The sequence below is a fragment of the Alligator sinensis genome, unplaced genomic scaffold (assembly GCF_000455745.1).
Source record: "Alligator sinensis unplaced genomic scaffold, ASM45574v1 scaffold282_2, whole genome shotgun sequence".
NCBI lineage: Eukaryota > Metazoa > Chordata > Crocodylia > Alligatoridae > Alligator > Alligator sinensis.
In genome coordinates this window covers 3,741,544-3,813,632 of record NW_005841879.1, presented here as the reverse complement: position 1 = coordinate 3,813,632, position 72,089 = coordinate 3,741,544, and positions in this window count along the sequence as shown.

Sequence of the window (72,089 nt, the reverse complement as noted above, 5' to 3'; positions counted from 1 at the left end):
TCCTTGATGAAATATCTAGTCTATCTAAGTCTATTCACCTGAAAGATTCGCTGTATGTTTTGAGCATAAACTTACCCAAGAGTAAAATTTCTTATTTGCCCCCTAAATAGAAGCAGGGAGGGTCACGCTTTCTCTGAAGGGTTTCTTTATGAATTACTTACAAGAGGTTAATGCATGTGTAACAGGGGTTATAATCATATTACCGGCATGAGTAGTTTGTGTTATAAATGGTTATAGACTCCTCAAGAAGAGGTGCTACAAAGGGTTATAGGCAACCTATTGATTTGTAGAGCTTTTGAGCCATCTGTAACAATTAATTAATCGCTAATTAAAACATTTATAAATCATGTATCTGGCTCTATAAACTATTTATGAATCTCCCTATTGAAGGAGTAGTAACTTGAAGGAATAGGGATGATGTTCAACAGTGTGCGGGACTGAAGAGGGGAAGGAAATGTGTATGGTGCGTGGGGCTCCACCCTATGCGTTCAGAGATGATTTTCATCTTGCGCAGGGTGCAGTGTGAGGCAGAGCGGGTGCTGATGTACGTGTCAGCACTCACTTCTCTACAGCCTCCTTGAGCGATAGAAGAGACACGCTCTTGGTGTTGATAGACACACAGCACGAGAAAGCAAACCTCTTCTTACAGAGAGGATGCTAGGGCTCCCGGCTTTGCATTTCTTCCATAAAGCATAGGCAAATGAGCATGGATTGAATGAGAACCTAGCGCGGGTCAGCAAAGCATGGGTGTATCTCAGTCCATCCCTATTCAGCAAAGCAAATGAGCACCTGCTTAACTTCAGCGTGAGTTCCCAAGGGGGAAGGAAGGGGGAAAAAGACCCTGTTCCCCTCCCCATCATGTCCTGAGGAAGATATCAGACACATCAGAGGATAAACTCATTTCCCTACCGGTGCCTTTTCTGTGTACAGATCCAGGAAGCCTAATCAGAGAACAACCAGCTGGTGTAGCCAAACTAGCATGGCTAGAAGAGCCAGCAGGAGATTATTCAGGCTGCATTCCCAAGATCGTCTAGCATGAAAGTGAGCCTGGTTCTCCTATGGAGGGTCACAAGGGTGAGAATTGAACCTGTTGTTTCTCTGGTCGGCAACTCACCCCCACACCATCACTACCGGTTCTGGCGCTGACATTTGTAAGTGAAAGTGTTGGTTCTAACTCAGAGACACACACAACCACCCCCCAACCAGACTAAATTTCTTAGCAAACTCTCTCATTCACACAGACTGTGCGTCTCTGCCATGAATGAAAGGCAGGAATCAGCAGAGGAATCTCAGCAGCAAAAGATCATTAAATATCACTCAAGTGAGTGCAACCATCTCCAACATCATAAAGGTGCTGCAAGGATTTGTAAGCCCTGAGATTTCTGGGATCTCTAATGTAACCGCCCACTGGCACCTTTGAGTCCAAAGAAATCAAAAGGCTTTATACAAATTTAAACTGAAACACATGCTATATTTCACCCACCAGTGACCGCAGTCTCTTCTGAGCTGAAGCAGGACGACAGCTGAGGACTAACAGCAACATCACATAAGAGTTCAGGACAGAAAGTGAGGAATGGGGAGCTACCAGAGAAAATATGGATAGCTAAGCTAGACTCTAGGCAAATCTCCATGGTAACACCCATACTCGCTCCAAAAAATGCCAGGTGGTCTTAGGAAGAAAGAATAGGCAAGGATTCAAGACACTTGCAAGACATTTAAGAGATCTGAGTTGAGTTCTTGACTTCACCACAGACTTCCTTGCCTGACTTCGGACAACTCAAAAAAGCCCTCTGCGTCTCAGTTTCCCACCTGTGAAATGCGGGTAACCATTCTGTGTCTACTTTATCTATTTAGACTGAAAATTAAGATCAGCAACTGTCTCTTAGTATTGCATGGACAGCACCTAAGTACTGCAGTGATATAAGTAATAAATAAAATGAATAATCTTTAGTGGCCGCAAATGGTTGCAATTCAAGTTTTATGTTTCCTCTGAGTACATAAATAAGTCAAATAGTGTAAAAAGTGAGGCTTCCCTACTAATTGCAATATATGTGAACTACTCTGCAAGGTTTTCACCATGCCCAGTTTCTGTCCAATATATTCCCCATTAAAAATCAAATCCTTGTATTTCTAGCCCTTGAAGCTGCAACAAGCTATTTGCTAGAGTTATGGATTCTGGCAAGGGAGCCGTACAGTGATGGAGAACTCATCACCTTCCCCCAGCAAGCTCACACTTAGCAGCCAGCCAAGAAAAGCCCCCCCCCAAAAAAAACCCCTCACTGAGCGAGTGGGAAATTCAGCATCAGTTCCAAGGTTCAGAGAAGCCAACAAAGTAACATTTTCTTCCCAATATCAGGAGCTTTAAAATAAAAGCTGCAAGCCCAAGGCATGGCTGGCAACTTTGAGAGTACCTCCCAAGGAAGAGCCAAGAAAGGAGGGAAGGAGCGGTGGAGAGGATGGGAAAGGATGGCAGAAGGAAAGGAAGAAGCAGGGAAGAAGGGAGCCAGGAAAAAGGGTGGGAGACTGAGTACAGAGCCAGGCATTAAACCCAAAACAGCATCATGAAACTGCCTTTCATTTCTGAAAAGCAACAACAAAAGGAAACAGTAAGGGATGGGGAGGAGCAGGAAATGAGCAGTAAAATGGTCACAGCCCAGGCAAACCTGGAGTCTGCAGGAAACTTCCTTGCCAAATATGCTTCCCCAGGATTGTCCGCTGAACGTTATGCCTCCAACCTCCTCTGCTATAAACTCCATCAGAGCATTACCGGGGAAGCCCCGGTCTACCTGAAGTATATTCACCAAGGGGCCAAGTTCCATCAGTATTAACTTTGCCAATGATCAAACAGTTCTGGGGCAAAAGAGGTGTTCAAAGGGCATGGGGTTGGACTTCACCTAATGTGCTGAGTTTTCTTGAAAATGTCTCTCTGACTCTGGGCACTAAGTTCCTTTGCAAACCCAGCCCATAGGGCCTGATCCCAGTGCTACTGAAGTCAGTGAAAAAGGTTACCATTAACTTAAGTGAACTCTGGCTTAGGTCCACTGAAAAGCAGTTCTTGCACTTGTAACAGCGATTTCAGCTGCTTCTTGTATGTCCATCGTGTTACATTTCATATCTCAGGGCAAGATCATAATGCTGTGGAAGCCAGTGGGAGATTTGCTACTGACTGCTATCCAAGCAAAACCAGAATGTCCTTTTCAGATCTGCAGAGATGCCATACGGGGGGCAGGAGGCATTCAATGCAAATCAAGGATTTGTTTAGAAGAACTCATCCCTGCTTTACGTCAAGTGCCTCCGATAACAAGAAGCAATCTTCCTGCAAAAGTATTGATCTGCAATGCTTGTTCAGTCCTGTAACATGAAGACCGTTTTCATCCTGAAGCCAGCATTACTAAAGAAACGTGTTTGTTTGCATTTAAGAAAGACCTTACGGGGTGTTAAGATGTGTATAATTACACTGAATCAATGTGCTTGGGGCTGTCAACTTAAAAGCTTAATATCTCAAAATTGCTGCCCAGGTTACTTTGAAATACTTATTTAATGCACCTTTCTTTTCTGCCAAATTACCATTAATGGGAGAAAAGGTTAGAATTACCTAATAGAAGTAGCGTAGTCCCTTTAATGGAAACAATTATTCGCACTCAGCTATTTTTTTCTATTTTTCCTGCAGTACCTGAAAAATACATAAACTCCAGGAATGTGTTTTATGTTACTGTAATCTCTGATTCCATCTCACTTGCTTTTATCACTCCTGCTGCCTTTTAAAAACTAGGTATATTTGGGAGCTAAAGAAAAGAGCTGATTATATGTTTTGACTATAACTTCAGATACGAAAAACCCTTTCTCTTAGCTTATGCAATCTTAGAAAGAGCTGGGACCATTCCAGTTAGAGATGATCCAAAGTCTCTTTAAGTCCCTGTTGCCCTTTATTTTAATGGGACATACAAAAATAATGTATACATTACTAGTAGCTTCTTTACTATATGGTTACTAAATTCTGATAGATGATTAGAGAATGTAAGGTGCCAATAAGCTTTTTCTTAACTACCTATAACATACAACACTGTTGTTAAAATTCAACCAATGTGAATTTCCATTTGGAAAACAATGGCGGGTTGCCAGTGAAATATCAAAAATCAAAATTTTTCAATTCTGAAATGGTGCTGTGGTGCCTCCAGGCAGTTGCATTTTGGGCGTCCAATGCTTCTACTCTCCTACATTGACTGCATGGCTTGGTCAGCTTGTTTCTTATGGCCTTGCATCTTCCTGAGGGGATGCAGTGCATCATGGCTGTCATGCATCATGGGAAATAAAATCTGACTAGGGAGCCCATCCCCATTTTTCAGCAACAACAAAATGAATGCTCCCATGGGAAATAGATATTCTTCACAAAAAAATCATTCATTGAAAGCCCCAATTTCCATCCAAAAAAATGGCTTCAACAGAAGAGTGTCGGTCATCCCTAAATAAATAGTGGTTGTTATAAGTATTAGCCTTTTATAAGCTTGTATAAATTAAGCATTAAAATAAAGCGTTAACATATGCCTACGGAATTCAGTAGGTCTTGGATCAGCACCTGGATCATTAGGCCCAGTCCCAATCAGAGAGAGCGAGCACTGAACCCTAATCTGTAATTACTGAGCATCTTGAGCAAACTGATGCACTTATATTGTGAACAGAGATTGCTGAGATACTAATATGCAACTGCCAGAAATCAAAGCACAAAAAGATGTAAGCTTGTACCATCATCATCATCATCATCACTTCCATCACATTTTTACTTGCATGTTTCAAAGAACGGAGACAGATGACACAGCTAGCAAAAGAGTCTGAATCCTGGCCACATTGTGGCCCTCCACATTACCATCACTATTTAACCAGAGGTGTAAAAGGGGTAAAAGGAATAACAAGAAGTTTTGGTACAGAGAAACAAAGTGCCAGGGGCACTGGTGGACAGCACAGGGTGGACTCTTGAAGGGAAACAAGTGTAGCACCGGTGCGAGCAACCATCACAAAAGCACCCTGTGAGATGAAGTACATAAGTCAGACAACATGGACTGACTCCATCACGCCCTGGAAAGGTCAGTAGCCTGGTGGAAAGGGCACTCATCCACCTACAGAAGACCCAGGGTCACATCCATCATCTGAGTCCAGCAAAGCAAAGGCCTGAACCTGCTCTCCCACATCCCGAGTGAGTAATCGCATTATTGTGGTGGACGGCTCTGTATTGTTACGACCAGAAATTCCCTCCTGGACATCTGATCCTTGATGAACATTTCATCAAAATGACATTCCAGCAAATAATTCCAGTTCCAGCATTTCGATGCAGTCCAACGAAAACCTGTTTCATCAAAAGAAGCCCATTTGGGTGGATTTTCAAAGTTGCTCAGAAAATAGTTCCAAAGGAGCTCAGAATGCTGGGCATTTAGCACTTCTGAAAGCTGCCCCTTATTTTGGTGGGATCTCTTGGGAAAATCTGGACCTTCAAGCCCCTGGGAAAGATCACTGAAAAGAGTTTGCAGAGGTTTTGCAAGAAGCTGGGAATCTGCACTCTGATAGAAAGGAAAAGTGATTCAGGACAGGGGCTGAGGAGATCTGGGCTCATTTCCCGATACTGCCACAGATTTCCTGTGTGATTTCAGGTAAGCCATTTCATCTCTTTGGGCTTGAATTTCAATCCACCCAAATCTGCTGTGTTTGAAATGTGGATCTGTGGGCCTCCTCATCTGCCACATCATAAATCAGGGCCGGGCAATTATTTTGGGCAGAGGGCCGCTTACTGAGTTTTGGCAAGCCATCAAGGGCCGCATGACAGGCAGCCCAAGCCAGATAAGTATTAATTTTCTAATTTTTTTCGGGGCCCCATGGGCGAGATAGAAAGGTCTGGTGGGCCACATTTTGCCCACCCCTGTCATAAATTAATCCAGGCTGTGTGAAGCTGCTGATCATCCCACATCCCAATTTCTTGACAGATCGAGCACGTGGCAAGGAATCAAGAAATCAGCTTTCCTTCTGCAGCATTGCTTTGCTGCATTACTGCTTCCCTACCCATCCATCCACACATCCGGTTTGTACCCGTATTGCATGGAAGCAAGAGGAAAAGGTTGCTTGGAAATGTCTTACCCTTACTGAACTGGTGAAGATTTTGGAGCCCAAAGGATAAACTGTTGCTGCTAAAGGATTTCATGAGACAGACAGGAAATTCAACTGCAAATTAACGAGTTCCAGGGACACAGCAGGCTCCTGCACGCATGGATCTGAAAGCTAATATTACTCCTCTGCAGGACAGCAGAAGAAACATAAAGATAGAAGAAAGCAGAATGAAGTTGTTGTGAAAGAAGCTAAACATCATAGATCAACTGTAAATGATCTGGCAATCAGCCAGTTCAATACAGGCTGCTTTCTACCTCAAGCTGTTTGCAAGAATAGAAGGCAGATAAAGGGGATGGCTGCAAATGAGACAAAAATATAAATGCATCAAATCCCCACAACTGCTGCCTGTATAGATAATGAACCAACAGCAATTGCTACAGAAATGAGTCAATCAATAGTGGAGAGGTGAGTATTAGGAACGTCTAAAGATGAACCGAACTCGCAGCAGAGCTGCTGTTTTGATGACTTGAATGCAGTACTTCTCTTTGCAGTCACTGGTTTCAAATCAACCTCGCATGCCCTCCACTTACCCATCTGCACTTACGCCCTGCCGTCTCAGAGATGTGCCACTCCAGCTGCAGTATAAAGGCATCTCTTTCTTTTTTTAAAAACTGGATGTCTAGACAGTTGTCTCCACATCAGACAATGTGATCACATGGGAAATTCAAGGGGAAATTGCTGGGAACAGCTACAGAACAGGGACATCCAGAACAGGGTTTTTTTTCAATTTTGTCCACTGACAATATAACCATCGCAGGGCAAATAAACTACCGACTTCTTGCAACTGATTTCCCACCATTCCCTGGTCTCTCAGCAGACCACCAAGACAAAGTAAAGCTAAGAAAGGTAAAGGAAGGGCAGACATCAAAATCACCCAGAAGTTCAGTTCTGCTCAGTTATACAGATGCATTCCTACTGACATCAATGGAAGATGCCCTACATATGTTACAGGTTACCTATAATAGATATAATAACCAAGGGTCAGAATTATCCACTCAGATCCATTACGGCTATAAAAAGAAAGTTGTCTGAAAATGAACGTACTTCCCATGAATAGATAGTTACTGAGTGGAGAATAGAGGTCGAGCTAGGTTTACAATCCTCTCCTCTTTAAGCATGATAAGGATTGAAAGAAACAGAACTTTAATCATCTCATGATTCACCCCTACATAACAAAGTGTTAGGGTTATCTGTCCGCTTCCACGAGCATGTGATGCGCCATAGGAATGGCGTGCGAGCCAAGACCTCAGAAAAAAACTATCCTCTTATATAAAACACACATGAATTTGACTCTGAAATATCTATCTTCATAGTAATGACAGCCCTGCATGAGCTTCTTTTTAAAGACAGTTTCTTCCAAAAAAAATCTTGATTTTCTAGTGCAGTTCATGTTTCAGGTGTCTCTTTATTCCACATCTCAGCCCCAACAGGTACAAAAGAAACCAGTCAGGCTCCAAAAGCAAAAACAGTCTTTCATAAAACTTTCCAAAACTCCAAAGTTATGCCACTTTTGCAGGATATGGAACAAAAAAAAATATCACGTTCTGTACACCCACACATTTTAAAGGGACAAGAAAACAACTTTTGTGACATTTTCTTACATTTTGTGTAAACACTAAAAGTTGTCAATAACAATTTCAGTAATAGTTTTATATTAATTTCCATTAACAAATTACATGAAACATGGTGCAACCCTGCCCCCCTACACACACACAGATTAAAAGAAAAGTTAATAATAAAATATTTTGATTTTGGAAAAAGGCTGTTTCTCAAACAAAAGACTTTTCATTTAGAAACTTTCTACCTGCTCTTGTGTGATATGACTTTCCAAACTTTGAAAACAGCTTGGATTTTGAGGAATGGTAACTCACTCTCCAAGTCCCAAAATCCCATTTTTCAAAGGGCCTCAAATTTTTCCCCAGCTTCAGCCTCAGCTTTCAGCTACCATGTTCCAAGCCAATTTTATTATGCAGATAGCATTAAAGAGGATGCCATATCTATCTATATTCATCTGTGTCCTTAACTACAGAGTAACTAGCAACCACTCCTTAATGTTCAGGTGCTTAAGACCCTACAGCAGGGGTGGGCAAAATGCGGCCCGGGGGCCAGATGCGGCCCACCAGGCCATTCTATCTGGCCCACGAGGCCCCTAAAAAATTTACAAAATTAACATTAATCTGCCCTGGGCTGCCTGTCATGCAGCCCTCGATGGCTTGCTAAAACTCAGTAAGTGGCCCTCTGCCCAAAATAATTGCCCGCCCCTGCCCTACAGGCAAGCCTTGCCTTCGTTTTCATGGGAGCAGTGCCAGGTACCAAATTGATCTAACCATTTTAAACCAAAACGATAGTTGAATCTGCTGTCACCCAAACTGCAACACTTTCAGAGATGCTAGAAATACCTCTTTTTCAGAAGCATTAACCTTATCTTCTATGAACTGTAGTTTCTGGAATTTTTTGTGCAGTCCTTCAAGTGACAGTCAGACAAAAATCATATCAGACTGGTAGAAACTCCCAAAGCAAACACAAGACGAGGACTCCACGTGAGGCCCCTAAAAGGTGCTTCCGGTTTTCCTTTTTGTTTTTAGGGTTGTGAATAATGAACATACATTTTCAGTGCCAGTAACCCCCACTGGTATTTTTGTGGCTAACAGGGCCACTCATAGTGGAAATCCAAGCCAGGGATTAAAGGAGATACTATTTTTTGTTTCTGCTGGCAGAATTAGCCTGTTTTCCATCACTGAAAGTGAGCTCTAGAAGAACCTGAAAAACAATCCAGCAACTTGTATGCCTTTGGCATTTTCTTGGCTCTGTCCAGGCCCAAACCTGGAAGTTCTTCACCGTTGGGTCGCTCCCAAGGTGACATGCATCCCCGTGGAGAGGGGCCAGCACACAGTGGATGCATCATTTACACTCTGGGTCTAGGCTTAAGTGGTGGATGGGCTTTGCGCTGGTTCTTTGTTCAGAGGCAAATTCCACTCACTGAGCAAAATTCAGCTAATTAATGAATGTGCAAAATGAAACTAGAGAGAAATTAGGGCAGGAATAGCATGCCATTCATTGAATTACCTTAGAACGGGCAGGTATCACAGCCAACTGTAAGGAGACAGTCTACCTCTACTGGTTGACTGTCTGTTACTGGAAAATACAGAAATAAAACAACTTGACAGCATCAGGAAAGAGTTTGGCAAAATCAGTGGTTGCAGCCATGTTACCAGCATATCCTTTTACCTTGCTTTGCTTTGACCTGACCACTTTCTGCATCTTGTCTCAGTGCAGACTGCAAGCTCGTTGAGGCCAGGGCTGTGTTTCTCTACGCGTACTGGGACCAGACTGGGGCTTCGAAGCATTGCTGTGACAACAACGGGGACTGGGCAAGTAGGAAAGTCAACATTACAGAGGCTGTGTTAAATGACCATGGTTTGGTAGCTGCTTCTATTGCAATATGAAGCGTACTCAAATGTAACTCAACAAAGCACGAGCTGATGGTTAGACCAAGACACTGCAATCCTATTTCAGCTTCTGCTGCCGGCTCTGTCACCGAGTTACCACCTATCGTCTTTAGATCATAAAGGCTCTTTTTGGACCTTCTGAAAAATCATTGACCTCTCTGTGCCTCTGGTTGCCTGTCTGTAAAGTGGAGATAAAAATGCTCATCACCCATTCAGATGTGCTGGGAGTTTTAGTGATATAGGAAAAGCCTCGAATGAAAGGCAGTGGAGTAGGAAATAGATAGGATTCCCAAGCATTTCTAAAAGATTAGCTCCAGGAATCTCAGAGAAGAGAGGACCAGCCGTATCGCTTTGCTTTTTAAAAAGCCTCTGACAGCTCAGAGACCTGCGTTGTCTTGGCCTAATCTAGTCTCCCCTCACCACCTTCCAGTGAGTTGGCTGCTAACTTCCTGGCCAGAGCAAGGGTCAGGCGCTCCAAGAGGAGCAAACACCATGGCCGATCAGTGATTTATCCATCAGGGAGCCGTGAGGTCAGAAAAGCCTGAAACCTAACTCTCCATCAGTCTGACATCAAGTTTAAGATGCAGTCGAGGTCTGCAGACTTGGAGCTTACCATGCTAAAGTCTGTTCCAAAATTCAGGTCATGCTCCCGCTATCTACACCAGTCACTCAGCATGCCGCCGTATAAAGACCAGAGTGGCCAGAGTGGAAAACTGCCTCCAGTTTTCCGTCTGCAGCTGCAATAAGCTGTACGGAGCTTAAAGTTTGTCCAGGTTTTAAACTAGGAGGCTTTCATTTAAATAGGCTTCTGTACAAAATAAATTACAAGGTTGAACAAAGAAAAATCCTCTAATGCGATGAGGGTTCCAGTGCTAGCTTGGGTTTCTCCCACATGAACATTTTACCAGCATCGCTAACCCCAAGCGTTCAGAAATCATGAGTCAGGCTCCTCCAAATCATGAGACTGGCTTGAACATCATAAATCGGGGGCTCTTTTTATTTGCCTTCTGGTTTCTGAGACTTGAGGGTCACACTCCGGTCATGTTTTTAAGCTTTTCTCTAAAACCACAAGGACTAGATTTTTTTCTCTTTTAACGAAACCTAAGATTCTCAAGCAGCCGGGACTTCAGGAAAACTACCAAATATCACAAGACTTGCAACAAAACCATGAGAGCTGGAACTCTTGATCATACAAATAACTCTTTATTCCTATTAAGAGTTATTCATATAAATAACTCTTTATTCTTATTCCTACTACTACAACTGTCTGCGTGGCATTGGGGAAGTCACATACTCCACATACTCCACCTGTCCCATCCGCTGTCCTGTCCCATATTATTCTAAATTGCTTTTAGATTTCTAATATTATTCTAAATTGCTTTCTAAATTGTCTCTGCCACCTTTCATCTGCTTTTTTTTAGACTGTAAAATCTTTGGGGCACAAACCATCTTTTATTAGAGTTTGTGTACAGCACCAAGCACCGTGAGCCCTGAAGCTGACTGGAGCTTTTAGGTACAAATAATAATCGTGTCTCAGCCTCTTGAAGACTCAGATCATGTGCTCGGGCAGTTTCTTTTGGATCTTGACACCAAGGACCAAGTGCACTTATTAACACTTACTTCTTGGCTTGTTTGAGAATTTGCTCTTATTCTTAACAAATATTTTTGGAGGTCTGGGAGTAATCAGGCTCTCCTGTTACACTTACATTTTATGGTTTGATTTTTAAAGAACCAGGGGGAAAGTTTGGGGCAAAATACATTTCTTGGAACGTGCATAATCCTGCCAACAGGTGGCGCTTCCATCTCAGGTGAGAACAAAATAAACTGGAGCCTCAACTTGGGAGAGCAGCTGGTTAGGAACTATCATCAATGGTAATTAATAATGGCAGTAATTAATTAGCTGGGCTAGGCTGATGTGATTGGCCAGCTAACTGTGGAGAATGACAGGGGGGAAAAAAGGGGATCTTGCTAGCATGAAGGGGAACGGAGAGCAGAAATCCAGACCTGCTCGGATCCCCCCCCGCCGCACCGAGCAGACAAAGCTCTCTCCTCCTCCACTTGGCCCAGATAAAATATTTATCACCCTGTCGTCATTCCTAAGCGGCATCCAAACTTTATTAGGGAACATTAGTTAAAACAGAAAAGAATCCTAAACATTTGTCTGTGCATGGTGCTTTTAAGTGAATAATTGAGACACACAGATTTGTTAATTAAGTCATTCCTTACTCAACATATTTGAGATCTAGTGTCATTTTTGTAATGCTGCTGTCTAATGAAGTCGCTTGTAATTAGCAACACATTTGTCACTTAGCAAATCATTATTTCATTAACAGCAAGTTTAAAAGTGGCTTGATTTATGGGAAGCACGAATGCCCAATGGATATTGCAGAAGCTTGAAAGCCAATAACTGGTCATTAGTAACTAGTGTGTGCCCTCAATAGCTTTGCTGATCAGCACATGTACCCAGAAGTCAGGGATAGTCATTCTCCAAAGCATCAGGCCTAGTAGCTAACTGCTAGACAGCCACTAAAAGTGAGGTGGGAATTAGGTATGGAGCTCACTGCCGGGCTTTTGAAGAGTCTCATCCGAGGCAGGATAGCTCAAAATCAATGATTTTTAAAAAAGGAGTTTTAAAATTTTTAATTCGTTTTTATATTTTTAATTTTAAATTATAATTACATTTTCCTTAATAAACTAACTTAAATGAAATTTGAACTGAATACAGCACAGGCCACGCATCTGTGAAGAAGCTTGTGACAAAATTGATGGAAGTAGCACAAGCTAAAGTAGTCAACATTGAACTAAAAAGAAATGTAGATATGGTGAATATGCGAAAACCTATTTCTATATCCTTGGACTAACTACAAAAGATTGCTGCTGTATTGTGGATGCTGCTGGAATTTAGAAAGAACTTCATGAAAGATTAAAGCAAGAAATACCCAATAACGGAGTTAAACTGCAGGCAGTAAAGAAGCAGATGGGTCAAGACGCATTTACTCCACTTCATTTTTTTTGCCCATATTCTTAACACAAAATACCAGGGTAGATGCCTAACTGCCAAAGAGGAAAATGCTGCAATGACATGAACATCTACTGGTCACCCATGTGTCACACCAACCTTAATAAACTTCAGGGCTAGAGGTGAACCACTGAAGCAGTGCGTGTTTGCTGAGGATGTTTTAAAGAAAGTCACACCACTGAACTAGTAGAAGTCACTAACTAGCAAAGCCCCTGGAACCAGAGGTTGTTGAAGTGCTAAACCAGCTTTTACCAGCAGTAGCAGAAAGAACATTTTCTTCATTTGGACTGGTTTATTCGAAGCTGAGAAATCGATTGGGAGTTGTAAAAGCATGAAAGACTGTTTTTCTCTTCCAGCCTAAGAATAAAAAGCAGAAGAGGATGAGACTTTTGAGTTCTAAAAACTTAAAAGGGACGACATTTTTGTCAAAAAAGCCTAGGTAGAAAAATGACTGTCATATTTTAGAGACAATTAGGCAAGTAGGAACTTCAGCTCACATGACTTTCATCTAGGTGTTTTGGACAATTTTCCCCAGGGTGACCTGAAATTACTGTGGTTTAATTCACTAACTGCAGTTCATACTTCTAATACTATAACAGTTAATGCTAGTGCTTAATAACTTGGTTAGTTGTACATGTGCACCATATTTTAAATTAAAAAAAAAAAAGTTTTGTATCCAAAATGTGACGGTTGGGTTTAATAAATCTGACGGGCTGGTTTTGTGGGTTTAATTACATTCAAGTGGCCAGCTGAATGCAGCTTGATACAAATGTGAGCAAAAAGTTAATCATCTAGTGAATAAGAAATACATATTTCACTATTTTATCGCATACTAAAATGTAGGATTCCTAATTATCCAACTTAAGCTATGCATTGTGTGTGTGTGTGTGTGTGTGTGTGTGTGTGTGTGTGTGTTTATCCAAGTTTGTTAAGCTATGTATTTTGTGTGTGTGTGAGAGTTTGTGTACCTAGGAAACGTGTCAAATCTACCATAAAAACTGTACTTAGTTGTAAAACAACATTTTTAATTGATAATATCAACCGATGAAAATACACCTTTCTTTAAAAAAAAAACATATAATGGGAAAGCTGATATAAATTTATTATTTAAATTGGGGTTTTGGCTTGCCCCTCCCATGAGCACATCAATGGCCTGCCACACTTTAACCGTGATGGAGCACAGAGAAAGGAAGGAAAAAGCAAGGTTTTAGGGGAGCTAAAGCTGTAAGCAAGGGAGAATTAAAACCTCTAGCATTTGGGGGTGGGGGAGGCATGCGGGGACCCTCATGGGCACGGGACCTGCACCCGCATGGGACCCCGAAAGGGGCATGCGGGGACCCTGCACACTTTCCAGCACCTCCAGTCAGAGCTGTTTAGTCCTCCCGGGTCCGAACCAGCGAGAGCTCTTTCCAAGCGAGGATCCCAGCCAGATCGCCCAGCTCTGCAAGGAGAGTCCATCCTCTTTCCCGTCTCAAGTGCCTGGGCTTCAAATGGGAGAACTCCAAACATTTTCATCCTTCTCAAATGTACATCTGTGTTTATTATTTTTTGCCCTGTGAGGCTGACAATGTGCAACTCTGTTCGCATATTTTCTAGAAGAGAGCAAGCACAGTTTGTTTATCTGTCAGCTATAGGTGCCAGTGCTGCATGTCTACAGGGTGACAGGAAAATAAATGGAGCTATTATGCCACGTTTAGACTCCTTTCCTCTCCCCCCACTATATTTGTCTTCCCTTCTGTTCTAAAAGCAGAGCCACCGAACACACACTGCACTGTGCTCCCGCCTGCTTTTGCTTTGATCCTTAGAGAGCATGTCTTAAATGCACAGGAGTTAGCTCCGAGGTCCTGATCCTGTATTACCCCAGTGGCAAAAACTTCTGCAGACGTCAGTCCTTTAAGAAGGATGGTTACTGTTGAAATGGGCTGAACTGGGTCTAAAGCTCCCAATGCTTCCCTATGTGGATGGGGTTCAGACTAACTCATGGAGAAATGTCATCGTATTTAAGGTTACGGTGATACTTCTTGAAAGGGAGCTTAGGAGGCTCTCTGCCGTGTATTTACAATAGCTAAAAAATCATTCCGCCTTTTTTTTGTGTGCGCAGTGGGTTGTTGAATCGAAAGATTAAACCAGGTCAAAAGATGAGATCCTTGCCCATGGAAACTGTCTACCTTTTGTCAAAAAAATGAAAACTTGAAAAACTGCAAAAGTGAAAATTCTAAGCTAGAAACGGATGAAAACTTTCAGCTGAAAACTCAAGACGTTTTAGTCTCCAGCCAAAACAAGTTAATTTTGCATTTTGGTCTTCTAATACAAAATAAAGAGTTTTCACAGTTCTTTGGGTAGATGTGATATCTTTTATCAGACCAACTGAAATAGTTGGGGAAACTGCTCTTTGCAAGCTTTTGGGTACAAACGCTCTTCTTCAGGCAGAGGGAAGCAGGCACTTCTGACAAAAATGCTTGTTGCCTCAAAAATCCAGCTTTTTGTCTTTTTGGCAAGGGGAAGCTCGCCAAGCCCTAGTAACGATTTGGCTTACTACAGCATAGACAGCCTTCAGCTCCGCACACCCTGTTACAGAAAGTTACGCACAACATGATCATATGTCCTGATAACTCTTTTTTTTTTTTACTTGCTCATACTTTTGAATAATTTCCATGTTTCAATTGACTAAAAGTTTATGTTTGCTGCTGAGGATGGAAAAATATCATAACAATCCTAAAAGTGAAATGGGTTTCTGAAACAAAGGGTTCAGGGAAGGTAAAGCGGCAGTGATGAAGAAGACCTCTGCTTTCTTTCAAGCAGTAACTACACCGTAGTTTCTGACTGGTGACTTTCAAGGAGTGCCTATGGCTGTTTCAGCTTAGCTGTGTCAAGTCAGAGTATAAAACCGGCTTCGCTAGAACTGGATATGGATGTAGCATCCCGCCCTTCCTAGCATGCATCTGTCTCTGAGCGTGAGAAAAGCAACTTTTCATTTGTAGAAACAAAGACAGACCCAGATACTAGATGGCGAACAGTGACAAATTAGATGCCCTTTACTCTGATCTTCTCACAATTTGTTATAACTGGTAAGATGATTTCTGGTTCATGAGGACCCTTCCACTCTGATATCAGCCACCTTTGTATGCAGTTTCCCTTGGATGCCTTTAAATAACTGGTAAATTTAGCTGAGAGTGGATAGACTCAGAGAAGTGGACAGACTAGTTAATTATGGCTCTGAAGCAGGCCTCTGAGCAGTACTGTGGACTCTGACCTTGGTTGGCTTTCTTGGCCGTGCATGAAGTTCAGTGCTCCATGCCTGTATAAATAGCAACATAAGCAGCCAACAGCAGCGCGCTGTCTAGCAAACTCTTCCGTGCTGATCTGTAGCCACACAAATGAAATCTAAAGTCAGTGGGCAGAAGGAAACCTAAAGCATCAGGATTAGGATTTGGGAACATCAGCTGCAAAGAAAAACAACCCAACCAGACAAACACCGCTCGACTCTACCTGGAGAGCCGAGGACGGACGTCGCTCCCAGAAACCAACGCGTAAGAGCAGAAACAGGACTTCCAGGGTGGTCTGCAACTGCCAAGCCAAAAACTCAGACCTCACTTCAGCCTGTGCACACCCCTTCCCTGACTGCCTCCCGTGACAAACAGCAATTTGCCTGAAGATGTGGACCGGTTCTGAGCTTCCCCAGACACGCACGTTTCGGTTGGGCCCGTTATAGACACCAGCCTAATTTGAGACTGGAAACATTCGACATGCTTGGTAGGTAACCAGTGGAGGGGTCTTGTCACATGTACTGACTGACGCCACAAACTACTCTTATGTGGGTCCGACTCAACAGACCAATTCAAAGCCATCTCTAGGACTAAAGCATTGAACAGGTCAGAGACCAAATTTGCCAGCCCTTAAGGAGACATGGGAAAGCCATTTCAATTGCATTCTTCCCGAGGTTGGAGGGCTAGTTCAAGATATTCACTTGAGATGGATCAATGTTGTCGAGTGGAGTTTTGTTTTATAACTACAAGTTCTCATTAGGTCAGGTATAGACACATGTAGTCCAGAAAATAATGCATTAAAATGGAAGCGTTAATACATGTACAGGCTAAGCAGCTTGATTTGCAGTATGTGAAGCTTTTGGTAGAAGTATCTCCTATCACACAACAGTTAGCAGAAGTTTGGCCAACTTGATGAATAATTGTGTAAAGTAGGTTAAACATTTGGACAGCCACTCCTTCACAACAATATAGGCAGTAACCCTAATGTTACATCAAAAGACTGATGTTAAGGCAAAGGTGAGAAAGCAACAGAGGGAAGTCCTTGCTACAAAATTAAAGCAGCTCTGAGTCAGGCTGGGATTGGGACTAGAAGAGCCAGAGTCCAGGGGAAAAGAAATTCAGATGCAAGTGAAGTGAATGAACACTTTCCATATTGTGAGGTTAATTGACTTCTGTCCAGCAGTTGAACATGATGGGACGGTTTGGGAACCTAAATAACATCTGCAGCAGACATTACATTTTTTTTTTTTTTTGTTGAACAGCAAATTTGCCAAACAATGCTTGTCCTAAAAATACTTGTGAATGCAAGCTGCATTCAACAAGCTTCTTTGGCAGGGGAACATGACCATGAGGGAGGTGACTCCTACTTTGATCAATAGCCGAGGGAGTAGGGCACTCACCCCCAGGAAGCTGGAAGGAGTCTCTCCCATTAACACAGCATCTTTCACTCTTACAAGATTTGATAAGCTTGAAGCAAGCATGAATCACGTCTCCGATCGCTGACATTCAGGTGCCTCAGCACAGGGTGAAGGGAGAGAAGCAGTAACTGTTTATCAAGCCCAGCAGTATTGTGCCCAAGGTAAAGCAGGATGTCAACAATGCTGCAAGCATCTGAAACTCCACCGGGGATTTTCAGCAGGCAAAATCCAGAGTCTAATTACAGAGGCTGGACACTGGCATGAACGCCTGCAGCCTGGCCAAAAGTGCCAGGGGATCTCCAACCATCAGTCCCAAGGGCCCTGGTCCTGTGGGATAGAGCGCACCCCATTCAGGGCAGAGGTTGTTACACCTGGTGCCTTGGGCCCTCATCCCTGCACCTCTGCCAATTTGCAAAAAAGCTGACGGGGGTCTGCCCAGAGACCAGGGTCTCCATGTGGTAAACAGGTCCCTTCTGACATCCATCCCTTCTACTACTAGCTTTGCATCAATGCACACAACAATTTGTAGTCGATCCCATGCACATGTGTCTACACGTGTCTATGGGTGCATGGCAGAGGTCTACATAAGGCTGAGAGGTGGTATTTTCCTTCCTTAGTCAAATAAGTCTCCTGAAATGTATGGGAGCTCCTGAGTTTGTCACTTTTCAAATCTGGGGAAAAGAATATTGCCCCAACTGTGCTAATATGTATGTAAAAAACATCCATCATCTTGTAACCTGGGGGGCGGGGAAAGCAGCCACTCTCCTGCTGGAATAAATCAGCATAGCACTGCTAAAGCCAATGTAGCTATGCTGATTTGCACCACCTGAGGACTGGGCCCAAGCTTTATGTCAGCAAAGGCAAAAGCTGAGTTTGAGAGGCCATGTGCCGGCATCCAAATGAGAATGCCTCATGCCACATTCCCAAAAACTGCTTTTAAACCTTACAAGTCGTTACAGCAGCTTGTAAAGGAAGAATACAGATTAGACACAACTCTTCTTCCTGGAGACCATCTCTGAGCCCTGCTTTACAATTTACATTTATTGTGAAAGACCCTGAAATGCCTCAAGTCACTGAAAAGCATCTGTCAGTTAAAGAGGGTTGGCTCAAGAGGGTTTTGCACCAAGAATTGCACAAGCTGCCCCCAGCACGCTGGGTTTTCTCAGACAGAATTCGGCAAAGTTACTGAATCTCCATCGGTCACACCGTTGAACACAGCTGTGCCAAAGTCGGAGGGGGGGCACTGTTTCTTGCACACCACAGTCCAGCCATTGGAGGACTGTTCTCTTATGCACCTGGAATTAGGAAAGCATGCCTGGAACGAAAGTGCCAGCAGCTTTGGAAAAATCAGCTTCCTTGGCTGTGACATATTCTGTGTACCCTGGGTGCAGGTCAGCTGGGAGCATGTGTGTGTGTGCATGCACAGGAGTGAAGGGCAAGCAGTGAATGTGTCACTATTCAGCTTTAATGTTACAAAGAAATAGAAGATTATTCTGGCTTGAAGCAAAAGGCCTCCTTAAGACCCGTGATCCAGCCTTGCTCCTCTGAGTTGCTGCCTCCCGCCTGCACGTTCCTGAATCCTTCAACCCCAAGCCTGGATCCTCTGGGAGCTGAGAATACTTACAGCTAAGCAAGAACTGGGAAAGTGATGCAAAAGACTGAAGTCCCATGAACATTCATGTGTTTAATTTACTTGAATTCAAGTGAAAATTGCTCTGGTCACATAAGTACCTCTCTCACGCTCACTTTCCATTCATATTCAGACATCACATTTTAGCAGCACAAACGTCCTTGGAAATCTCAAGCTGCTCAAATTCCTGTAGTTTGATAAATGTGCAGCAGGTGACATTATGCTCCCCCCTGCAACATGCCAGCAGGAGTTGTGTGTGACATCGAGTATGCTGGCCCTCTACACAGGCATGACTTGCACCTTCTGTGAATAGTCACACCCAGAAGCAGATAACCGGAGCAAAGCTCATCAAGCCAGGGAAACAAGCAACATCACGCAACTTCCATGTGATCCATCACGGCTAAGCAGACTATCGAGTAGAGCAAGCAAAACCTGCAGCAAACAGCTGAGCTCTTTGGAATAGCAGGTAAATCTGCAAAACAAATGGCAGGCATTCAGCAGATGGAAATAACTAGAGAAAGAAATGATGCGTTGCTGATAACGGCAGGAGCTCCTCTCCGTCCCTGCTGCATACCACCGTGCTACCCACCATGTCCCCTCTTGGTCCCAAGAGGAGATGCTTTCTGGCAGCAGTGCTTCCCTCCTCCCCAATCACCTAGTTATCTTGCCCATAGGAATGTAACAGGACACATGGTTCCCCTTGTGCAATCATACCCAATTCATAATCATGGTAAAAAGCTCCAGGTATTTAATACACTGTAATTATGACACAGGTTTAAAGCTGATAAACACTGAAAGGCAAACTCCATGTGTTGGAATAATTCAGGTTATAAAGTGCCTTGCTATGTTATCATCTTACCTTTACAGTATATATTGGCCCTTTGGTCCCTTTTCCATCCTGGAGATGTTTTACCACTAGTCCAAACCATGTTGAAAAAAAAATGCATCAAATAAGATGTTTTAAAAAGCATTATCTAATGGCTCTGCACACATCAGGATTTCACAACTTTTATTTCACTGTTAAATTAAGAGCCAGCAGAAAATTTTCAACCAAAACTTTTTTCACAAAAGAAGCCAGCATCAGGCTGGCTAAAACAGATGTGTGTGTGTTATTTCAGGGCACGGTTTCAACCAGAACAAAAAGAAATGGAAAAAAACCCATCAAAACCCCCTCAAACCGTCAAAAGTAGTTCCATGATTTGATATCAGCTGGTAATAAAATTAATTTCACTTGCATTAAAAATGTTTTAAAATGTTGAAAAAAAGATTGAACACCAAACACTACGTCCAATCTGAAACAATTTTTTTTTTCAGTTTGCCAAAAACTAAAATGTTTTATCTGACTAAAATTATTTGCTTTTCTGTTTTCTCATCTAGCCAGAAAACCAAATAATCAGGGATTTTTACAGTTCTGATTAAAATACACTCATCAGTTGGCCCATCTTTACTGAACATAGTTCATATCACTTGGACTAGGGTTTTCTAAACCTTGTCTTAAAGCACGACTCTTGTATCTTTGAAATCACAATTCTCTGCATTAGCTGAGATCTGCCTAGCCTATGGTCCGGTCCATCTCCCATCTAGCAGGGGAGGAGGGAATGATTCTGCTCTTATCCTGTTGGAAAGACTGAAACAACGAACATTTTCCCTTTTTCTCTTCTGTGATGGCCTGGACTATGCTGGCACAGAGATGGATGAGAGGAAATGAGACCACAAAGATGCGAGGACTATAAAGACAAGCCTATATCTGAGTCTGCGACTGAATGCGATTGCTGCCGGTTTCACTGCAAATCCTTTCCAGTAAAATACTACACATATCCTGTTTCTTTAGTACTCCAGTAAGGGTGGAGAATGACCTTAAATCCCAGCTAAGCAGGGCATAAAAGAGAGAATTTATATTTTGATACATGTGACATGGGAGTGGGGGAGTATTTCTTCCTATTAATGTGCTCTAAGAAAAGAAAGATCCAAGCTAAGCATCAGAGGAAATCTGGGGTCAGCTAGGGAAATACTCTCCGGGGACAGAGTAGAAGGTCCATCAACTGAGATTTAAAATTAGATTTGATGAAGCACTAAAGAGTGCACTGTACAAAATAATCCTGCATCAGCAAAAGGACTGACCATAGGCATCAAATGTGTCTTTTCATTACTAATTACTAGGATATTATTACATCTCTTTCAGGCCAATGAGGCTTGGAAGATGGCTCCATCCACAGCCCAGGAAATAGAGTAGATATAAGCAATTTGAGTTGGTGTATCCTCACATTAATGGTTTACCTTGAATTTAAAATCCCATACACAGGCATAAAGGGGCAGATCTGGATACGCTTCCTTGTGCTGAACAACTTGCTCTGTGCTAGCTTGAATTCAGAGACTGCATACTGGATCGGGGACAGAACAGACTCATTTCCACTGGAGCAGACCAAAGAAGGAATAGGGAATTTCCTCTTGCTCGGGTCAGATGCAAGTCACTCCACAGGCTGGCCAGGAAATACTCTCTCTGGAGATGCTGATCACCTCCCAGAGGCAGCACTGGCTAGATTTGCATTGCAAAAGGTCACGTGAGCCCCTGCACTGGGGTGTTTTCAGTCACTGCTGTTCCAGCACAAAGAACAACCACCTTACCACCCGCTGCCTGTGATGAGACCCTTCTGCACAGCACGCATATCTATTTGTTCAGTGCATAGCAGGGTGCACAAACTGGGAGAAAACAGTATGGCCAGAGTAGTGGATTTTGCTCCCATGTTGCTCAAATGATCCTGATCTTTACTTACTCCATGGATCTATTTATACTGTGAGCAGGACTACACTGCTCTTCACGTCTTCTCCATCCACTGCCTTCCAGTTCTGTGGCAGGTTGCCAGTGACATTAGCAATTTGTATAATATAGGGCCATATATGGCCCACTGGTCCCAGCAAAGACCTGACTGCATGAGAAACTTCCTGGTCACCTATAGCTCCTAGGCAACTGGAAATCTGTGCTTGTACTTTTTATTTCCCATTTCTACCTTTGTTCGGCAGAAGACAGTTACTTTGGGCAACAACTGACTTTTCTGGCATGCTGGAGCCCTGATTGGTGCCTCTAGGAGCTATTGTGATATCAGTGCCCTTAGCACGGGGGTCTCCAGCCTTTTTAAGTAGGGGATCACCTTTGGCATTTAAAAGCAACCCAAGATCTACCATGCACTGCCACCTCCCCACCATACCCACCCAGCAGGTAAGTCTGTGGGGAAGGGGCAGATCGAGGCAAAGGGAGAAAAAATTATTTGGGGGCACACTGCCCCAGCAGGTAAGTCCCACCTGCCCAGGGCCCCACTCAACTTACCTCTGCTCCTGCCTCTGCGGCGCTGTCCCTCACTGTGGGGGCCTGGATCTAGCCCCCACGGACTGACCTGCTGGACTGGGGCACATGCGTGCATGCACGCGGGCACTCAGCCCCGCCACCCCAGCCGCGGATTGACTCCAGGAGGCTCCGAGATCTGCCGGTGGATCGAGATCCACTAGTTGGTGACCACTGCCTTAGCACCGACTTTCTAGGAAGCCTGTTATCAGATAAACTAGCAGTCCCCCCAGCGTCTCAGCCCGCCTATGCTATTCCTGTGACCTACTCACTGACAAATCAAAACAACTTGAAACCGGGGTGATTTGGGCTTTTGAACATTTGGACCCCATTTTCAAACCTGCTTGCACTGACGTCATTTGGGACTGTGGGAGTTCGGCACGTTCTGAAAATCAGGCCGGGCTCTCTCAAACTAGCCCCTGAAGAGCTTCTGCCCATCACAGCAACAGCCACTCTGTCATTTCATTTACCCAAATATTAGGTCCTGAGACAATTGGCTGGTTTGGTTGAAAGACTTTATTTCTTGCTTGAGCAAAATGATTAATCCTTGCCTTGACTTTTCTGATGATTTTTGGCCCAGTGAAGTGAAAGGGGATCACTGTGCTTTTGTTGGCCTGCTGCACTGCACTGTTTTAGAGTATAAATCTGTTGGGATTTTCAATCATCTCTACAATCAGAAAGAATGCTGTGTGTGTGTGTAGCTATACATGCTCCATTTCCAGACTGTACATTGATGAGTAATAAGTTGGCTCCTGACTGAGGGTATTTTTTTTTCTTTTTAAATCAGATACAAAGTTAAGGACCAATCAGATTAATTAACCAGTCTCCTGTGTCATGACGCTATTGCAAGGGAAAAGGAAAGAGAGATCGCCTTGCATGGGTGATGAGATGGATTAAGGCAGGAACTTTGAGATCCAAGCCACGTGGGCAGAGGAACCCAGGCAAGAAAGTGCTTCTGTGCGACAGGCAGCCAGCTGCAGGGATGGGCTGAGCTGTTGCACTCCAAACATCAGGGACGCGGGAGTGGGAGCGAGAACAGTCTGTATCTGGAAAAGAAAGGGGTGGGTGGAATTACCATCTCTGCTGGGTCTGTGGTGGGGAGCAGGGAAACTGGCTAACAGTCATCTTTCAGCATGCATATTTTTTGATGAAACTGGACACCCCTTGGAATAATAACCTTGGGTGGATTCCAGCCTCGTGCAAAATGCTGGGGGCAGGGGGGTGCTTGCACACTGCACTAGCTAAGGGACAAAACCGCCCCAGCATTGTGACAAATGACAGGACAGGTTAAAGGGCCCGAGAGACATTACCACGCCTGCAATGAATGGCTGGACCCCAAGCAACAAGAAACACTAAAGGTAAAATTCTGGCTGCACTGAAGTTGACAGGGCTTTAACGCAGACTTTATCCCTGTGAAAGACAGTGCAACAGAGAGTGGAAGTTTTGCATGAGAGCTTATGTTTCTTGTCAGAGGCTACCATGTGGAACGGGCTCCCAAGGGAGGTGGTGCTCTCCCCTACCTTGGGGGTCTTCAAGAGAAGGCTGGATAGGCATCTGGCTGGGGTCATCTGACCCCAGCACTGTTTCTTGCCTAGGCAGGGGGTCGGACTCGATGATCTGTTGAGGTCCTTTCCAACCCTGGCATCTATGAATCTATGTGGATAAAAAAGCCTGGAAAACAAGGACAACTCTGCCTGAAGCCTTGTTCATTCCAGGCAAACCAATGAGAGTGCCTGATTTTCTTCTCCTTTCCACCAACTCCATGGACTGGAAGGTAACTGTGATAGCATCTCTCCCAATTTTCATGGGGCAGGGCCCATGGATCAAGCAGATCCCATGGATCCAACAGAATCAAAGCTGTGTTATCCCAAGCTCAGGAAAACCCACTGCTGATGCTAAATACTGTTGACAGTAGAAAAGAGAGGAATCACATGTCAAAGCTGGAGATGTGGAGGATTTGATTAAAGATAGCCCCATTCAGCAGCAGTCAGAGCAGTTCTTCAAGGGGGGCAGCATGTTCCTGCCCACACGGGGACTGAAGGAGGGATTCTCCCTTTTCTCCCATCTGTATCACGCTGGTAGGACTCTGTTGACTCCTGCCAAGCAACGTCTGCCTTGCACCATCATCCAGCTCCCGGACTCCAGCGCTCTGCACCGCCGGTGGCCGTTGTACAGGATCGGAGAAGGCACCCCAGGAATGCAGCACTGAGTGAAGCGCTTTAGTAGCACTTTAATTTCTCCTCCTGACTTAGTGCTAAGGTTCATTAAAACACTAAACACGGGGGGCGGCGGGGTGCAAGGAGTTTTTACACTGAATTAATTTCAAGGGCAGGAATCGCATTCACATTTAAATGGTTTGGGAATTAACCCCCCCTGGCTCAGGGCAAGGTATGCTGGAGGAACTCTCGATTTTTCTTTTGTAACAACCGTGTTTGCTTTCCTTACAGGCCTTCTCCCAAGTTACCTTCCTGGGACATCCTAGACACTTGTCCAGAAGAGCATGTGGAAATGACCCTTCCCCTTATTACTGGTATTATTCGTACTAGAGGCCTCACCTGAATCAGGGCCCCACTGTGTTAGGCGCTGTACAGATGTGCAATGCGAATGTGAGCCTGCCTGAAGGAGCTGACAATCTAAACAGACAGGACAGGCAGAGGAAGGTGGTGCCAGTGTGTAGGAACAGGGTCAGATCATTTTGAATGGGAAGGAAAAAACACCAAAGCAATGTGATTTGTTCAGGCTTCCAGTGCCATGCATTGGCCAAGCTGGGAACAGACAAGACAGACGCGTACTCATCCTGTCCTCACGCAGCGTCCTGTCCCCTCAGCCTGACTGCTTCCCCAGCTGATCCCAGTAAGACTCAGGGGAATGCGATTCATATGCTTAAATGTTTTGTAGGATAGGGGCCTAAAACAATAAAGACAGTGCCAGAATCGCAGGGTCTCACATGCATTCCTGTGCTAGTCGGTCCTAATCCAATACCTGCACTGAAGTCAATGGGAGTCCCTCTTGACCACAGGGACTCTGGATCACATCCAGTCCATAGTGGGCTTGGGCAGACTATAAGCACTGTAGGGCAGATGCACTCAAACAGCTTACATGTGTATGACAATGAATTACCACCTTTCTACTGTGCAGGTATGGGAGAAGCAGACCTACTTTTATGCCTTTTAAAAGAAAAAGTTGAAAGGCTGATCACTGCCAATAAAACTCGGATAGATTCTAGAGAAATAACCACCTGTGGACTTCTTCTGATAATGTTGATTTGAACCAGACAGATGTTACACTATATTCTTTTACATTTAACGTACTTGGACATGAAGTGGGTTCTTATGTAAAGAAAAGAGAACATGGTTTTTTTGCATTATTGAAGGTATTATATTACCAGATCTTACCCCAGCTACGTATTGATTGATTCATCAAAGTATTAATAGCACAGCTTTTTAAACAAAGTTTATTTAGGTATATCAGGTTTTAATGAATTGGCATCAATAAGCTGTCTTACACTTACATACTTACATTGCACTGTGTGTTAACAGAAAACTTCCCTTCCCTGCTTCGCAAATGCACATATGCAGTATTTGAAGCCTAAAGTGCCCTCCCCTGCCTCCCCCTTGGCCCTTTCTGGGGTTCGGCTCCGGTAGCAAATAAAGCAATAATAAAAACCAAGGATCAGTTCAAACCTTCTAGCCACACCTGGAAGCTCCTATGGTTTTTTCTACAAGACTGCTCAGTCCACATGCTATATCTGCCTTCTTCAAGAGTTATTCCCACCACCCTTATCACCCAGGAGGGTAAAGAGGCAAGCAGAGCCCACTTAACTCTTTCTGGGCAGGATCAAAGGTTGCTGATGGAGTGGGGCACTTCACAGAACTGCAGCCAGGCTATAGGCTACCTGACTACAATTTGCACCAGTCACTTAATTGTAGTCAGCAACCCTCTCCCTATCACAGAGTACAGGCAAGGTCTTGGAGAGGTGCAGGAAAGGACCAGAATAAATGAAGACACACTGCAAGCTGCAGGAGCTCGTACGGAAGAGTTTGACAATTCTTTGCAAACTGAGGTGAATTCCCCTCTACCAGAGGGGTGAATATTTTTGCCCCCACTTCACACATGTCAACTAAGGCACAGAGAGTTTTAGAGCTTGCCTAGGATTACAGGGAGGGTCAGTGACAGAGCCAGGAAGTGAAGCCTGGACTTTTACTCTAATAAGAAAGTCACATATTGGATAAATCTGTGCTTTGCGCATGCATTTCACACCTGCACAAACTGAGAGATAGGGACAAAGAGGATTTACCCAGAGCTGCACAATGCATCAGTGCCAGAGTCTGAAGCACGGCCCATGAGTTCTCTATAGTAAGGAAAGCTTGGCCCCGATGCATTTGCTTTCTATGTGCTTTTATTATACAAGTGAGTTGTGCAACGCTGTGCTGCAGGTATAGAGCATGTGCCCAGAAAGTAACAATGCCAGGGCCTTGTCATTGTACTTCATTGGCTTCATTATTACAGCAGAAAAGCACAAGCCCAAGTTCACAACTCAATAACACCCTAGTTCACTCAAGTTTTGACCTGGACATGGGATTTCTATCTACAGATGACTCTTCCTGTAGTACAACACCCAAAGCCCCAAAACACATTATACTATTGCAGCCAGGAAAAGCAAGCTTGTAAAGGAAAGCTGCTTCTCTCATTTTTCTCTGCTGGTGTCCAGGGCAGTGCTGTCAGAGGTCCTTCAGAAAAGCACAGAGAGCAATAAGGCAGGCTCTCTCATTTTTGTTCCATGTGTTTCTTTGTGATCTACTATCCGAAATGTAGCAATAAGCCTATCTGAAACTACAGAGCTGTCCAGGGGGACTATTAATCACCAACCACCAGCAGCCTGTGTGGTGCTTTTAAAATGTGGTCCCTAACCCAAAATGTATATCGTCTAGTTCAGACACAGGCAAAACAGACCAGATAGCAATAACTCTCCATCCTGGGGAGCTGGAACAATTTGTAGGTCCTGAAACAACCTGGTTGCACCCATGCATGAATCTTTAGCATTGCAAGAGTCCTGTGTTTCTCCATCCAAAGGCCCTGGGTGTGATTGCCCTAATACTTCCTCCTTTCTTTACTGTACACTCTGCGTAGACCTGGATTCCTACCACTGCATTACTCAGGCCCAGGACACAGGCTATGGACAGCTGCCATAAAATCACAGAGTCATAGAAAACGAGGGTTGGATGGGACCTCAGGAGGTCATTTAGTCCAACCCCCTGCTCAAAGCAGGACCATCCCCAACTAGATCATCCCAGCGAAGGCTTTGTCTAACCAGGTCTTAAAAACCTCCAAGGATGGAGCTTCCACCACCTCTCTGAGTAACCTGTTCCAGTGTTTTACTACCCTCCGGGTGAGAACATTCTTCCTAATATCTAACCCAAACTTCCCTTGCTGCAACTTGAGCCCATTGCTCCTTGTTCTGGCACCTGCCGCCACTGAGAACAGTCTAGCTCCATCCACTTTTGAACCCTCCATTGTGCCCTACTTTCAACCAGATTCCTGTCTGAAGCCTCAAAAGCCACATCCTCCACAGCTCTAAAGACTCTATCAATGTCTACATACGGTAGCTACATACCTGAGTCAAGACTAATACAGTATGGGGTAACGCTTATGCCACGCACACGGCCCTTGCACACAGAATGTCTGCTAACTTCATCGGGAGTTATAACAATGTGCAGGCTGCAACCTCTGCACTGTAATACTGATCTGCAAATCAAAACCATAAACTTTCTGCCCCATGTTAGTAATGCAGTTCCTTTACTGATATAAATAACTGACTGATGCGTGCATGTGTGTGGGTGTACGTGTGTGTCCGTGTAAGCTGGCAGACAGACAGAAAGACCCCCCCTGCCAAGCGGGGGGCAGATGCTGGAGCCCTGCAGGTCCCTCCCTTCACGGCTAGGGACAGAAAAGACACCTAAACTGGTATAAGAGATCAGAAACTACTTCAAATCTGTAAACACAATAGAAGTTCAGTGCACGTAAACTGCTTTCAAAATAGCAAAAAACAGTTTAAAGATAAATCTGGATGGATGTAGCATCAGACTTAACTGATTTAAGTTAAATCAGTTTATTGAACTTCTGTCCCAGATCCCTTCAAGTTAACTCAGTCCATCCAGGATGCTTTGCACCTCTCCCCAAATCTCCCTTCACAGGGTGGGCAAGCTAGCCTTGGCCCAAGCTGTCTGCTCCAGCTGAGCAAGGAGGCATGCTCTCGTGACCCCCAGCTTCTGGCCTGGGCCATGACAGGCATGTGGCCGCATTTCCAGAATCAAAAGTGAATGTCTGTTTATTTGCTTATCGGTTCAATCTACGCAGCTCAGACTAACCTGTGAAGATTGAATCAGTTCAGCCTTGAGCTTTTGACTGTCTGTGCTTAGCCCAAACGGCCATTTGGAGAGCAAACTTGTGCTGCTTGCCACAGCTTCCCGAAAAGACGGTACAACACGACTGCAACAACGGCACAGCATTGTTCCAAGGCCAGAACAGCTTCTGCATGCAGGGAAAAGTGTTTGTAAGACTGTATGTAACAGTGCCATCTGGTGACCACTGCCAAGACAGCAGGTATGCAACACCTACTGAACTGTATTGTGGCAGATACCACAACCGAATCGCAACTCCAGGGACAGCTTTGAGGTGTGGGTGCTGGCCTGACTAGTACTTACACAATTCTGCAGTAAAGACACAGAGGTGTGTTCTGGTTTTACAACGGGAGCTCTGCTATTCCTGCTGGCAGCTTCAAAACAAAACAGCACCTGATTTACCTGTCTCAGGTGGGCTGAGTCCTGTGGCACATCAATATTCCTCCAGGGGACGAGGCCTCACCCAGTGAATGTCAGCCCAACGATCCAAATACGTACTTTCCAAGCAGCCAGGCACACCCAATGCATAAGAAAGAACTACAGATCGTGGTCTGCTTATTCACCGCAGAGAAAGTGATCACCACACAACTACAGAAATACATGGTGTGGCAGAAACAATGAGGTCTGTAGTAAGGGACAAGAGGAAGCTGCAACAGATGAAAGCTTTTTAAAAGGATCCTGTGGTACGTGAAACTCAGTGAAGCCAAAGGGACAGGAACAGCAATTTCCTGAAGCTGTGAAGATGTTCCAGGATGGCTCAAAATGATGGGTCATTAGTCTCCGTAGGTCAATGAGTTGTTTCCTTGTACCAGCAGTATCTAATTACTGCACCATTGGGAAATGGGCTTCAGTTGAGCCATTCAAACTCAAATGTAAACCTCCCTAACTGCAACAGTCCTAGGGGGGAATGGGGCCAAGGATTTGATATAAGCCACTTGCTAGTCCCCAGGTAGGTAAGCTTGCCATGTCCTGCATGGATCAGGGAACATCTTGGTCTGTTTTATTATGTTTCAAGGAAAGTTTTCTAGGAGGAAGCATTTCACACTGCAGACTCTGGTCTGTATTTCCTCAGAGCAGGCTCACCCACCTCTACTGGCCTAATGGATACCTTTAGAATCGGAGCATCATAGAAAAATCACATATGAGCACGGCACAGCACAACTCAGCTCATGGCAAAGTTGTGCAAAGACATGACCAACCAGCACAAGGGGAAGACGTTTACTAACTTCAGGATATTCTTTTAACATGGGCGCAATCCTTTTGCTTTGTTACAATATCAATAACCGTCTTTGGACTTTTCTTAAAATTTTGTAAGTCTGTTTTTTCCCTTGATCTTTCTTTTTCCTAAAAATAGCAAGAATGTCACCTCTGGGGCTGGGTACAAAAAGTCTCCCATAACTGTGATACAGGCCTGGGCACTTTGGGTATGGGTGGCAGAAGTGTCTAAATGAGATGGACATCCAATTCCCATTGAGCAGCAGCCTTTCTGGGATAGCGGCTGTCAATTTGCTATCGCAGGCTCAATTACTGGGTGCAGTACAGAGTAACAGGGTAAAGCACAGGCCATCGTGTTTGACAGGAGATCACATTAGATGGTCTCATGGTCTTGCTTTGTCATCAAATTCTATTGATCCCATGTTGCTTGAAACTTCTTGGCTAAGCCAGGTTACGTGGCTCAGGCACAGGGAGAGGGCAGCGTGATCTGGTAAGCAATGTTCATTTACTCTAAGATTATGTGGATAGAGAAGTATCTAAGTGACTCTCAGCAGCGATGCCATGGGAAGGATTATGCTTTGAATTCAAACGCCAGAGTAATTTCCTGCCTCAGGACACACATCTTAAACCTGGTGCAGCTTTATGCCAGAGTGAGGAGGGAAGCCAGCCAAGTGCATGGTGACCCTGGCTGCCTCACAGGGGACAGAGGGAGGAAAATGAGCCGAATGCAGGCCTTCGCAATATTGCAATAGCAGCCTTGGGAAGCACTGAACTACTACAGTGGCAACAGCGGTGGAGGGGCCTGGGCAACAGGAGTCTCCCCATTGGCTCAGAGAAATTTGGGATCAGCTCCTCAACACTTCAGTTTGATTAGTCATACAGACAGGAACCCAGCGAGACACTTTGCCTGGGAGAGACTGCTGCAGGCTTTCTGGGAGAAGTGCCAAGTCCGTGATTACACAGTGCTGGCAACCCTGGCAGGCGCTGGAGCTCCATCAACTGGGGTGGGACATTATTCCTGAACACAGCTCAGTGCGTTGTCAGGCAAGCCCTCTTGGGGCTTGTGAGCACAGAGGGGAGGAACCAGACAGACTCCTAGGCCAGCACAGAGATCCAGGACATTGGGCATTCAAATACCTATGTGCAAAGCAGTCTGTAAGCTTTCACAGCAGCTATGGAGAACTCCCTAGGAACCCGTTCGACTTCTCCCCCTGTCCCACCTCCCCTCAATGAGGATTTTTTTGTAAGTTATTGGAAAAATGCAGGATCCGGGATGCTGGGAGACCAGATTTGGGAGATCAGCTCCAGATGAGAACGTGCAACTCGTACCTACTGCTACAATGGCTGAATCATGACCGCGAATCTAAACAGTTCTCACGGTGCTGAGCTGCAGTGCTCGAGAGCCTGTCTATTTATACATCACTTTGAAAGTCTTCCTTCTCTCCTCTGGACACTAAGGCTCTGGGTTGGTGATTCCTTAATTCCTATGACAGAGATGAAGCCTCAGCATTCAGAGACACATCTCCTCGCCTCAGTCACAAAGGAGAAGCAGCCCGGGCATAAATTAGGCTGCCCTATGACAAGCCAAGTCTGCCATTACAAAATGCTCATCAAGGATTGACCCCTTTCAGGCCTTCCTTATCTCAGCTGCACTTGAGCCACAGGACTGCGACATGGGAAACAAAATACTTGGGACAAGCAGTCATGCTAACTAGTATCAGAAACATCAGTATATATACATATGAGTAATATCAACTGCTATCAACTATACTGGCCTGGTTTTTCAAACTGATGGCACTTGCTTAGTAATATCTTTACAGAAATGAGCAAGCCTCACACCACTGGATATTTTGCAGACCTCTTGCATTAACTCTTAGGGTTGGATTTACTTTGCGTCACCTTCTTGGCCTCGTATATATGAATTAGGGCCTGGGGAATCAAGAAGGATTTTGAGGCGTTGCATGCATGAGATAACACTCAGCATCTGGTTAAAGTATGTGTGGCTGCAAAAAAATGACTAATATCAGGGTAACATCTCCCCCTCACACTCCCATGTACATAGTGGGCATTAAAACATAGCACAGACAATGCTCACCAACAGGAAGAACAGTTGTTCCCCCCCAGAAGAATTGCATCCATCAGCTAAATGCCATGTGCGCTCGCAAACTCCTCGATACACATTCATAATATGCCATGCTCTTGCCGCTCCTCCAGGAAGATTAGCTGCTGTAAACTCCAAAGCAGGCTCCTACTTTCCACAGCTGCTCCCAAGATTTTCAGCCATTCCTTCTAACGACTGACAGAAAAAGAATGAGTGATGCCAAACCCTACCAACAGTACCAAATGAAACATCCACCAACGTATTTAGTTCTCAACTCCACCTGTCCACTTCTCTTCTCTCCTTGCTTCAGAATTTCCCAGACTGTTTTATGCATACAGGCTGCACCTACACATGCGCTTTACTGCGGAGTAGACTAATTAGCTCTGCAGTAAAGTGTCACTGTTTACACTTGCACTGGTATTAGGGTGCAGTAAACCAATTCACTCCCCAGTAGTACTGTCCTACTGTGGAGTGCTTTACTGTGCCAAAACGCACGTGTAGATGCTGACCAAGAGTGTACATTGTACCCAGGCAGCCCAACCAGCCAGGGGCGTGATCTGCCCCGACTCAAATTGCTGTTGTCCCGGGTGCATGTGTAGACACTGCAGCCAGAAGCAGTTGACTCCAGCTCGAACTGCTCTGGAAGTTATTGCATCGCATTAATTGCACATGTAGATGCACCCACAGTGTTATCTCTCATGCCCTCTGTGACCAAATGCAGAGCCCGTGTTAGATGTTCTGAGTAGTTTACCCATTTTAGATCCTAATGATTTCTTGCTCAGGGCTTTCTAAGTACCTGATATAATGGGATAGAGATGAGCTTTTATAAACCCCCACTGCAGCCCTTTTGATGAGCAAAGCTTCTTGTGCACGTAACCTGAAGGTCATAACTTGAGCTTCGCCGTGCATCCCCATGGGAGTAGTGTATGCCCAACACTGGACACCTTTGAAAGCACCTTTGGGTATGGTGGTGCAGTGGCAGATCTCTCCTGTCTCCCTCCTCTATTATGCCTCAGGAGGCAGCACGTCCACATTAAGTTGCAAGGATAAAATAAAACCCACTCTATACAATCCTGGTTCTCCACTGTGTCTGGAGCTTTTTGTATTCATAAGGATTTGGCCCTATTTCATCAAGGCAATTTAGGCCAATTTACAGCAAAGTAATAGATTGTGAATAGCATATTAAGAGCTATTCAGGTAAATTGTTTGTAATTAAAGAAGGTGATTCAGCTGCATTCAGTCGCAGATTTATAAAACACAGATTTTTTTTTCCAGGTGAACTACACTGACAACTGAATTTTGGATTATTAGGAATTTAGACCCACACTAGCTGTGGCCAGCTGGGAGACTGATTTTGTTGCATCTTTTTCCAGACAAGCCTAAAGAGGAAAGGCTGTTACAAGAAAACCAGGATGCTGAACACAGTGTCCTGAGGGTTGTTTTTTCTTTTTTTCTCTTTAATTCTGAGTTGGTTTTCTATAAGATCAGGGTTTTGCAATTAGGTGAGAGGATGAGATTCCCTTGGTGCATGTAGACTCTGAGTACTGATGCAATGTTTGGGAAGTCCTGGAGCCCAGAATGAGAAAAAGAAGTTCATGGTAATGGTACAGTGAGTGGAAAAGATTTAACACTCCCACTCTCCTGAAGATAACAAGGTTTGCTGCTGAAGTCAGTGGGAGTAAAACAGGACCCCTACATTGCAAAGAATACCTAAAGACAGTTTCCGACACAACCGGCTGACGTGGCCCACCCCCCTTCGCTAAGCACTGTACAATCTTTAATGTGTTCATATTCACAACCCAACTGCTCTTATTTAAAACATACGAGATGAGAAGCTAAGGAACAGAGTTTAAGGGAACTGCTCCAGGTCACACAGGAAGTCGGTGGCGGAGGAAGGGATGAAGAGCCCTCTACTCCACCATGTAGGATGCTAACATCTGCAACCCAGGGCTTCTCCCAGATCCTTGAATCAGGGTGCATCATAGGAAGCAGGACAGCATGCTGCCAAGGGGGCATGCAGCTAGGATGGACCTGAAGAATTTTGTTGGTGTCATGAACTATGTGGCTACCATCTGGTTGCCCCAAAATATCCTGCCCCAAAATATCAGGAATTGAAGCAGGAACAGGCCAGGGGCTCCAGGTTACCGTTCTCCAGACTAATTATTCAATGGCTGTTTTTAATAAACAGCAGGCCTGTGTTTTGTCACAATCGCACAACTCAAGTGATGATCCCAAGATTCGCTCTCTGCCAGAAGCCGTGCCACTTCCTCCTGCATGCCTTCAGCATCCTACATGCCAACGGCCACAAGGTAGAAGCTAGAGACATACCGGCAGGGCTGCTGAGACGATACAATACTGGCTTTCATTGGCAGATTGACAACAGTGACTGTGACGTAGAGAAATCCAGCTTTCTGTTTCCATGCAGTGTTGATTGGTGGTTTCTATGGCTTCTCCAGTGCAGCAGCAGTCACATTGCTAACTACAAACAGTAGCCTGTTTTAAAAACCCAAACAGGTCTCGTTTTCTTCCTTTCCGCAGGGAGCCATCCCTCTCTCATCACCGAATTAGAGCCCGTTCTTTTTTTAAACCAGTCTCCATTTTTCAGCCGCCTGCAGCCAGAAAGTTTCTGCCTAGCACCACGAGCCCTTCCAACGAAGCCTTATTTCCAGATCATCTGCCCTGATTTCAGTTCCAAGTGGCCATGAAGGGGGAAAACCCCCAACACATGTTCCTGGGCTGGCACAGAGGATGCACAGAGTTCAGAAAGGGCCTTTCCCATCTCTTGGCTAATTATAGCACTTGGCACTTCACATCTTCCCAGCATTGCACACAATGTCTGTGTTTTACAGATGGGGAACCTGACTCCGAGTTATGCTGAGGCTTCTTTTACACTACTCTGGCAGTGCAAAAGTGCCTCAAAACACACAGAAATGGCACCAGCCCTTCTCTCAAACCCTAGCTTCAATAATCCACAATAGGATTATGGCCAGAGTATACAGCAACATACCTACCTACTGCACCTAAAGACAGAGCTGAGGAGGGGGAGGCAAAGTGGGGGGGGTCTAACCACATTTCGAACTCTCCCAATTCTGTCGTCACCTGTGGGTCAAGCCATCTCCATGCTCCCGGGCTGCTCTAACATGAAGAGCCTATGAGAGTTCCCTAGGGACTGGTGTGCCAGGAGGGGAGCAGTTGCTTCTCCAGCTGCAGTTACCGTCCTGGCTTTGGGTCATTCCACCTCCATGCCCAGGGTCAGCTCCAGAGCACCAGGAAACCTTCCTAAGGACAGAGGACCTGGCCCAGACAACCTACAAACCCCTGGAAGTTTGGGAAACGAGTTGCCGCTCCACATACCAATGCTCAGGCCTCCCCCAAATGAAACCGCGCAGATGTTTTCTGTAACAGATGCAGTTAATGGACAGTGAGGACAAAGCTGGAAGTAAAAAAAATGAATAAACAGGAATCTGAAAACATAAGCATCATTTACTTTTGCCTCTCTCGTGCCCTTTCGCTGCCTCTTTCTTTTTCTGTCTCTCTAATTAATAGAAGTGATGATGATTACTGGGCCAATTACTCACACCTCCCGGTGCTGCGCTTGCCAAAGGTTTGTGTGCCCCAACTGCATCTGCAGCTCGCTCTGCCACGCTCTCTCATTTCATGTGCTTTCAAGCTGAGAGTCACGGAGAGGGTCACACCGCCGCTACCCCTTGCTCTCCATTGCACCTGGGCGATGACACGTTCTCTGGCCCCCTCAGTTCCTCACACCTGCACTGGGCAAGCTTAGCTGAGGGCGCTGCAGCATACTCGCTGGCATGTGAATCTTCCCAGTTTGTGGAATCACTCGGCCTGAATGGAAATGCAAAGACACTCAAGCCCAAGCCACACTGGACTTCTTCCCCAGAGCTGCCATGAAGGTGAAAAGCTGAACAACACACAAGCTTGTTAAGCAAACTAAAGCAGCATGAGCAGTTTGTGTGGGTCTGGAACGCACCATGCTCTGGCAAGCGTACCGGTGCTGGGGATGGCTGTGAAGGGCTTTCCCTGTTCTTGGTTGAAGGTCAGGCTCTTCCACGTCTAAGGGCGTTTGTACACGACACAGGGGTTTCATTCTCCCTAAATTGAAACGGTATTTTTTGGGGCCAAGTAAACCCCCATGTCGTGTACACCCGTGTTGGAGCCCGATCTTTACCTGCCTCCCCAGTGGCAGGGAGGAGAGAGTGAGCTGCAGGCAGGCAGAGAGGTCCCTGAGCTGCAGAGGGGGAGTGGGGGGCTGATGCTTCCCTCTGTGGCAGCAGCAGCCCCCCCCAGGGGGGCACCCGCCCGCAGGCACTCAGCTCAGGCAGTCCTGGGGGGCACTGCAGCCGTGGAGGGAGGCACCGGGCCCCCACAAGCTCTGGGAGGTGGGGGGTAAAAAAGATCAGGCTCACTACTTTTTTTTTTCCTTTTCCTTCTGTGGAGCCTGCCTTCCCGGGCTGCTGCCGGGCTGCCTGCACGGGCTGCCTGCACAGCCCCTGAGCCACACAGAGCCAGGTGCTTCCCTCCGCTGCTGTAGGGTAGGAAACTAAAACTCCTCGGAGGTGTTTTACTTTGCAGTGCCCCAAAGTCATTTGCTGCATCCCAAAGTCATTTAAGGGGCATTACGCTGCCACACCTGCTACAGCGGTTGGAATTAATGCGTAATATACCGCCGAACGTGCAAGCAGCAATGCCATTCAAGCGGCACAAAAGGCATTTAACCTGCTTTAACCCCGCTAAAAAGTGTCGTCCACAAACACTGTAAAGCACTAAGACCACGGTACCCTAGAGACACCAGTGTACATTAAAAACCCCATTTATAGACTTCCCCATCAGGGAAAGGTGGAGCAAGATAAGGACTATGCCCAGGTTCCCATTCCTAGGATGCACTGGCCAATGGAGCTGGAACAGCACAGAAAGAAGTACATGCTGCACCCTGTTAAAAGGCATAGTAAAGTTGCTGCTCAGTGTGTCCCCACCAAGGTTTCTCAGGTGCAAGGTCTATGAGAGCTGAGGTTGGGTCCACTCCTGTCCACACCTTTCCATCTTCCTGTGTGTTTTGCTCTTTACAGAACAAACCTACCAGCATTAGGAAGGAATCGCACAGATATGCACAGGGTCCAAATACCAGAACGTGCAGAAGCCAGCTACATACAGTGTGGCTATGGTGGGGTTCAGGCAACTTCTGGCTTCAGCAGACACTCTCCATTTCAAAGTATTGCTGGATTAAGAACCCACATTTGTTGTGCTAAAAGGAAAAGATGCAACAGCTTCTAATACAGGCACCCTTTTAAGGCCTCAATGTAATCCATATACATTTCCAGGAAAGGCTTTACTCTGACACTGTTTCTTATTAGAGCTGGTTGAATGCCATTTGACAAATTGCCTGACATTTTTTTTAAATCAATTTTTGACCATTCGTTTTCAGTACTGTCCCATCTCTCACCCTTAGTCGACCAGCATTTGTTGGCATTAAGATAAATACCTTCACAGGGGGAAATTGTGAGGAAACCCTGAGCTCTTCACTTTCGGTATCTGGACATGGAAGCGGAACTCCTGGTGTGGTTCAGATCCCTGGAAAGGAGAGCATCACTGAAAAGCTAAACGCTTGTCAGAGGGGAGAAAGGGGTCAAGTATGCACTATACTCAACTCTGTTTTATCAAAGCAAACTTTCTTCCACAAAGAAATATTCACAGCCCTGGGAAAGGAAACACACTTATCAGATCAGAACTGTTTGCAAAGGAAATGAAAAATGGTCAATGTTTATAACATAAAGTGCTTTTAATGAGCTTAAGTGCAGGATTCTGGGATTGGAGGAGAAGTAAAACTACTTAGAAAAACAAGCAGCAGAACAGAGATTGTGTGATGTGATTGCAAATCTTTAATTGCCCCAGAACCACTCCAAACTGACATACATTTTCCAGCCACCTGCACTGGCTCTGCTTTATTGCCTGGAGGTGGATTGGAGCCTGGCATGGAACGAGATCACATCTTGCCATGTGTGAAAGTGAGCAAGCAGCCTGTATGCCATCGCTGCACGTAGTCAAAGAACAGCACCAGTGACTCACAAAAACCTTCATCAGATGCAACTGTCCATTGTGACTGCATGACAGCTTCAGATACCACCACGATCCTGAAGCTCTCCTCCTCCTGTCACCAAAATACTACTAGGGCCATATAGCAGTCAGCTTTAAAGATGAATCCCGGTTTGAAAGCAGTTTAAGGTGGCAAGTTAGAACAAGGCACTGGAAACATGATTGTTCTGTTAATCATCTTCATTATCCTGGCAAAAATCAGGAACATATTAGCAAAACTAAGCAGCTGAGCATAAGAGGATGACTCCTCAAAGGGAATGCAATAAAGAGAGAATGACACACACCCATGGGAAGATCAAATATGATCCATCCGCTCTGCTGATAATTAAAAGAGCTTTGAGAGCTGGGACCTGCAATTGGGCCCATGGAGTCAGGCCCTTACCTCTCCATACAACTGAGCCGAGTTCAATGAAGCTCAGAGGGGGTGCTGACATGCAGGATGAGAGCTTTATCACCCCGTATCCCACGTTGCCCAAACACATTAAAGATGCTGGGTTACTCTGTGATGTGCCAAGACTCAGTAGATAGGTGCCTCAGACCATCTCTACTTTGCAATTCATAACCCTTGATGCCTAGTGACCCAAGAATTAAATGAATTTATAGTCTGAAGGGAAATCCCAATGCTTGTTGCCCCTGTGTGAGTAATGCTTGAGGGCTGATTTGAGAAAATTCCACCAGGAATTTCTGGGACAGGAGTCATTAGCTAGACTTCATTAGCCGTTTTCTCAAAAGATGCAAAACCTTCCAAGTCTGGATAAGGTACAATGCTGTTTGGCTGGGGATATGATCCAAGCTGGAGTTCAAACAAATGATTAGCTCTTGCTTCAGTTTAACAGGGCAGTCACAGTACCAATCTGCCTGCCTTTGGCACAAGGAAAAGTATGCCTGCTTCTGCTGCAACTAAGAGCTATCTGGGTCATATATAAAAAAAAGCAAGACGAAGGAATTCATGGGGCCACTGGTCATCCTAAGGTATTAGGACAGTAGACTTTGAACTAGAGGGAGGCCACTTTGCTATGGAAACACCAAATGACCGAATCTCGACTTAGCTGTGCTGGCACGTACTATAGTCTGGCATTCCTGACTATTGCAAAACTTGCCCTATATATGCCAAGCGACTGCTCACGCAGGGACCTCTGAAAGCACTTTACTGATACAACCCCCTTAGCCAGGAGAGGGCATGCAGCCATGGTGCTGTGCAGATGGGAACTGGACTGTAGAATATATTAATGCATCTTCTCTGACATATCAAAGGAACTATGGGAGGGAGATATTCAGATTAACACAAGCACAGTATAGCCAAGTAAAGACTAATGTGATGCAATTCCCGTTCTAGCACCAAAATTCTGCTCAGAAAGACATACAAAGAAAACCCATTAGCTCCAATGGAAGTGGAGCACACTCGCTTCAAAATGTGGTTATTCAGCATGAATAATATGGCATAGATTCTTCTCAGGAAGAGCTTGCTAGGACAAGCACAACTATATTAGAATATAATGACTACATACTTACTGAAAGGAGTGAAGCTAGTAGGGTATTTATATGTTATTACCTATCAGATAATAGGGCATTTATACATTACATTTTAGCGAGGGAGAGAGAAATATACCTACGCTCCCCAAGCACAGCCCAGCTAAGATGAAACAGCAGAACATTTTATATCTCATTCTTATTTATATTCAACCTCCTTCACAACACCCGGGGAAATAAAGGAGCCTAGAAGTAGGCGGGAATGACTAAATACAAATGAGAACTCAGTTTCCCTGTTGCCTGAGGTGCAAATAGACAAATATTTTGGAACTGAACTTTCATGATGACTGATCAGCATATCTACTAATCTACCGTCTAGCCCTTTAACACCAATGCCAAGAACAGATGGTACTGATGACAACAGACGATAGCATCTCCATGTGCATTGACTTTTGCAATGGGAATATACCCGAGTTGGATCTGATTGGTTGGGGACTTAAAGGGGCTCAGGCTGAAATATATCAGAAAGTCTAATTCGACTAAAAAGCTGATTTCACAGAAGATATGAAAAATCTTCAGAACACAACCTGGCTTTGTCATTCCAGTTTGATTTCAAGATTGAACTAGTTGGCAGTTCAGTTGTACATTGCCCCACCAATATCTGCTATACTATATTCAGGAAATGACAGTAGACTATGAGTGATGTTTTCATCCATAAACTCACAGGAATTACTTGTACCTGAAAGCTTAAGGAGCTGGGTTGCCTTTTTTGAATAACCAAAAGCACTGAGTAAGAAAGCAGGCACATGGTTATGCAGGATTCTCCTCCAGTTCATTATAAAGAACTTCTATTACCATTTGTCCAGCACCAACCAAAAGATGACATCACTATACCATCTGGATTGGACAAAGACTCCAGAAAGCATCGATCCAAATTTCAATGAAACATGGCAGCTCTTGGGCTGCAGGCAAATCACAGAAGCCTCCTTAAGGTTTTATTTCTCCTCTAATACAAATTTTAGCAATTTTGCATCAACTCACTCGCTCCATTGGTTAATTAGCTAGCAATTCAAACTGAGTAACTAACAAGAGGGAGAAAGGCCTCAGAACACTGCCCCATCTAACCCAATGTCCAGGGGCTGATTCCATGTGTTGCAAAGGCAGATGCAACAAAACCCTGCAGTGAACATCCATGCAGCAACTTTTGTCAAGAGTACCACCTTCTTCTTAGCCCCTATCAGCTGCAAGGATGAAGACTTCAGGCGCTTGTAGACGTAATGCCATTACCATATACATGTGATGAAAATGTCACTTTGTATGGCCTGATGTAGTTTCATAGTTTCATAGTTTCATAGTTTTAGGGTCGGAAGGGACCTAATAGATCTTCTAGCCCGACCCCCCACCAGGGCGGGAGAACAACAAAAAACCCTAAAAACAAAAACGGGACTCAAATGAGTCCAACCAGGTAGGCATCCAGCCTCTTCTTAAAGACCCCCAGGGTAGGGGCCAGCACCACCTCCCTTGGAAGTTGGTTCCAGCTCCTAGCCGCCCTAACTGTGAAGTAGTTTTTTTGGATGTCCAATCTGTACCTCCTCTCCATCAACTTGTGCCCATTACTCCTTGTTATGCCAGCGGGGGCTAGGGGAAACAGCGTCTCCCCCAAACCCTTCTGGTTCCCCCTAGTGAGTTTATAGACGGTCACCAGGTCCCCCCTCAGCCTTCTCTTGTGGAGGCTGAATAGGTTCAGGTCCCGCAGTCTCTCACTGTAGGGTCTGCCCTGCTGTCCCCGAATCATGCGGGTGGCCCTCCTCTGGACCCTCTCCATGTTGTCCACATCCCTCCTGAAATGGGGCGCACAGAACTGGACACACTACTCCAGCTGCGGCCTGACCAGCATCGCATAGAGGGGGAGGATCACCTCCCTGGCTCTACTCGAGATGCACCTGTGGATGCACGACAAGGTCCGGTTAGCCCTGCCAACCATGACCTCGCATTGTCGGCCCATGTTCATCTTGGAGTCAATAATGACACCAAGATCCCTTTCCGCCTCCGTGCTCTCAAGTAGGGAGTTCCCCATCGTATAAGTGTGCTGCTGGTTCCTACTACCCAAGTGCAGCACCCTGCACTTGTCCGTATTGAAACGCATCCTGTTCCTGTCTGCCCACCCCTGTAACCTATCCAGATCCTTCTGCAATCTCTCTCTCCCTGCTAGCGTGCTCACCTCCCCCCAAATTTTGGTGTCATCAGCGAATTTAAACAGGTTGCTCTCCACCCCAACATCAAGATCGCTGATGAAGACATTGAACAGCGCAGGGCCCAGGACCGAGCCCTGAGGGACTCCACTACCCACCTCCCCCCAAGTCGAGTATGATCCATCCACCACCACCCTCTGAGTGCGACCCTTCAGCCAATCTGCAATCCATCTGACTGTGTAGGCATCTATGCCACAGTCGCCTAGTTTACTAATTAGGATGGGGTGAGAGACGGTGTCAAAGGCCTTGCTGAAGTCCAGAAAGACTACATCCACCGCGACACCTGCGTCCATGGCCTTTGTGACCTGATCATAAAAGGCAATCAGGTTGGTCTGACATGATCTCCCCCTAATAAATCCATGCTGATTGCCCCTGAGCATCATTTCTGATGCCGGCCCGTCACAAATGTGCTCCTTGATGATCTTCTCAAAGAGTTTCCCCAGGATTGAGGTAAGACTGACGGGCCTATAGTTGCCCGGGTCCTCCCTTTTCCCTTTCTTGAAGATGGGGACCACATTAGCTACCTTCCAATCGTCTGGCACCTGGCCCAAGCACCACGATCGCTCGTAGAGCCGTGCCAGGGGCCCTGCAATAACCCCAGCCAGCTCCCTCAGCACCCTGGGGTGGAGAGCATCCGGACCCGCTGACTTGAACGCGTCCAGCCCCTCCAGAAGCTCTCTAACCCGGTCCTCCCCAACCTGAGGTCTGAAGGCGATCCCCTCGCATCCGGCTTCTATCACAGCATGTACACGTGCTGTACATGTGCAAGAGTATTGTGGGTTTTAAATGAGTTTGCATCATTGCAAATCCCAATGTAATTCAGTTTGTAACGTTGCAAATTGCAATGATGCAGCTGTCAGCTTGCCCCCCGACTGCGGCAGGCTCCACAGAAAAAAAAGGATCGAGCCCCTTGCCACTTCATTCAGCAGGCTCCTGCAGCCAGCAGGACACGTGGGATCGCTACGTGAGAGAATGGGCTGGCTTGCCCCTGGGGCAGCGTGGAAAAGTGGCAGAAGGGTGGCTGGGTTTGCTGGTGGCAGGAGAAGGCAGTAGGGATGGTGCACGGGGCACTGGAAGCCTGCTAGCTAGCCAGGTGCTGCCCCAGCTTGGAGGCGCCCAATCCAACGCTCCCCTGACCCCACCCGGGTTTCCAGCATCCCGTGCACTGTCCCTGCTGCCAGCAAACCCAGCTGCCCTCCTGCTGCTTTCCCACACTGCCCCAGGGGCAAGCCAACCCATTCCCAGGTGGCCCCAGCTGTCCTGCTGGCTGCAGGACCCTGAAGGCAGAAGTAGCGAGGGGCCCAATCCTCCTTTTTTTTTTTTTTTTTTTTCAGCAGAGCATGCCTGTCTCTCCCATGGCTAGGGGTCAAGCGGCCTCTGAGCTGCAGGGGTCCCTGTCTTTCCCTCCACAGTAACAGCACCCCCCTGGGCCAGCTAAGCGGGTTACTAGCAGGCTGGGTGCTACCCCAGCTCAGAGGCAGCACCCAGCCTGCTAGCAACCTGCCCAGGCACCCGAGGAGGTGCCGCCACCATGAAGGAAAGAACTGGAGTCCCCTCACAGCTCAGGGGTGCTTGGCCCACCAGCAGCTTGCTCCCTGGCTGTGGGCAGGCTCTAGCTCTGACAAAAAAAAAAGGACAGAGCCCCTCACCATAACATGATGGAAAAGTTGAAACTGTGGGTTTCATACCTATAGGCTGGGGAACTCCCTTCTTGAAAGCATGGTGGCAGAAAGAGATCTTGGAGTCATTATCAATTCCAAGATGAACATGGGCCGACAATGCGCGGACATGGTCAGTACGGCTAACCGCACCTTGTCATGCATCCACAGATGCATCTCAAGCAGGTCCAAGGAGGTGATCCTCCCCCTCTATGCAGCACTGGTCAGGCTGCAGTTGGAGTACTGCATCCAGTTCTGGGCACCGCACTTCAAGAGGGATGTGGACAGCATGGAGAGGGTCCAGAGGAGGGCCACTCGTATGATCTGGGGTCAGCAGGGTAGGCCCTACGAGGAGAGGCTACGGGACCTGAACCTGTTCAGCCTCCACACGAGAAGGCTGAGAGGGGACCTGGTAGCCATCTATAAACTTACTAATGGGGACCAGCGGGGAATGGGAGAGACCTTGTACCCCTGAGCACCTCCTGGCGTAACAAGAAATAATGGCCATAATCTGTTAGAGAGTAGGTTCAGACTAGACATTAGAAGGCACTACTTCACAGTCAGGGTGGCTAGGATCTGGAACCAGCTGCTAAGTGAAGTAGTGCTGGCTCCTACCTTGGGGGTCTTTAAGAGGAGGCTCGATGATTACCTAGCTGGGGTCATTTGAGCACAGTTATCTCTCCTGCCCAGGGCAGGGGGTCAGACTAGAAGATCTGCAAGGTCCCTTCTGACCCTATCAACTATGAATCTATGAATTAAAAACTCACCCAGGGGCATAGAATAAAACCCTGAGGACTATGTGTACAAGTGCCCTTAGAGCCTGAATGTGTTTTCTCTCTAAGTTAGCTGCTGGTGAGTAAAAAATAGTTCACTGCTTGATGTCCATCCTCTAGCAGGCACCGGACAAGCTGCATTCTAGGGTCTAGAGCTTGTGATCGGCTGCAAAGATAGTGAGAGGACAGTGGTCAGGCAGACGCACATTTTTGTGTTTGCAATACTGTACGCAATAAGATTATTTTCTTTTTCTGTCTCTTGCTCAGCCTCGCTTTTTGCAGCCTCAGAAAAGTGCACAAACACATGACAGTATTTTGAGAATGACCTAGTTAGTTACCAGAGGCTTGGATCCTTCACATTCTTGGCAGCCAGTATTTGCAACTGCTTACATGCAAACCAGCACAGGAAAAAAAACCCATGGATTATTTTTCCCATGGCATTTTGAAATAAGGTAAAGGTTGCACACTGCTCGGAAATTCACACTGAACAAGCCCATCTGTCTGCAGTCCTCAGGCTGTAAGCAGCAGCACTGCTGGCAGGCAGGAAAGGCATTATTTAAAGGGAGAAAATACCTAAGGGTGGTGGTTTGGGGGCTGAGCCAGTGTTTTCACCCAATACTAGAAGGCCACGAAAGTAAATGAGCACACAGTCATTATTTATGAAAAGGCGACATTTATCAACTCCCCAGCTGAGTCTTTGTCCAGGGAGTGCTGTACTAGGAACTGGACATTGCTAACCGGACGGCGGTGCACATGCTGCAGTGGCGGCTAACTCTGGCCCTTGCCACGATGCTTGTTACAGCAAGTCCTGAGAAGTGATAGGTATTCTTTCTGACTCTCTATTCCAGGCCTTTGAGCTCAGCCTCCATGGCTTTTTTTGATACATAAGATCATCCTCTTTTCCATATCAGTGGCCAGCCAGTTGAACTATGGGCCCAAATTTTATTCATGGGTGTGTAGCTCTAACATTTGGAAACTGAAATCAGCACTTAAAGGGACAGCCTACGGCCTTCCCTAGGAGCCATTTCAAGCACCCAGACTGGATTTGGATGCTTGTGGATACACACACACAGGCACGAGAAAGCTGTGTGTGTCCATCTCCTGTTGCATTGGGTTGTTGGTGTCATCCGTTTATTCCTGCAGAACAGTAGCTTTGTACATTTGCTTTAACCAGAGACTTTTGAGAAAGAAAAATCCTCCCCTGGCAGCGCCTGGCTCTAGAACATGGTGAGAGTTTTTAGGATACAGCACACTATCGCCTCATCTTGGCAAGGTGTCTGTCCTGGCAAGAGAATGGGACTATTTCTGTGCCGTCCCAGATTCAGAAGACATCCATCTAGGGGACCTTCAGAATGTATCCAAAGTGAGTGCCCAAGCAGCAAGCAGAAGAGCCCTTCTTGGACATTGCTTGCAAGGGGAAGGTATGTAAGAGGGTAGCAGTAGCTAGAAGCCAGCAGGGCAATGCCAGGCTTACAGCACCATATGCACCCTATGATCAGATGCTGAAAACTTGTGAATAATTATTGTTGAGCCACAGCCATGGAATGTCTTCTATGGAGAGAAGGAGGGCATAAGCCAGAGAGATTCTGCAATGAAACCTTTAATAATATTTAGGGGAGAATAGGACTTGCCAATTAAGCCAAAGCTTACAGAGTTCACAGTAGCAGCTCTGTAGAGCATGCACGTATCGAATTCAGAGCAACCTGGGTTTCGTATTATTATTACGTACGATCTAGATATGGGTTTTCTGGCTGATCTTGCTATTATGTAGTTGCTTGTCAGCACTAGAAGGGGTGCACTTTGTCTTGTACCCATTCAGGAACAATGATGCATGTAATTCAGTCGCAGGCATCAGCAAACACATGCAAAGGGCAAGGTGTGACAAACAGGTTCTTGTGCTCTTCTGTACTCGTGGACCTGAGAGATGCCTTCATATGCAGCTTCTTTCAAACTGCAGCAGTGTTACCTTTCTCCCTCTAGCATTTCTAATTCTCCCACACTTACAAGAGCTGCTGAGCCTTCTGCACCCTCCCAAGCTAGTTTTACCTCTCATTTTATGGTTAGAAATCCCCAAGGATTAGTACAAGCTCTTCTGCTCACCAAGAAGGATATTCAACTGAAATGGCAGGGCTTATAAAGCAAAAGGGACCCCTCAATGCAGACGGAGCGTACATATGGGCACTGCCATACTGAAGAGACTCAGAGGGGAAATGTGGGCTGTTGGAGGGAGACTGGCTTGTGTTTCGAGGTCTGTCACTAATTGACGGCATGCCCTCAGACAAGTAATTAACGTCTCTGAACATCCTTTCCTCCATCTGTGAAATGGAGTCATTACCCACCAACAGCTGCGAGAGTCAGTCACTAATACTGCCTATTCCCATCCATCCTATATAGGCAGAGGATGACTAGAAACATAGTGAGAAATCCAACAGTGACTCTCGGGGTTAATTTCTCCCTTTATGGTCAAGACAGACTATATATAACATTATCTATCATTACATAATTACATGATATAAATTATCAACACATAATGTTTCAGTAGTATCAAACGCAGATTGTCGAGAATCTCGCCCATATTTTATCTACGTATGCATAGGGAATTGCCTGGGGTTTCATATAAGGAACTGGTAGGCAATGGCATCCTTAAGTTCTCTAACCTCTTTTAGCTAATCAGCTCAGACTATATATGGAAAGCCCATTTCTGGAGCAACAGATGCTCCCAATTTATCCTTCAACATCATGCCTAGAAATTGTCACAATCAGATGCCAAAATCTCTAGCTAGGAACTAAGCCTATTAGAATGCGGATGACCAATGACTAAGTGAGGGCTGGAGAAGCTCTCTCATCCAAAACAATCCTAACTACTAAAGAAAAAAAAAAGCAGAAACCATTTGTTGGGAGATGTGCTAGAGGGGGAGGGCAGAAGCCAAGCGGACACTTACTAAGGGCTGAAGTCAAAATAGAGGAGAGGAAGAACCAAAAATAGTCCGTTAGTGAATCAGAGACATAGAAGGAGAGACAGAGCAAGCAATGGAACAGCATGTGGAGGAACACTGTTGGAAAAGCAAGGCACACGTTATCAGGTGCAGAAAATAGAAGAAGCCAGACATAAATAGAGCTACTCCAAAGCAAATATTTCTGTGAAAATGAAACATTTTTAAAAGAATTTGCTTCATATTGTGTCTGCATGTCCCTTTCCTTGATTGCTTTCTGTGACTGCTGTAGCAAATACATTTACTGGCCAGAAAGTTGTAAAAACAGTTTATTTTTATTATATAGTGGGACTACACCCAGAACTCATGGACGCAAGCGCTCTCAGTGGAAGCTGGAGTCTATGAGCTACGCTTGCCCAGTACGAGAATCGAAAAAAGGTGCGTGTCCAAAACAGATCCACACACACCTGCTGTTCAAAGTACAATATTGCTAAACTCAAGGTTTCAGAAAATCATAAGTCAAGCTCCCCAAAATGATGAGACGGCCTCAAGAATCACAAGATTCTTTTCAGATGATGAAAGTTGGAGGCTCTTCATTTGCCTTCCAGTTTGGGAGCCTTAAAGGCTGCAGTCACATTATCCAGCTTTTCTCTGAAATCATGAAGGCAATAAACTGCACTTTTCCCCTTTTTTTTTCTTTCCTCAAGTGGAAGGTAACGGTCTTATGACATGTTGACTGTGGAGTGTCTGAGCCTTTAAGAAAAGCACCAAACATTGCATAAAAGTGTATTAACTATAATTAACACCGCAAACCCCCCACTCAGACAGGCTGAGCATAAAAACCAACCTGGAAAAATTGCAAAATGGAAAATTGCAAAATGCCTACCTTCTGCCAAAGGTATGCAAAATTAACAAGAGCTGGAGCCCAATTAGCATAACCGAATGGGGACTGCTGGGAGAACCCCTGCCCAAGGAAGGCACCAGTCACTCACCCCACTGGTGCTCCAGAACAACCCACAGGCAACTGTTTTCAGAGCGCCCCACATTCAAATAAAATAGGAAATCCCCTTGTTGATTCTTTATGTGCACATAGACTTATGTTAACAGAATCACTGAAATACTATTGCACTAAGGAAGGATGTCCAGGAGCAGTAATTAAATTGAAAAGATGTTTAGACCCACAAGAGTTTTATCTTCAAATAGGCTTTGTTTAAGCTGACTGTGAGCAGACGTCTTTCCCAATTTGCTCTAGAATAGTGGGAGCCAACGTTTTTGGCAGGCGTGCCACAAATTAGCCCCACACCTCAGAGGCTGGGGACAGACATTATACACAAACCAATTTAAGTGATCAGAAACTGGTTCAAAACTGTAACAGAACAGATGTTCCGCACACATAAATCATTTTGAAAATGGCTGAAATCAGTTTGAGATGAACCTGGTTGAACGTAGGATCAGACTTAAATGATTTGGGTCAAACGGACTTATGCAATGTTTGTCCCAGACCCCTTCCTGGTTTAAGTTAAACCAAAGTCCCCCAGCATCCCAGCATGCTCTCTAGGTTTGGCTCTCTGCTCTACAGCCCTGCCCCTCTGTTCCCTGGCTGCAGCTCCCCCGGCTCCCCCCCACCACTCCCTGTACAAGCAGGGATCCCCCATCCCCTCTGCCTTACACAACCACCTCTCAGCATTACCTACCAGACCACATGCTGGCTACAGTCTGTGCTGTGGGAGACAGGACAAAGGCAGACACGACAGTGTTGGCTTAGGGCTTTTTGGAGCTAATCAACAGGTAGCTGGTAATGTCCCTCTGTTCCTTCCTTTGAAAAAGTTGTTTACGAGGAGCTTAAACTAATGAGAGAAGCTACTGTTTTGTTTGATGGGTTGATAAATGCTAACAACTCCCTGTGTAACTCCCTGCTGTGTAACAAAATGCTCTGTTATCAACTCCCTGCTGGCTCCCTCCTGGCCATGCCCCCCCCAGCTCAGCACTGTGGACAGGAAGGGAGGGCTGCTCTAGCACCCCCCGGCTTCCAGCCTGAGCCACTGCAGACATGTGCCTGCTTTTCTTCAGTCCAGAGGGGATGTCTTTATTGTTACAAACTGGTTCAGCCTAGGCAGGTTAGACTAACCTGCAAAGATTGAATCAATTCAGGCTCAGGCTTTTTGAGTGTCTGTCCCTAGCCTGAGTGTCACTCTGATCCCCTTCCTCAGCCCAGTCTGCTTCTCTGCTTTCTGCCTGATCTGTTACTCTGCTTTCTGCTCTGTGCCATATCCATTGCTGTGCTCTGTCCTTTCCCTGATCTCCTGTGTGCCACGCACACAAGCTGACCGTGCTGCCTGTGCTGCATGCTGTAAGTTAGCCACCCCTGCTCTAGAACAAAGTCCCCCCACCCTGGGGCACCAGAATCTCAGCCCCTCACAAGGGGTTCAGCTTTGTAAAATAAAGACACGCACAACAATAAAGTTCAACTCAAGCCTGCTTCCCGAAATTGGCTCTTTTCTAGTTGCCTCCTTCTGGAGGACCCTGACCATACTCTAGACTCTGTCCCAGGAACTCCGAACCCCATTAGAAAGAACCCTGTTTCAGCATGAAGATCTGCTACCCAGATGGGGTGTTTTATATAAACCCAGCCTGGGCTTTTACACTTATTGTAACCAGAATCTTGTAAAAACAACTGCCAGCTTTTGTTTTAAGTTTCTCACATGATTTGTTTCCACATTTTACAGAAGCAGAAGAAACTTCATCATGAGAAGTGAGTCATAAGCTGTAGGGCTCATTTGCTTCTGCATTTTTATATATAAATAGTAAAACACAATTTTTAGTATTTATTTTTCAATGGAGATAAAGGAGTTACCATGACTACCAACCTGCAGTAACATGGTGTAAAGGACAAAAAAAGGAAACTAGACTAAAGCTCAATATAGTTGGGTCACTCTGCCCAGTCTTCACAGAATACAAGCAATGATAGGCACAGGGGAGTGAAACCAGTGAGGCTGGAAAAGATAGAGCACCGAAAATAAAAACAAGGGCAGGGAGTCAGAATTGGAACGGGCTCGTGAGACTTGTGGACTGTTTTAGATCAATATATTTTAAAATACATGGAACAGCTCAGTCCAAACCAAACCAAACCAAACCAAACCAGTCCTATGTTTTATGTAAAATTTATTCAGAGCCTACAGGTAAATTAAGAGACATCAGCAGTTTTACAAAGATGAATGCCAGTACCTGAGCGCCAGAGCTGGAATCTTCTACCTCTTACTGGTGGACAGAAGACAGCGGGAATATGGTTTTGTGTCCACAACACAATAGCACAGGAGACCTCCGTTTAACTCTGGGCATGGCCACAGACTGCCTGCACGCGCTTGGGCACGTCCCAGTCTACTGATCCCCCAGATCTCCATGTACAAAATGTGGATGACAATAATATTTCCTGACTTTACGGGCATGTTCTGGGAATAAATCCATACATGTTTCTGAGGTTCTGAGAGGCTACAGCGAAGGAGAACACAGAGGTACAGAGAGAAAAAAATTACCCAAAGTTTCCTCAGTAGCATATTAAGTGGCAACCCCTTTCCCTAATTAAACACCAGAGAGCGTTACATTTACATGATCAGAACAGGATCCAAAGAGAGAACAACTGTTGCTTTGCATGCAATTACTGAAAGTTGGTTAACACTTTTACTTCATCACAAAACTTCCGAGGTGTAGCAGGAAGAGCCTGAATAGATCTTTCTGCTCCAAAAGCAGAGAAAGCACTACCAGCCGGTACAAGGAAATCTTTGTTAACAGTATAGGGACCGTGACATGCAGCTGAACAGTTCTCTTAAAACAATGTCCTCTTAGATCTTCAGGCCCCTCAGAGATCCTGCAGAGCTGTTCTTTTTTTTCCTCTGTTATAACTTTGGTTGCCTTTTCTTCTGCTTTCCTATTCCTTCCTCTCTTGTAGCCTTTGAAGCTTCCTGCATACTCATTTGAGAAACACTGGGCACGTCTACATGTGCACTAATGCACCATAGCTATGCTGCATTAATTTTAATACCTCTACTATGAGGTACTACATAAATGTACAGTGGCCAGCACTAAAGTGTAGTAGCAATGGTGCATGGTCTTTTCAGATGCTTAATGCACAGTAGATTAACTGTGCTACGCATTAGCACGTTAGCATATTTTTTGCCGGGATGCGCTAATGCGCAGTAAAATTAGTCTGCTGTGCATTAAGCGGCTTGTGTAGATGCACCCACTGAGCATGAGGACGCATATGCCCACTCTCTACAAACGTGGTATCTTATTTAATCTGGTTAAACGAATACTTCGGAAAAAGCTCCACCAATCATGCAGGGCCTAACTCCAAATTCAGTGAAGTCAATGAAAAGGTGTCCACTGTCTTCCGTGGGCTCTGGATAAGGGCCTTAAACAGGCAGTGACAGGCAAGTGTTGACTGCTAGTCAGATCCATTCAGCTTATGCAGTGCTTACACTGAACTGGGGCCCTGGTTTTCCTTTTGAGTCCATACACAGACAGTTCAGTGATGCCAGTGGTACTTACAGATGTGGAACAAGGCAAGAATATGGCTCATAAAGGCCTAATTCAAGCACAGTTCTTGTGCTGACATAATCATAATGGATAGGAATGCGATTCTGTACTAAAATAATTACACTAAAAACACTCCCAATTGTAGATCCAATTATAAAGATATTTTATATATTATGTATGTGCCTCATCCAGGAATGCTCACGTTTATACAGTATAATTGTTCCCATTCGTGGGGTTATAGCATTTGACAGGGAATTTTCTATTCTTTATTTTTATTAGTGAAGAAAGTTCTGTTATATTGTCAAAATGTATAACTTGCCATTTTATACACCTCATTCACCAACAGATAAGATCTTTTGGATAGATATGTCTAGACAATCATGCATCTTACACACACACACACACACACAATACTGTACTTTCTACTAAGGACCCATTCAGATTTATTCTTTTATGTCACAAGCCATGTAAATGAGGTGTTAAATAAAGCACTGAGAAGAATATGTGGATGTGACTCATTATTTATTGACACAAGTATTGTTCACAAAAATGTAACTTCAATTAAACAGAGCATAATACGTTCGGAGGAGGACAAAATTGCTCAACTGCAAAGGATGATATACTTTAGCAATTCGCTGTCATCTGGCAGAGCCATGTGGGGTGATAATTTATAAAGGGAAAGAAAGATAATTTGTGCTTATATAATTGTGGCTGTTTAAAATTTAAATGAAGAGGGTAAATGTAGGTTCTCAGTTTCTCAAGCTGATCTTTTCCCCTCCCAACTCCCTGTACAGCATCTCCTACATTCCCTTAATGTTGAAATGAAGCATTTAGAGCCTCGGGTTTCATTTATTCCCCCAGCTACAGGGACAAATGAACTACAAGCCTCATTTTCTAAAATGTAGAATTCCTTTCCAACTCAATCGCAGTTGTGTGTACTGGGCCTTTCACATGATCTGCTTCCTAATTTGTACCACTCTAAATACTCCCATTACCTTAAAATCACATGAGCAAGGAACACTGAGGCTGCTCTTTTGCAATGCCAGCAGCGTCCGCAAAGTTTAACACTAGGTTGTTTGTGTGCTCTTAAACCTCATGATGATCCCTGTGCATCTGGCTCCATAGCTTGAAACTTCTTGATGCTCCCGGCATTGCAGAAAGGCTGACTGTATGGGAGAGCAGCAAACGGGATGTGCTTGTAGGAGTTAAAGCACCCAGGACTCCTAGTGGAGTCTATCAAGGGCAACTGCCTGCAGCTCCCAGTGTCAGATGGGGACCCAAGAAAGTAGGATTTAACTACAGACTATGCGCTGGCTACCAGCCCTTCAGCGTATGGGGGGACTGTGCAGAATTCATGTCGTGAAATCAAGAAAAAAGAGAAATCAGCAAGAGAGATCACAGGGCTTCCAATTATACTGTACATTTAAATTTTAAACAGTCTCAATTATAAGTACAAATTATCTTTCTGTCCCTCCATAAATTATCACTGCACACAATTCTTCCCCAGAAGAAGAATGAATGAATTACAATGAACTGCAATTGTACATCATCTTGTGCAATGAAGCAATTTGTCCTGAAGCATCTGGCACAACGCTTCACCGTAGATATGCAACGGTTCAAAATGTGTGCATTACCCTAATGAAATATCATAATAGCTTGCTAAAGAAAGATGGTAATTGTCATTAAATCATGTGTTCAGTCTCATTCAAATGTTATATACACAAATGGATGCTTGCTTTTCTTCAAGGTACAGCCAGAGTTCATCCGAGACAGATGTCTACTGAATCAAGTGTTCTAACAACCATCACTGACAGCCAGCCACAAATATGGGGCTCTGATTACCCACGGTTAGTCCCAATTTATTGGTCGCTTGGGAAGTGTGATTAGACCATATACATCTTTCACAGAAAGCAGAAAAGGGGGGAAAAAAGAGAGAGAGAGAGAGAGACAGGATAGAGTAAATAGTGGTGTATTAAAAGCTTTTTCCTGGGGATGGGGAAGCATAAGTCTCTAATGAATAATATTTTGCAAATGACTGAACATGGAGACAAACACAAGAGAATGAAAAAAGCAAGTAATTCAGACACATCTATTCTAAATTCCAAAATACTGAGAAAGCATGGGCCACAGATTCTGGATGGGTGGGGAGAAAGCGGGTTGAGATCTGAACGCCAGGCTACCGGGGGGGAGGGATTTTCACAAGCCCTTGGAGAATCTAGAGCACATAAGACCCAATGAAAGTCAGTGGGACTCATTCTCCTAATACTTAAGGTGCTTTTGGAAGCCTCCTCCCAGGAGCCCGACGAAGCAGCAACAAGAGAAAAGGCACAAATACCAGCCGGGGCTACTGGAATGCATGCAGCTCAGTTTGCCAGTAATACCTTTACTACCTTGACACTGATGTCACTTCACAGATTTAGTTACATGAATGATGCATTGCACTATGATGTCCCCACCACTTGATGCCAGCAAGCCCCTGTACTCTGCTCTTGGCTGTGCCATTGGATTGCCGTCCAAGTGAGAACCTAATTCCAGGGCAGTAAAACCTGCGTAAGGAAGATGTAGAGCAGGGACAGTACAACTTAAACCTCCTCCACTGCACAACTGTGAGACTTCATCTCCTAACACAAAGTGCTTTGCATTTTTGTGGCAAGAGGCATTGCATGAATGCATAACTGTTTTAATTTTTTTACCCATACACAGCATTTACTGGCTGATCACCTTGCTGAACGGTATTTACAGTTTGCAGCTCTTACAAACAAAAGCAAAGAGCATTATTACTGTATACGGTGCACTACAGAAAGCGCACAGATAGTGACAGTGGCAAAAAGGATGGAGGGTATAATGTTTGGATATGGGCTGAAAATATTGGGGGGGGTGGAGTTTCTCTCCTCTGCCACAGACATCCTGCGTAGCCTTGGGCAAGTCACACAGACACTGCTTCAGTCCCCCATTTGTAACAGGGGAATGATAGCACTCATCTCTCTCACAAGGCTGCCGCGAGCACAAACGCATTAAAGACGGTGAGGTGCTCAGAGTCTGCACGTGCTAGCAGTTCCCCTATCAGAGCAGTCCTTGCTAGGGACTGATCCAGGTGCAGTGAATTGGGGTGTGCCATGGGACACCATGAGGGCCCTTCTGATTAGGCAGTGAAAGCTTATACTTTTAGACCCGCGGGTCTTTGTTCCATCCCACCAACAAGGACCGTGTTGTGTTTCAAACCTAGTAAAGAAAACAGTCACCAAGGAGTCTGCAATCTAAACTGAGCATTTGAGAGAGAGAGAACTGCTTTTGTATTTATGTTCCTATGCGGTTTGAGAGCCCAGTTGCTTAACAGCCTGGTTTTGTTTTTAACAGCGTTGTCCGTCTCTGGTAAACTGGCATTTAGGCTGCGCTACAGCTTTAGACACTGTTGTGGCCATTTGATCAAAATTCCTAGCGTGGGACACCCATAAAAACCCAATAATTATTTTCCTCCCTTTTAAAACTTCGACTCATGGCCCCGGGCCTCCAGCTGCTCTTGCTCTGGTGGCCCCAAGTCCAAGGTCTATTGCAAGATCAGCAATCAGCTTACAGTGGGAGAAGCTTAAATAGTAAAGTCTGTGTTTTACTTACAGAAGACAGTTAAGTACATTTCTTTACAGTGAGGGTTGCCAGAATCTGGAACGGGCTTCCAAGGGAGGTGGTGCTCTCCCCTACCTTGGGGGTTTTCAAGAGGAGACTGGACAAGTACCTGGCTGGGGTCGTCTAACCCAAGTGCTTTTTCCTGCCCAGGGCAAGGGGTCAGACTTGATGATCTATTGAGGTCCCTTCTGACCCCAACAACTATGAAACTATAAGTTTTGCAAGATCTGGCTAAAGAACTGACAGCAGGCTGCACTGGGATCCCAGTTAGAGAAGCTGTTGGCTGGATTTTTTTACTACTGACTTCCATGAGAGCAAAGGTTTACTGATGCCAAGAGCTTTTGAAAATCCCACCGCTCAATGCAAGAACAAGGTTGCTAAGCGAATCTCTATTCTTATATTATAAAAAATAAAAATCTTGGGATCATCCTGCACATCAAATACTCTGATCTTGGGATGACTTTCAGACTGAAAAGAACACAACCCTGGAAGCATGATGGAGATGTCAATCTAGTCATTAATAAAAGCCTATTAGGGCTCAAGTGTGGCAGCATTCACTCAAGGAGTGCTGACAGCTTCATTACAATCAACTGCTCTAAAAACAGATCAAGGTTCTGTAAATGCAAACATCCACACGTGGAATTTGCTACGTCTGCTCTAAATTACCAGCTAACAATTCTAAGCTGTCCCTTTGAAAGCAAGGATCCATAAGCCAAGTAAAACATTTTAAAGAGGTGGTGTTTTATACCCTGCAGATACGATGCGAGGGGCCAAACTTCTGGTACAGAATGCCACAGCTCCATTTTATACTAGCAGAGAATTTCTACATTTCCTCTGGATCTTTTCTTATTGCTGTTGCCAACACAAAAGTATTGAAGAATGTGGATCTAAAAGGGTGCAAGAGGATCATATTTATAAACTGTGAATTTGAAAAGCTGAAAGCTCACATCAGTGATCTCATCATCGCATAGAATGATAATTTATCACCGAAGTATGGGACCAGGAAAAACATCCAGAAGAACGGAAAATAGTTATTAGGGTTAAAAAAAAAAAAAAAAGTGACTTAAACAAGTGCAACACCTGGGGAGGTGTTACAGCAACAAGTCAAGTTCTTTTTATGCTCTCTGAAGCAGGATAATGGAAGTGATTGAGGTGAAGCTAAGAGAAGGGCAGGTCGGATTTTGACCTGGAAGATCATGTGTTGACCAGATTTTCATCCTAAAAATAATTACTGAACGGTAAAAACTGTTCACTGTAAACTTCACAGGTTTTAAGAAACCATTTAACAGCTTCCACTGCCATTCTGCTCCAAACATCTTGAAGCGTTATGGTTTGCCAACAAAAGGATTAAATAAACTCACATCAAAGCTCTGTATCAAGATGCAGCATATTATGCCATTAAAGTAAAATCATTGCTCAAAACAGTTCAACATAGACACTGATGTCAAACAACATGGCCCCCCCTTTCATATTTGGCATGGTCACTGGCTCCATTATCAGGAAAAAAAATAGTAGCTGGTTATTACGTTAGCCATCATCTGGTCCCATATCAGTGTGATCGATGATCTAGATTTTGTTGGTGGCATAGCTCTTTGTGATTCTTTATAGAAAGACTCAAAGACTGTCCTGCATTACATAAAGACAGGGTTAATAATCAATTAAAAATAAAGAAATAAATTAGTGGAAACATTGCAATTCCTAACTCGAGCTTTATTTTAAAAAGCAAAGGAATACAAGAGGAGAGCCAATTTATATATAAAACATGCAAACAACCAGGACTATCCAGAAGGCAATAACATTATGAAATGGCGAAGGACAACTTAATTTACCAGCTACAGACACTTGGTCATCAAAGTACAGACAGTCATAAAAGCTTGAGGCTGGATTGATTCAGTCTTTGCAGTCTAAACTGCACAGGTTAAACTGAAACAGAAGTGAACAGACATTTACCTTTGACCTAGGAAACGCAGCCACAGGCCTGCAGTGGCTCAGGCCAGAAACCAGGGGGCGCTAGAGCATGGCTCTCTGGCTGTATGTTTGCTACCCTTGAGGTCTCTGAGGTTTGCAGCCCAGACTTACAGCACCAGGACTCTGCAGGGTTGCTCATCACTTCCTCTTCCTGCTTCCAGGTGCCTCTGGGATTTGTAGTCCAGAGTTGCAGCCAGCAGTAAGTTTGAGCGGGGGAAGGGGTGTTTACCCCCCCCCCACCCAACCAGCCCCACCCAGACCCCAGCTGAGGTTTGATTGGTCATGCAGTGTCCCACTCCCCCCACCCCACTGCAGACTGGGCTTGTCCCCACCCCCTCCTCCCTTGTCAGCCATCTCTCACTGCTCCAGCTAGGGAGCAGAGGGGCGGAGCCAGTCCTGCTCTCTGGAGCACACAGCACAGCACAGCTTAGGGCTGCAAAGCATGCTGGGATGCTGGGGGACTGTGATTTAACTTGAGCCAGAAAGGGGTCTGGGACAGAAGTTTCATAATCCAGTTTGACCCAAATCAATGAAGTCTGATACTACATTCAACCAGGTTTATCCTAAACCAATTCCAGCCATTTTGAAACTGGTTTATGTGCACTGCACTTCTGTTCTGTTTGAGCTTTAAACCAGTTTCTGATCACTTAAACCAGTTTATGTGACACTTCTGTCCCTAGCCCAGAAGTCTACAGCTTAAAAGACCAAACTATGAATTTTTCATTTAAATGTTACTTTCCTCTTCACATATGGAGGCAAAAGCTGAAAATGCACCAGCAGCACACAGACAAGCATCTAAAAAAGCCTTAGAAAGAATACGAGGCACCAAATTGAAGGAATCCGACTCTGGAGTTATCTAGAAAAGAAGATTAAAATATTTGGGACTTGTTAAGAAGCTGCTGAGTCTGCCCCGGGTGGCAGGTGATTGTGCAGCTAAAGGAAGACACAAATGTTTCACAAAGCCAAAAGAATTCCACCGTCAAACAGTGCGGAGAGAAAAAGCACCTGGCATGTGACATCATAACGATTGTGCAAACAGGCCAGAGAATTTCACCCAGGTGATGTCTGCAGTATCCCAAATGTGTAAAACCCTTGGTGTGATCGCCTTTACACAGCACCTTTTACAAGAGGAAATCAAAATACAGTCTTCCCTCTCTCTCTCTCTGTCTTCATTTCTTCAATATTCCTACAACTAAAGTGCAACTACAGAGTTACAATTCTGACTCGCATTGCTTTCCTTTACGGGATATACCCTGCTGGTTTGTCAGGGTACATTTTCAATACGAGGGTTTCTTCTAACTGCTCTCTAACCTGCAGCTGTTAGGGTTTGTGCGCTTGGCTTTTCTGGGAGGGTGTGTGTGGAACAGCATTGCTTTTTATTGTGAGCAAAGATTAACGCTCCTGTCTGCCTGCCCCATCATTTCACACAGTAAATGTATGATTTAGATGTCAGATTTTTGGCCGATGAAATATTTCTAAGCTCTGTGGTAAATGTCTTGATCTGACAAGTGGCCCAGGCTTTGCCCCTTTATGATCACAGCCTGCTGAATGAGGGTCCCAGCTATCAATTCAGAACATGACACGAAGAGAAGAGGTTTATGTTGAATTTATGCACCAGGTCTCCAGTCAGCGTAGAATGGCATCGTTCCACTGAAGCCAAGAGAGCTAGGGCAGTTAAGCCAAGCAAGGATCTGGTCCGATGTGTTTGCTGCTCGGAGAACAGCAGGCTGTCTGGAAACCACGTGTTTTCGGCTGTTGCTGGGGTTGCGTGCGCGGAGGATATGGGGGCTGCACCGTGAAGAGCAAAGTGCACGAGCAAATCTTTTGGTAATGTTGAAATCCTTTGTGCAACGCCCCACAAAACTGGGCAGCACGGGACGTACTCACCCTTCATCCACATTTTGTGTTCAGACTTGACACAGGCAAGTAGTACAGCCCGGCCCAGAGGCCACAGTCTGCTCCCAGCTCTGCCAGCGCCCAAGGATGTGACCTTGAGAAGGTCGTCGTACCACATTTCCTTCTCCCCTTTGGCTCTGCCCATGCAGGCTCAATTCTGCATTTCATCCGGTGCAAAATACCCAAACAGTCCTGGAAGCAGGGACCAGAACTCGAGGCTCCTTCCTCCCGGCACAGCACCCGAACCACAGAGCTGGGGTCCCTCTGACACACTTGCTCTCTGGCCCAGCAGATCTTGCATGCTCTGCAGCACGGCGCCCATTGCTAGCAGGCAGGGAGAGGGCTCTCTCCTGGGAGGTGGAAGGTGGATATTTGCATCTCCTTAAGCAGAGGGAACTATAGTTTCATTCCCCACTTCCTGGGCAAGTGCTCTAACCACCAAGTATATCAGAGGTGGCCAGCAGCACCACCATCACTCCTCAGCCAGCCCTGGCTGCCGCCACAACGCTGCGCGGTGAGGAGCCCAATCCTCTTCCCACACTTTAGGCATCTTCTTACGCTTAAGTGGAGGAGTGCCTAGTTCCTGGATCCCAAAAAACTGTTTTGCTGTGAGTGCCAAATGGCTCAGCTCTGTCAAGATCAGGGCAGTTCTTGGTAGGCAAGAGAGACCTCTGGGGAACTCACAGGTCAAACAGGAAAGCACCAACAGGGTTTAGGCACCTCCAGGGTCAGGAAAGAGCTAAATGGGATTGGGGTGAGGGGTGGTTCAGGATTGCAAGAGGTTTCAGCACCTGGCTCCTCTTTTGGATCTGGCACATTATACCCAGCTCAATGAAGTCATAACATCAGATATGGCCATGGGCATGACTGTCGTACAAATACACGAGATTTGTATTGCAGTAACACCTAAAGAGCCTAACACAGGGGTGGGCAATTATTTCGGGTGGAGGGCTGCTTAATAAGTTTTGACAAGCCATCGAGGGTCACATGACAGGCAGCCAGGGGCAGATATATATTAATTTTCTATATTTTTTAGGGGCCCCGCGGGCCAGATGGAATGGCCTGGCGGGCCGCATCTGGCCCACAGGCCGCATTTTACCCACTCCTAGCCTAACGCCTACACCAGACACTTAGGAAGTTTGTCATCATGGATCTAACCCAAAACTTGCTACAATCAATAGGAATTTTTCCATCAGCTACAGTGGGTGTTGGATCAGATACAAAGTCTTAAAAACACCTTGAATAACATAGTAAGTAAGTAAGTAGGGCTGCTGGGTTTCACATAATGATTTAATGCATCACAGAAAATAAGGTGAAACAGCATTTTATATCCATCAAATTCCTCTTAAACCAGACCTAGCAATTCAATAAAAGACACAAATCAAACTATCATTAAGATGGGAATCGACCGTAATAAACGCACATTACTCTCCGGATTACAGTTTTAGTTACAAACAAAAAAGAAAGCACTAAAGAAATAAATGCAGAGTGGTTTTGGGGGCAGGGAATTGTTTGTTTGGGGATTTTTAATTTAATTTTTTATTTGGAACTTATGAGTTTCCAGCTCGATGAGACTACCACAGAGACAGGATACCGGCATGAATCCTCATCACTTGAGCAGAGCCTGTATCCAGGGTTTGGGTTCAGACCTGGGCTTGAAATACACTTTGACTCTTGGGGAGGGTCTGCAAAAAAAATTAAACCAGTTCATTAATTAACAAGTCCACCTAAGTGAAGGAGCAATCCAATTGAACGCCCCCCCCAGGTTATGATTTTCAAATCTTATAAGGGGCCTCTTGTGTCTTATGGGGGGGCTGAGCCCCCACCCCCCCCCAAGTTTCCACTTAATTTGCACCCTGGTTCAAACCAAGCCTGTCTAATTGACATACATACACTTAGCTGGTAAAACAGGCCTCTATTACCTAAGGGCCTATGCAAGGCTTAGGAACATTTATGACACAAACCCTGGGGAAAGTGAATGGCCTGACATGGTACCAGTGGGAAATAACTGGAAACCCACTCTGCATCAGAAGTGTGCAAATACATTGATTTTAATTTTATTTTTTGCTTCAGGAGCCAAACAGAACAGAAACAATCCCCTCCCAGATTGTGGCATACCCCAAATCAAAAATTTACGGGAGGGAAAAAGAAACAAAAATGAAAACAAACTCATTTGTTATATTTTCTTTAAGCTTCGTCTGCACCTCTTAAGAATTTAATGAAATGCTGTTTTCAAAACAAGTCGTCAAAGCAGCTCATTTAGAAAGTCACAAAACAAAAGTTTGCCTTCTTTTGAATGTTGTTTTCATTTTTGTCTCGGTTGGGCTGCACAGTTCAGCAAATAAGCCATTTGCTCAGGAAATTTCCCCCCGCCTCACTCAGCACATTCCTCGGAAGTCTTTGCTAGTGCCCCTTTTCAGCCAGCTGTGCCCACGTCCAGGGCTGCAGCGTTCAACTACCACGTCATATTAACTACCGTCCCTTGTTCTACCATAGATGCTATAGACAAGAAATGGCCTGTACACTGGACAGTGACAGCAGAAATGATCATAAACTGGAGGTGAATAAAGCCTCCTAGGGTCCTAAATCAGAAGTTTGAATCCCTCCCCAGCAATGGGTGAAGACAGCGGGACAAACTGGTATAGCCCTACTTCCTGCGTGGGAGAGGAGGAGTCACAGGATACTCACAGGCACAGATCAAGTGCTGTCAGTCCTCCTTGGTATCCCAAAACTATATATGCAATAAGACAGAACAAGCCTCTGCCATGTGTCACAACCCAAAGTTGTGGTTTTTTGATTGTGTGTGCTTCGGCACCGCTAAATTATTTTCCCGCCAAATTACAGCTCTTTTGCATGACGGAGAGTTCTGTTGCTGTAGAGAACCCGCGTGCAGAAAAGTGTTTCCCGCCATTTCTGTAGCCTTCTTTGCATAGCGCATTTCTTTTGCATTATAGTGATGCACAATGCAAAGGAGTTCCCGCCATTTGAATAGAGATTTGTGCCCCATTATTGGCCAGTCTTAATTTAGGCACACGTGGCGGCTAGCTATTGGCTTGCTAGCCGTACAAAAGGCTTGGGTGGTTTCCGCCCAAGTTGGAGAGAAAGACGGAGAGAGAGACGGAGAGATGGATCTCTAAGAGCTGTGGGTCCCGTTGAACCCCACGCATCTTTCTTAAGAAGGCGATAGAGGCTCCAATTGCCGAACCCCCGGAGCCTAGCAAACTCCAGGGCACCACTTACCGACGGCCTCTAGCCTCTCCCCGTCGCCGATCGCAACCCAGATGTATCCCTATCTGAGCCCAGTTATCGAAACCACGGAGTCTGAACTACTCCGAGGATCCAGGGAACCGAGTTTCAGAGTCCTCCAACGAGGATTTAAGCGGAGCTGTGCCTGGAAAGCTGACCAGCCTACACCGCGATCACCTTGGGTGTAAGTAAATAATCTTTTCAATCAACCATTACGCCTCCGTGACTGATTCTAGCTCCAGCGTACTATACCGCCCCGCGGTTTTCTCCGGCCCCGCGTGCCCGGGCTGCCGGCCACAGCCTGTGTGCACAAAGACGGGCCCGGCTCGCACCCGGCAAGGACGGGACCGGGAGCCGGCCCGCACACCATGTAGTGCCAGAAGTACATTTCATGTCCTAAATACCACAGGAAATGCGTCTGTGCACTGATACTATAAGGGTGGAGGGAGGTGGGAGCTGATCCCAAAAAACTAGTATTTGTAACAGCTTCTATTCTTATTAAGTCAATAGGAAGTCTTCCATTAACTTCAGTGGGAGCAGGATACATCTGGATACGTCTGCAAACACCTCACTAACATTAATGAGTTCATCCTCACAAACCCTCTGTGAACAGGATGTATCATTATCCCCATCTTGCAGGTGGAAAAATTGAGGCACAGCTAAATTAAGTGATTTGCTTACGGTCATACAGGAAGTCTGTGGCAGAGTCAGATCTCGAGTTCCACCAGTGTTTTCACTATAAGGCTTGATTGTGTACAGACACAGGGCACATACTTTCCACAGCTCATTAATAAAGTGCTGTTCTGAGAGAATTGCTACACTAGGTGTAGGATCATAATCATTACCAAGCAACTTTTGCATCTGATTTTATGTGCAGTCAAGTGACCAAGTTAACAGTGTAACTCCGAAGTAAAAGGTCTCCCACTTATCATGTGAATGTACGAAGGTGAAACAAGTCAGATTTTGAGAGGTATTCTGAATAACCTGTTAGTGCCATTTCTCTTACAGGTCCCTTTTACCTTAAAATGTGGACAGCAAAGAGAAGAGTGCCTATAAGCAAGATTTATTGTTAGAAGTTTTTTACACTTTCTCATTGTCACTGGGGAAATCTGGAAAATACATTACACAATGAAGCTTTGCATCATGCCTGTGAACTATGTATTATGTTGTTGAGATCCCTGTTTCTACAGTGGAGAAACTGAGGCATGCAGCAATTACGTGTTTTTCCTATGGTCCCATAGCAAGTCAGTGGCACAGTTACAAATCCTAACAACCCCCTTGCTATAAGATCAGCTCCTTCCCCACTGCAAAGATGCAGAACTTCTGATAGTGTCCTTCTGTTTTACTGTACGTGGAAAGATGATTTATATATAAACTCATTTAAAAGAAACTACATAAAGAAAGGTTATAAAATAAGCCATTCCAAGAGTCTTTCTATACCATTAATCCAATAATGCATTTTGCTTTTATTTTTGTCTCCTTTTAAATTGTCTCCAGCCATATTTTAGGCCAAACTCATGATAAGCAAATCCAGGCAATAAATCTTCTTGCTGAGGTTTGATCTGTGAATTGTCATATATAACGATGCTATGACACACTGCACTCTGCTTGCCACAAGATTTATCATGCACATCCCCATGCCCCCAAAAGGAAAGGCTCCACTGTTATAAATTTATGCAGTTTGAATGGAAATGGACATGTTTTAAGGTTGTAGAGATGCAAAACCATTTCTACCTGGCATGTTTGATAAAATCGGAGCTTGGAAACCCAGCTCTCTATATCTACAAGAGAGAAAGTTGTTTTTGTGGGAATGATCTAGCTAGGGAAAAATGCCGAGGTTAGCACACCCTTGTGTAAAGCACATTGCAGACATTACTTGGCACCGTTCTCTGCAGGTCAAGCTTCTGCTCATGTCAGCAATCTTGGCTCTTTCAGAGGAAGCTTGGCAGGATGACGGAAAAACTGTACATCCCCCCTCGGCGAGTCCCTGGCACCCCTGGAACACCAGCAGCAATAACAGTGTGCTTGGTTGGCGCACGCTGATTGGCCCAGGAGGTAATACAACATCTATTTTTGATCAATGTTTTCCTCCCAGGGAAAGAAAAGATTTATTCAAAGTCCCACTGACTTCTCCCTAAAACTGAAAAGGAAAAAATAAGGAAAAGAGCTACTAATTGTAACAGCCCATTACAAACAAGGCTGGATTTTAAAAGTTAAACCAACTGTGCTGAGCATTAGATAAAAACTCAAATTAAATTAACATGCTGCTATCAGAAGTACAGTTTTAATAACCTAATGTATGTTAATGAGGTCCTCTTTACCTAAATACTGATATACACCTATATGTTGCAAAGCACGGTAAGTACCTCTCTAAGAAGCCTAGCACTGGCATTGACTCTGGCAAGGCTGCACCTGAAATACTGCCCTACTTCAGTAAAACTACACTGGTGCCTTGGAAAAGAAAGAGAAGAACAATCATCTTCATAAGGTCAATAAACATAAGACAAGCTCAGGAGAGCAGACTGCCACAAGTCTACGGCCTCCCAGGTTTCCACAGTTGCCACTATACCACACACACCTGCAAACAAGGGGCATTTGTACACACCACGGCGTTTGATCCTCATTAATTTAACGCGCATTAAAAATTTTAACCTGGGTTATTTTGGTGCATTGCATTTGTGTTTGCGCGACCTGACGGCTAAGATACAACTCAGAATCGGTTGGTCAAAACTTAATACATAATTACAACAAACCAGGCCCCTCATAACTCGAGTTGAAAAGGGACTCTCTCACCTGTTGGCAGTATGGGCATTAGAATACAGAGCTGAGCAGCGTGATTTCTATTCATTAGAAGGAAATAGTGACCAAACACACTAACCTCTTCATAGTCGTATCGGCGCAGCAGGGTGGCCCATCACGTCAAGACCCAGCATTCTTTCTGCAGTTAAAAAAAGCATCAGTCTGATTAGACACAGCAAATCATCCCCCGCCCACTCTGGTCCTTGAAGGGCATCACAGTTCTTAGGGAAAGGCCTGGACAAATAAGTGAAAATTATCCTGAGCCCTAAAAACGGCAGATGCAGTCCCTATTCCTGACAAGCAAATTCCAACAGCTGAAAGAAGTGATGACTTCAGGGGGAGCAAAATAGCAGGAATTGTATGTTGCCTGTGGTATAGCAAGCTATGCTTAAGAGAAGATGTGATCCTGTTGCGGGAATACCTACAATAATAGAGTGGCTACTGTGAGAACTTCTAAAGTGTTTCCTTTGAATCCACAACCCATTCTCTACCCTGCTATTTCAGGGCAAGTTCTGTTCTCAGGAACAACGCTGCTTCAGCTGAGGTTACTCCTGGTTTTCATGAGCGTACAAAACGAGCCTGCTTACTGTTCATATGCATGTGTCTGTGTATCTGAAGACATAAGATGCATGCACCTTTTAGGAACATCAATCATTTTACATTCACAGTGTCCCACACTAATTTTAACCCTTTCTTAACTTTGTGAAGACTATAGAACCCTGTTCCCTCACATCAGCAGCTCTACTGTCTTCAGTTCATAAAACTAGGCAACAAATTAGACTGCACAAATACCCAGTAAAAAAAAAAAATCTCATTTTCTCTAGTCCAACTTTCTATCCTCAGCCATAAGGAAAAAAAAACCCGGAAAAGATCCCCCTCGCAAGGCTACAAAACTGGCCTGTTTAGCTGTTCTTTTGCTGTCCAAATAGGGGTTTAATAAAATAATGTAACTGTCCATTCAGAGGCCTAAACAGATGGCCAAAGTGATTGATTGTCTGTGCAACCATGCAGCTGTGTAGCGTTCCACTCTGAGCAAACATGCAAATGTGCATGTAGATAGAAGGTTGAAATTATGCCACATCATTTTAAAATACCTCAAATATCAAAACGGAAACAAATGATCCATTGAGAGACGCCAAAGATTTCTTTGGCAGCTCTGATTCTTTTTTTTTTTTTTTAATCCCTTTTGCTTGGGGACTCTCCACCTGCCTGCCTAAGATTTCTTCTGCATTGTGGCTGCAAGGCTGTCTCTTCTGCTCAGAAATTCAAGGAAGCTGCCTGCAATTAGCACCTCCTGGAGCCGGCTCTATGAGGTCTCATCCCCCAAGCCCAGCTACAGAGGAAGTCAAAATCAAACACAGCAGAGATATGGAGGTCCAGACTTCCTAAAGCTCTGACTTGCAGCATGCACAGATCTGTAAAGGAAAAGACCTCCTTTGTTCACGTTCCCTGTGGAAGGCCCACCCTAATGGCAGTAGCAAGTTTCTTCCCTTCCTTCACCGTCTCCCCTTGATGATTATTTGATTACTCTCTTCCCTGTGCTGCCCTAGCCCAAGCAGTTCAAATCTTTTCACAAGCATTAAGGAAGAAAGCCAAACATCCCTTCCACTAGACTGGTTTTACTCATGTAGACGGGTCCCCTCAAGGAACGAGTGGGGCAATCAGCTCCTTTTCTTGGTTACCTAAGGAGTCTGCAGAGGAGCAGGGAATATAGAGCAGATGTCCTGATGCCTAGACCTCAGCTCTAACCACAAGTCAGTCCTTCCTCTCAACCCAAACCTGACATAGGACCGGGCTGGAATATGCCTGGTCAGACGACTTTGTCCTCCTTGCCTCTAGCGTTTTGAGAACGGCCTGACAAGAGGCCATCAATGTCAAGGGAAGCGCCACTCCAAAATAGTAAAAGGACTAAATTGTGGCTTCAAGAATGGAAGATGGGATCAGGCAGGGAGAAGGAGCAGTGCAGGAAAGGGCTCAACCACCCGGAGAACCACCAGAAAGGTGCTGTTCAACACCCCACACGCTGAAATGCTGCTCTGGGGGAGTGCGCAGGAGCTACTGTCTGGCAGAAAACCCAGATCCTGTTTGACATGAATGAATTGAAAATTTGCACAATCCTCAGCTTTGCCTCTACTCTGGAAAAGATTCCCACCTATTTTATGGATTTAGAAAAACGTGGAAAGAGTTTAGGAGTTCAGATCTCATGTGAGTTCAACAGAACTGAAATCCCAGCTCTACCACACATGTGTATGCCATGGCGCTTACCTGGGGGTGGGAATCCTGGTTCCTGTATCTCCATGAATTTGATCATTTTTCTCAAAAAAAGATGCTGACATGGTGGCAACCAGACCTATTTAACCCCAAGTAGTGGATACAAGGAGAGAGAGGGAACACTAGCTATGCATCATGTGATGCAAACATTGAGCTATGAGTGCCTGAATCTCTGAATAGGCTGATGTAAATCAACACAACTCTGTTGCAGTCAACTTCTAGTACCTCAATGTTCGGGCTACACTGCCTTGTGCGCACACGCACACCTCTATCACACACAAGCCAGTTTTGCTTTTCTTTCCTCCCTCCCATGTCTCCCCCCACAAGATGTACTATTTTATCCTACCATTTTGGGAGTTACAAAGCTTCCTTACATTGCTGTCCACTTAGTGTCACGTTTCACTCCCACCAGCCGTTCAGTTTAGAGACTCCCTTGCTGATTAAAAGTCTTACGGTAATGCAGTAATGGTCCAGATGCTACACACTGCCTCTCTAGGTAGCTATTTGAGGGCTGGTAGTTTGAAACCTTTTATTTAAACCACCATCATCTTTCAAAATCCAACTTTAGAGACTAAACTTACTGTGCTTTCAAATTACTGAGAGCAGCAGGTGGGCTACAAGGAAGCAATTTGTTATAAACATGATGCTGTCTGCATAATGGTAGATGTTTAATCTCCGCAGCGTTTAATGGCCAACATGCTGGAGACAAGGGCAGAACAATTTATGGATCCTAAATATGTTTTTTGTAACAGAAGACTGGGTTCCAAGAAGGGTAACGTGATATATGGGTCTGACTATTTTGATTAGATCTCAACCCTCTCATATGGCCCAAAGGTAAAATTTCAAGCTATTCATAACCTGCAGTAGTTTAGCAGCCTAATCTCAAGAATGGAAACACCTAGACTCCCTGGAGTCATCTCAACTTTTCATCCTTCAGCGGCAAAACAGATATGTTGAACGGTACATACTGTAAAGCATGAAAGATATATGAACAGCACAGGAAGCTCGTTTTGGATGCAACCTTAAAAATCAGTGTGTTTTATACTGTTCATGGATAGTAAAGATTTTGTGGCACTTCTGAGTCCTGACTATGCAAAACCAGTACTCTCTCCCCACGTAGGGGAAAATTTTAGCCAAGGACATCTGTCTGGATAACTTTCCTAGGAAAACATCTGAACCTGCAGGTCTTGCTCCTGCAAGTAGCCTCCCCACCGCGCTGCAAGACACTGAAGCATACAACCTCTCACCCCACCAACTTTAAAAAAAGGCCTACATTTCCAAACGTCACTAGTGATTTTGGGCACCTCTGTAATAGTTTGGCAAGCACATTAAGCCAGGATTAAACCAGGGATCTCCAGAGACAAACACACAAGCTGCAGAACTATTGATCTTTTAGAGGAGCAGTGCACTGTACTCTTATCCTCTGCAGACTAGCTAAGAGTAGGTCCTATGACTTACCTGCACTAGTGACTTACATCTCTGAGTGCCCACCCCGAGACACCTCCAAGGGACCCTGTTTGGGAGGCTGGGGTAACCAAAAATTAAAGCACCCTTAAATTACTAGCCAGTGTCAAAAAACTTAGGGATCAAAGCCAGTTTAGAAAACCAGCAGTTCCTGATGGTTTCCAAGATTTTTTTTCTGATAATATTGCGAATTTTCAGTGATCCAAATCTCATGTCGATCTCATATTATCTCGCGGAGTCTAGAGAGAGTAAAAAAAAAGTTTCCAGACTTTTGCTGTCTTCAAAAACATCAACTGGAAATAGGATTAAACAAATCCGTACCATTTTATAACACAAACCAATGACAAAATGCTAACAACAACAGCTGATGCTCGCAGTGTTTTTCTTCTTTCTGAGCTATATTGATAATGCATCAAAGAAGATCAATGGCACATCTAAAATAGAGGCGTGTGGCTACGTTTACGGGTGCTGGGTTCAGGACCGAACCAATATTTTGCAGCAGGTCTAGCGAGGCTCAAAAGTGTGCAGGAGGGAGAGCACACAGAGAGCACCAGAAAGCCTGAAAGTGATGTCCTATCTAAATGAACTGGAAAGAAATTGCACTCCCGGCTTTGACGGCAAATCACAAGGTAATTGTTTCTTCCCGCAGAAGTTATTGTAACAGACAAAAATTGGTCACCATTAAACAAAGTTTACTCAGTGGCACTTTTACGGTTCTGCTGATGGGCCAGTTAAGAAAACACTGAATAAATTATGAAACAATAGAAGGAAAATGGCTCTTTACTACAAGTGTTCAATATAACAATTTTAAAAGGCTATAATACAGGTTTATTGAATTTGGCAGGACTTGTAAATCCCAACTCCCATTACAGTGCCGTGACTTAAGCAGCAGTGCCCTTCAATTTGTCATTGGAAATTTCCAACTTAAACAGCCTCAGTTAAAAAAAGATAACTTATTCACACACTCTGAGATCAACCTGTTTGCTGGACCAAGCGCTGTGCTGTATGCAGCATTTCACAGCTTCGGGTAGCCATGTATGTAGGTTATTCCATACATGTATCTAGCTGACCAAATATCTGCGTCATTTGAGATGCCTTGCTAGCTCCAGACAGCTTGTTCCCCAGGGTTCAGATCCTGGTAAGTAGTCACCTAGGGTTGTCTGTCTTTGAAAAGATTTCGGATAACTCAAGAGGAGCTTCAGAGAGCTCTTAAACTGAGGGCTTCAGTTGAAATGCCTACCATTATACACAGGCAGACAACATTATTTGGGTAAATACAATAACTTTTATTAAACCAACTGAAATCAAATAGTTGGAAAAACCATTCTTTGCAAGCTTTTGGGCATGAATTGCAAAGAATCATTTTTCCAACTATTCAGTTGGTCTAATAAAAGATATCACATTTACCCAAATAACCTTGTCTGCCTATGTCCTTAGACCAACACAGCTACAACCAACACTGTTACACCCAGGCATGCCACCTGGCAAAGAGACATCAAAAATAGATATGTCACCCTTAGATACAATGCAACTTCCCTCTAAACAGGAATAAGCGCTGCAGCTCACACACAGAGTCCTTCTTGCACAAAAGAAGCTGGTTTCATGGAGAATATTTGGTATTTTGATACCTTTTGATATTTGGGACTGACCTGTGGGAACACTTTTTCTGAGATATGCTGGACAAGTCACTCAATTAACAGACAAGCTAGAAGGAAATAAGTAGCAGTGCTTTAGAATGACATCTGCATCTGCAGTAGGCAATAGATCGGAAACTGGGTACCTTTCGACTGTATAAGGAATGGGACATCTAAGCTTGGAGAACAAACATATCATAGTTATAATCACTTCAGCCAAAGGGAAAATATTATGTTGTTTCAACCCTGGAGGAGACCCAGCTCTATGACAGAGGAGATCCAGAAGAACCAATCTCTCCTCACTCTTCTTCCATGTACCCTCATACTGCTGTTTGCATAAGCAAGGAAGAGTATTACCCTACGGGTTTGCAATTGAGACCACCCTGCACCCCTGAAAAAAAATTATTAAAAAAAAAAGAAAAAGGAAGAAACCACCTTCTGTTAAGGTGGAAAAAAGAAGAAACCACCTCTCTCCTCCTGTACTTAAGATAATAAAGATTTTGTATTCACTTCCATAGGAAAAAAGAGAGTCCCCAGAGTCTGCTGAGCTGGTTCTTCCTATTTTCCCCCCTTAGTAAATTGGATGTTAATATGCTGCTAATACATTGTCCTTTTACAGCGTTCTGACTCACAGATAGGCCCCATTAATTAAAGGCATGCTGGGATTGGAGGATTTGGGTTTTATTACTGTTGAAAAATATGTAAGAAGCTTAACCAGTGGGAGTAGAGCCCACTGGAAACGCAGCTGCTTCCAGGATGAAATGCCAAACTGCGACTACATGTAAACTGCCAAAAAGCCATAAGATTTCTGGTTTGCATTTATTCCGGGTAATATACAGCTGTGCACAGACCTCAGGTAAAAAGCTGCAGGCAGTTTGCATTACTCAGCAAATCTGCCCCTGTCTGCTGCAGTTTGCTGGCTGTTTCTGCTTAACTCTTGCAATTGAAAAACCGAAGTCAAACCATATGTACAGTACAGCAGGAATAAATCTTACTGCAAATACAGCCAGTCAGCTTGGAAAACATTAACATATGAAGGGCTTGATCAAAGCCCAACACAGTAAATGGAAACAGTCCCTATGGCCTCAATGAGCTTTGGATCAGGCACTAAAAGGTGCCCTATGTACTCAAACTCATCAGTACACATCAAACCTCTGGGGACATCGATGAGATCTGGCATCAGGCTCTATAAAGTTAACAGTAACATTTTGATTACTGCAATGGGTGCCTAAAGCTCCATGTAGTGCAGTGCTGAAGACCCTATAATTCCACTGACTTCAGCAGCACTGAGTTCTGCACCTGGCCCCGTGTACAATTCAAAGTATAGGACATCCTCCTTATATAAAAACATATGAAAATATGCCCTATTTTCATTAACACTTTTATACCTCACAGGACCTAAAGCAAACTGCAGCAAATAAGGACTTTATAGAAGCAGGAACAAGCAACATTCAAACAAAGCTGT